This window comes from Peromyscus californicus, unplaced genomic scaffold (genome assembly GCF_007827085.1).
Source record: "Peromyscus californicus insignis strain IS unplaced genomic scaffold, ASM782708v3 Scaffold_5__1_contigs__length_169319896, whole genome shotgun sequence".
Classification (NCBI taxonomy): domain Eukaryota; kingdom Metazoa; phylum Chordata; class Mammalia; order Rodentia; family Cricetidae; genus Peromyscus; species Peromyscus californicus.
In genome coordinates this window covers 95,477,546-95,545,203 of record NW_026294573.1, presented here as the reverse complement: position 1 = coordinate 95,545,203, position 67,658 = coordinate 95,477,546, and the positions used below count along the sequence as shown (strand labels likewise).

The window sequence follows — 67,658 nt, the reverse complement described above, 5'->3', positions numbered from 1 at the left end:
GGGGTGTGGTGAGAAGGACTGAGAGGTGTCAGGGTATTGAGTAACCCTGGTGGCCAGCATGTGCTTTAGTATGATAATAAGCACCTCAGTTAGCCATCTGTCCTGAGTTCTTTGGGACCTGAAGGTATTCATGCTGCTGCTTCCCACAAAATGACTAAAGTCTACCAGCTCTTTGGGATTCTACAGTTTGAAGCATCCACCAGTTTTTAGCCCACAGTGATGTAACAAGACATTTACATTGTATCTACTCAATAGTCTGTTCCCAACTGTCTCCTCTACATATGAGGGAGTGTCACTGGCTTGTGCCTTCTTATTCTCTACTTGTGATCTCAGAAGGCAGAGCCATAAGCTTTTCACCCCTTAATGATTTTCTCAAGTTCCTCTGAACTACATTTAGGAGGAATTCTTATTTCTGGAATGAACCAAGACTAAAACTGACAGAGATCACAACTTTTGTGAGCAATTTTAGTAAGTAGTTAGGGTGGGCATTAAACACCTCAATGTCCTTATCCAGAAAAAGTGCATTCATAGCACCACAATAAACAGATGCCCAAGTCTCTTTTGTATGTTGACTTAGATTTCTTCATGCACAAGAAAAATGAATCATGGCATTTGCAGGAAAATAGATGGAACACGAGATCATCTTGTTAAGTGAAGCAGACTCAGAAAGAAAACTATATTATATTTTCTTATATCCTTATATGTGGAATCTAGATTTAAAAAAAAGAAAAAGAAAGAAAGAAAGCTCTTGGAAAGAAGAAGTTTAACACCAGGGCAGAGGAATAGACACGAGACATTAAGGGAGGGGAAATATGAACAAAATACATACTATACATGTATGAACATATCACAATGAAATCCATCATTTTATGTGATAAATATAGCCTAATAAAAAAGTACACTTACCTATAAGTTTTTATTCATTTGACCTAAGGATATCTCCTAGCTATTAATCTATTAAAATAGCCAAAATACTGATGTCTGTCTGTCTTGATACTTAAATTTTTATCCCCCAAATAGATTATGCAATTTGGAAAAATCCACATTACATCCATTCAAAAATTAAAATTCCTTATTCATAAAAAAGTGATCAAAGTAATACAGCAGACCCGAAGGTAAAAATTTATAATTCAACAGAATAAGTGAAGTGAACTCATTGGAGTTCAGGAGCTATAGGAATTACAGTGGACAAAATATGTTTATTAAAGTGATGTTAACTAATTCCACAGGACAAATTGGCTGATACCACAGGAAGGTAGGTAGCATGCTAGTATAGATAAATGAACTGTTTCTTAAACAAAAATCCATAAAATTTAACTAAAGTTGAAAAACAATTTCAAAACAAAAGTCCTACTCTTGGTCATTTAAAATTGGTTCAAAATTGCTGTAAGACCAAGACGACAATGTTAAAATACATACTCAAAATGCTATGATTTAAACTTCTTGCCTCAATGTTCACATTCTCAAATCCTAAATCCAAAGCAACAGTATTAACAGATGGAGCTTGTGGGGCAGTTGATTAGGGATTTATTGGCCTTTATAAAATAGGTCTTGCAAAACTTGTATCTTTACCAGTGGTTCTCAACCTTCTTAATGCTGCAACCCTCTAATACACCTCATGTTGTGGTGACCCTCAACCATAAAATTATTTTTGTTGCTACTTCATAACTTTAATTGTGCTACTGCTATGAATCATAATGTAAGTATCTAATATGCAACTCCTACCAAAGGGTCGTTCAACCTCCCAATAGGGTTGCTACTCACAGGTTGAGAATTGTTGCTCCAAACAGTAAGGATGCAGTTAAGTATGAACTGCCACCCTCACCATACATTGACTCTGCTAGTACTTTGTCATTGGACTTCCCAGATTCCACAAACTAGGGGCAATAAATTCCTATTGTTCATGAGATGTCTGCAGTACTATATTAAAATAGTACACAGGTCTCAAGTTTTTATACCTCACTGTATTGGCTAGTTTTTATGTCAACTTGGCATAAGCTAGTCATGTGAAAAGAGGGAACCCCAACTGAGAAAATACCTCCATAAGGTCTGGCTGCTGGCAAGCCTGTAGGATATTTTCTTAATTAGCAATTGCTATGGGAGTGCCAAGCCCATTGTGGGTGATACCACCCCTGGGCTGGTGGTCCTGAGTTCTATAAGAAAGCAGATTAGGCAAGCCACAGCAAGCCAGTAAGCAGCATTCCTTTGTTGCCTTTGCATCAGCTCCTGCCTCCAGGTTCCTGCCCTGTTTGAGTTCCTGCCCTCACTGCCTTTGATGATGACTATTATATGGAAATGCAAGTGAAATAAACTCTTTCCTCCCCAAGTCCCTTTTGGTCATGGTGCTTCAAAACAGCAAAAGAAACCCCAAAAGACAGTCACCTACAACAGAAGGCCCATTATAAAGCTAAACCCCAGCAGACCATGTGCAGAGGCCTATATTCCCAAGCTGCCTCCATCCCCTAGGTACGCCACAGACCCTAACCAAACTTAGCCTCACCCCATCCTTGTGTAAGCCTCCACTACCCAGGGACACTACCTGAGAACCTGCTGGACAAGGCTGGCTTGGGAATCAAGTAGGTGATGGTCAATCTCCTCCCTTTTCACCACTGTCAATTCTCCAGTCTTGTCCCCAGCCTGACAGCAGACCACCTGCAAGGGCCTGCCTTCCCTTTCTGACTGCACTCCCTAGGGAGGGAATCCACAGACTCTCTAGGCAGACCCAGCTTTCCTTCTCATGTGGATCCTCTTACACACACCCCACTCTAGCCAATCCTCCTTATCCCTTCCTGTCAGACCCTAACACCTAGAAACACATTCTACCTAGGACCCCGCAGTGGCCACACCTGGCAAGGACTCAGGCAACCCACACCTACCACCCTCTTTTAAGATCCAGAAAGGGCAACGAAAACCAAGGAATAGAAAATCCCCACAACAAAGACAAAGCCAGGTATCAACACCTAGAATTACAAACATCCCAAACCCAGATGTCTAGACACCAACATAAAAACACTGTCAATAACCACTACAACAGTATGTCTTCACCAGAACCCAGAAACCCTACTCCAGGAGGCCCCGAGAAATGCAACATAGCTGAAGCACAAGACAAGGAATTCAAGTAGCTATTATGAATATAGTCAAAGATCTGAAAGAAGAAATTAATAAATCCATTAATGAATTCTATGAAAACACAAGCAAACAGTGAAATTAAAGGAAGAAAACAATTTAACACGTGAATCTAGAAATAGAATCATTAATAAACCCCAAACTGAGGAAATCTGGAAATTAAAAATTTAGAAGCTCAAACAGGAACCTCAGAAGCAAGCCTTACAAATACATGAGATGAACAAGAGAATCTCAGGCACTGAAGATACAATAGGAAAAAAAAAGATCCCTCAGTCAAAGAAAATGTTAAATCTAAAAAAATCTTGGTACAAAACATCCAGAAAATCTTTGACACTCTGAAAAGAACAAATCTAAGAATAATAGAAACAGAGGAAGGAAAAGAAACACAAGTCAAAGGCACACAAAATATTTTTTTAAAAATCATAAAAAATTCCCCTAACCTAAAGAAGTATTTCAAGGTACAAGAAGCATACAAAACACCAAATAGACTGGACTAGAAAAGAAAGTCCCCTTGGCAAATAATAATCAAAACACTAAATATAAAACAAAGAAAGAATATTAAAAGCTGCAATGGAAAAAGACCAAGAAACATATAAAGGCAGACCTATTAGAATTATACTGGACTTCTCAATGGAGAATAAAAGCTAGAAGGGCCTGGACAGATGTGCTACAGACTCTAAGAGATCACAAATGCCAGCCCAGACTACTATACCCAACAAAACTTTCACTCACTATAGATGAAAATAAGATAGTCGATGAAAAAGCCAAATTTAAGCACTATGTACTAGTCTAACTCAACTATGTTCATTGCCGCTCTAGTCATAGAAGCCAGAAATTGGAAACACCCTCGATATTCTTCAACTGATTAATGAATAAAGAAAATGTGGTACCTTTACACAATGGAATATCAATCAGCTGTTTAAAAGAAAGTGAAATCATGAATTTGGCAGGCAAATGGATGGAGCTAGATAAAGTCATCCTGAGTGAGGTAACGCAGACCTAAGAAGACCAATATGGTACGTATTCCCTTATATGTGGATGTTAATTGTGAAGTTCTCGGTAAAGAAACTATAATCCATATAAGCACAGAGGTTAAGAATAGACTAAGGGACTAGATGGGAGGGAAGGGTTTCTCTTGGGAAGAAAAACAGAATAGATAGTTACAGATGGACAGTGGGTGGAGGAGCACTGGAACAGGAGTATCAATCAGGGACCAAGCAAAAAGAGAGTAAGGGAGGGATACAGGGTGGGACAGCTAAAACACAGGGCCATTTGGGGGGTCTTGAGGAAACCTGATACATTAGAAGCTCCTTTAACACATATATTTAAGATATCTAAGAGGCTGGAGGGACAGCTCAGTGGCTAAGAGCACTGGCTGCTCTTCCAAAGAACCCAGGTTCAATTCCCAGCACTTGTCTGTAACTTCAATTCCAGGGCTTCTGATACCCTCACATAGACATGTATGCAGGCAAAACACCAATGAACATAAAATAAAAATAAATTATATATAAAAAAGATATCTAAATTGGAATCGCCTAATAATGAGGGAGACAAAGCACCGATTAGACATCTCTCACCAACAAATGAAACCTCTAGTGCTGGGAATGGGTTACATCAAATTAAGAAGTTGGTCAAAGGTGCCCTATAGAAACCTCCAAGCAACACAGGCTATTGTTTGCTCTCTAAAAACTGATGGTAAGGCCCAAATACTGAAGACAACACCAACACAACTCACCAATCACAGAGAAGTCAAGCTGGTGCCTACCTAGGGCCTTCACCCCTACTGAATAGTATTCATGGTGTAGGAAGGTACTCTGCACACGACAAAATCAGAAAGGTAAACACTAACACAGCTACAAAACTTTGGTCTAAAATAGTGACCTGCCTCTAAGATAAGTTGGTACCGTAGTGGTATAAAAGTTGTGGGAGTAACCAACTACTATCTGATTGGAATTAAAGTCCACTCCATGAGACGGAATCCATGGTCAACATTGCCCGAGTGGTCAAGAACCTGAGACTAGATAGGAAATGGATCTAGGAGACAACCAAATATTACCGTCCTGCTAACAGAATGTAGCAACAAGGCTCCTAACAACATTCTGCTATACTTATAGATGAGTATATTGCTCAGCCATCATCAAGAGAAGCATCCTCCTGCAGGAGATAGGAACGAATACAGAGACTCACAACTGGACAATGTGCACAGTGAGACCTTGGAACACTCTGTCCTAAATGGAATGTCTCCATCAAATCCCTCTCCTCAGGGTTCAGGGAAGAGAAAGCAGAAAGATCCTTTGAGCCATGGAAGGCACCAAGGAAAACAATGTCTCCAAGACAGAACAGGACTGATGCAAATATGAACTCATAGGACTGTGGCAGCATGCACAGGGCCTGCACAGATCTAAGCCAGATGGGGTCCCAGTGCTGAAAGGGGAAGTAGAAACAATCTCCTATCCCTAACTGAGAAACTATATCCAATTGAAAACTGCCTGCAAAGGACAGATTTTTTTCAGTGAAGTATCACTGGGTATAAAAACCACACATAAGGGCAGTCCCCATGACCAATGGCCAACACAAAACAAACTCAATGGTATTCTTAAAGGGGTTTTGTCTCACAATGTTTGTCTGGACAGTTTTTTTTTTTAACCTTACAGATCTTTTGCTTATGTATTATGGTTTCTGCTTGTGTGTGTGTGTGTGTGTGTGTGTGTGTGTGTGTGTGTTCGAATGCGTCTCAACACATGTATGTTTCCGGTGCCTTTTCTTTGGCTCTTTTTTCCTGTTTATTTTGTCCTACTCTGGTTTGTTTTCATCATTTTATTATTATCATTATTATTTTAGAATCCTGTTTGTATTCTGAGAGAGAAAAGAAAGGGTGTGGATTTGGGTGAGTGAGGCTCTGAGAGGAGTTGGGCCTCTCTCTATATAATCAGAATACACGGCACACAAAAAATTCTATTTTCAATAAAAATAACAAAGCCAAGCCCTTCCCAACTTAGTATAAATATAATTAACCGTAACATCATGTTGTTTTAAAAAACTATACACTGTGTTGACAGGATCAGCTATTACTAGCACTGTAAAATTAGCAATTGTAGATAATGCTTTAAGAGCACATGCTCTGCAGTTAGGCTGCCTGGGAACAAAATCTGTCACTTGATTTAGAAGTCGTTTAACCTAGTGACTCAGAGTACTCATCTGCACAAAACGAAACGAAAACCAACGAGAACACTAGGATTATGCCATGTTTGTTGAGGAATTTTTGACAGCCTTTGAAACACAGCTACCCAATACACAGAACTATGTAAATGCCAACTGTCATAAGAAGCTTCAGCAAGATTTCCTGAACCGTTAGGTTAGCCAGTGCTTGTCGATAAACAGCTTTTCGTCACAGGGAATCGTACAGCCATTTGCCCAGCAGCTGCTACCCAACTTCACGTTAATGCAGGCGAAGGGTCCCCTCTGGAAACTTGAGACTTTTCCCCAAAGCCAGCGCCTTCCTGATTCAACTAATTATAGCCTCCATTTCCCAGGAATCGTAGTAATCCGAAGAAAGAGAAGCCTCAGAAGTCAGTTCTGGCCAACCCGTGTTTTCTACAGTATAACCTCCTCCTAGAAAATCGACCTGGCGGAGGCGGAGCCTGAGGACAGAAGCCGGCGGCCGGAAAGGGCAAGAAAGTGGGCGGGGCCGGGGACGCGCGAGGCCCGGACCAGGAAGACGTGCTGCCCGAGCATGCCTGACACGAATGTCAGCGCGACCCATCTTCATTTGCACTTTCCATGCCCACAACATTGTAGCCCCTACCATCCACTGTCGAAAACATTATTTACTATCGCCATGTTGTTTCCGTATTTTTGCTGGGGTCAAAAGATGAAGCACTTAAGTCAGGCATATGCTAGGCACCAACAGAGGACGGACGCTTCGGAGGCGGGGTCCTTTGCTCGCGCCGAAATTCAAAGGAGCAGTTCCGGCACGGTTGTTGGGCTGCGGCGGATGCTGTCCCCGGGATGGTGGCGTTCGCCCGATAGCACCCCAGTACAGGTCGGGTGGCCTCGCTCTCCGCTTTCGCGTTGTGTAGGAACTTTGCTGCTTTCCTCGGCCGGGGCGGCTTTGTAGCCGGTGCGTTGTGCGGCCTTTGGCTCGGCCTGGTGTCTAGGCGGGAGATGGGGTCCGGGGGCGGGGGAAGGCTCAAGGAGGGACTTCAAGCGATAATTAGAGATCTTGACGGTTGTTTATCCTTAAAGTGGATCAGGAAATACTTGGGGGAAGCGAGTAAACACTGAATTTTAAAAAAGAGGCTGTAGAATGGATTCACCTCGTCCTTAAGGTCCGCTAACTACCCGGGTCCTGAGTGTCTTGCGTTCGGAGGTTCATGGATGTATGTAGGCCAAGGGCATAGCGGAACTTAGGACGAGTTGGATAGACAGATAAATGCTGCTTAGTGTCATCTTTTACTGCCATGGAGGAAAAAGGAATGAGGGAGTGCGTGTGCTTTTACTTAGGGAGAGCCAGAAATATTTACCTAAGGTGACATTTATGCGAAGACGTCTGCAGTAAAGGGGGTATCGCTTCCAGTACCAGGAAAGCACATTTGTGGAGAGGAGAATGAAATGTGAAATTACCAATAGTCTTTATCAACTACACTGTTATTAGACTGCAGCACAAGCCTAGGAAAGTGAACAGTAGTGATAAAGATGGTGACTTCCAGACAGTGGCTAACTGCTGGTTATTTTTAAATCCGAGGAAGCCATTTTTAGAAATAAAGGTAGTTTGGCAAGTGTATTTTTCCAGTGCTCCATATTCTTATGTATTGTCATATTTACTGTGATTTGGGCTTTTTTTTTTTTTAATCTACTTATGGGATGCTATTTCTGTTTTATACAGACCTGGCTTGTAGCTTGTTGCCCAACAGAGGCTTACTGGCCCAAGACAGTATAGAAAATGTATGTTAAGTCAATCATTCTCGAAGGATTCAAGTCCTATGCACAAAGGACTGAAGTCAATGGTTTTGACCCCCTCTTCAATGCTATCACTGGTTTAAATGGTAGTGGAAAATCCAATATATTGGACTCCATCTGCTTTCTCCTAGGCATCTCCAACCTGTCTCAGGTAAAGTGTATACTTTATGATTTATGTAAAGTTTGCCTAGGGCATCTTTGTTAATCTTTGGAGACTATTGAATTTTTTTCATTCCCATGTTTGTACTTCATGTGGATTATGGTATATCGCAGTGCAGCAATTTAAGCAAATACTATTATTATTCCATCCTTTAGATGAAAAGATAGAAACTTTGAGGCCTTGCCTCAGTTTCCCCCTCTTAAACTGTTGTAGTAATGCCCACACCATTCAGTGTAGTCTCAGCTTAGAGTTGTGTACCTGCTCTTCTGCCTTACAGTGCCCTTTTAGGCTGTACTAATGGATAGGGTAGCTAGTAAAGTTCATAGACACTACTTACTTGAGTTTTGCAAATTAACTTTTACTACATTAATAAAAATCAGTTCAAAATATAATCAAAGTTTTATTGAAAAAGGTACCTATTATAGGTTATTTATAGTCCTCAGTCCTTGTTTTTCTTGCTGATGGATGTGACTGCCTGTGTTTTACTTAATACTACATAGGTGGGTTTTCCAAAGAAAAACATGTATTTTTAATGCTGCTTTTGTACAATATGAAGTTTTGTCAATGAACTTTTCTTCTTTAATTATAGGTGCGGGCTTCTAATTTACAAGATCTAGTTTATAAAAATGGGCAGGCAGGAATTACCAAAGCCTCTGTTTCAATCACTTTTGATAATTCTGACAAAAAGCAAAGCCCTTTAGGATTCGAAGCTCATGATGAAATCACAGTAACAAGACAGGTAAGTAGATGCCAAATATTTGGATACCTTATATTGTGTGACACTATTTCTGGGGGGTTTACACATCCCAGATAGGGAACCAACAACAGACCAAAGTGTGCGTACCACCAGATTCCAACAGGATGGACAGTGAATTGTACTAGGGATACTCACAGGATTTGGGGTAAGGGATTACTACTTAGAGGGTTGGAAATGACTCAGAGACAGCTGTATCATCCAACATGGTGGCAGCTCACAAAGCTAGGAACCTGAAGCATACTTCCTAGCTTGTAGGCAGCTCAACAGATTGGAGAGTATCTTTTCCAGGTATCTCATTTGATCTAAACCTCTTCCAGGCAGCTGGTCTGGTCTCAGTCGCCTTTGCAACTTTTCTCCTCTCAGAGTCTTCTTTGCAGCTCAGCATCCTTCCTTCTGAGGGCACTCAGCTTCTATCGCTTACTCTCACAGGGAGGGGCTTAGTGAGTCTGGTCAATTTCAAGGAGTTCCCGAAGCTATCATGAGTTGTTTATGTCCCTGTTTAAAGAGCTTCCCTGTAGGGTGGGACATTGCATTCAGCCTTGGAGGAAACTTATACAACACTGCACCATGATATATTAGAGCCGGGGTTCTCAACCTGGAGGTCGGATGACCCTTTCACAGGGGTTGCCTAAAAACATTGGAAAACACAGATATTTATGTTACAATTCATAACAGTAGCAAAATTACAGTTATGAAATAGCAATGAAGTAATTTCATGGTTGGGGTCACCACAGCATGAGAAACTATATTAAATGGACACAGCACTAAGAAGGTTGAGAACCACTGCATTAGAGAGTTTCTCTTCCAGGCAGCTCAGCTGATCTGAGCATCTTTCAGACAGTTTCTGGTCTTAGGCAAGAGTGTCTCTTAACAGTGCTTCTTATGTAAGATTAATGGGGTATAGAGGTGGGCCATGAGTCTGCTCAGTTCCAGGGATTTCCTGACGGTTTTAAGTTGTTTACGTCCTCAGTTTTAAGGAGCTTTCCTGCAGGATGGAATGTTTTCATCTCTGGTTAGAAAGAACAGCCTGTGTCTCAAGGAGTGTCTCACTAAGATAGAATGTTCTTTCTTGGAGGAAATTGCAACATAACACCTAAACGTTTCAAATCTAATGTGTTTCTTGGCAGTACGGTTCAGTAAAAGCTGCCTGGGACTGTGTTGATGAGCAAATCTTAGGAATACTGACTAGAACCCTAGAATATATCTTTCTTAGAGAGTCTTGAACTGCAGAATGGTGCTTCTGTCAATAATGAACTGTATATTTGATAGTGCCCCTGTAAGATGTAAATGTATCATCCATAAGAGAATGGAAAGACATGTTGAGAGTCTTCATCTCATGTAAGCACTCAGTTATGATGAGAACTTAAGCTTTGCCAGGTTTGAGTCTTTCTTCCCTGTGAGCACCTTCAGTTACTTCAGATCTTGCTTTCTATTCTAGTTTTGTAAAGAAATTATTAAAAACTAATCTTAAGTTCAGCAGACGTCTGCTAACTTAGTTTCATGTATTAATCTTGGTTCTCTTGAGAGTTTGAAGATGAAATTGGACTTTTTTGTATATTTCACTATTTTGATTGTCTACAGGTCTAAATATTTTCTAAGTGGAACCTTACCAGAGCTGTCACTTAAACCTCTTTCCAGGTCCTTCATTAGCCTAATTACCCCCCAACCCCTGCCATATACATTTTTTAACCTATGTGGCCTCAGATACAGTGAGACAAAGAAGGCTAATAAAAACAGATATGAACAGAATTAGCATTTCTTCATTTTAGATACTCCACTGGTTTTCTTAGGTTTTCATTTCAATATCCACAACATGACTTGAAGCTGCTCTGATGTTATGTATGTTATTACTTAGCTTCGTTACTGCCATTTCTTTTAAAATCATTACAGGCCTGTCATTAGTCCTTAATTTTTTTTCTTATAGTCAGTGCTTTCAGCTTCTTAGTTTTTAAAAATTCTATTAGTTCTCACTTTCTGTTTTAACTTTTGTTAATACAGGTTTTCTTTATTTTTATCAAGCTTTTGATTTATTTATTTGTTTATTTATTTATTTATTTGGCTAGGGCAGGATAGAATTCAGCTCTTTGTTAGGTTTTTAGTAGCCATAAACAGCTACTTTTTGGGAATTGTTTCTACATACCTATTTAATCTACATAATTTTTTTCTATCTTTATTTGGGTCATGAGACTATTCTTACCAATTTTTTTTTTTTGTATAAAATTTTTGTTTTATTTATGGACATACCTCTCAACCTAGTAATCCTGTAAAAAAAGTAAACTAACTTTATTCAGTATTTATTAATTACTGGTGTGTATTGGAGATTCTTGAATACAGTTCGGTGTATATTTTGAGAAGCAAGTCTCTCCAACTTTGGTAACTGTGACAGTCATACCCTAAATGGAAATTTTGGAATTATAGTAAAATGTGAAGAAGACAGGATCTAGAATGTTGTGATGAGCCCAAGCTGAAGTGCCATTACTCTCTTTCTTTGAAGTTGTCAGATGCCATTTTAATGAACTCCTTTTAGAGTTTTGTCAAGAATTCATACCAAAATCCATGTGTTTAGCTTTTAGTATCTTCTGTTCCCGTTAAAAAGTGAAAGACAGATAATAACCTCCAAGTGTAGTCAATTTCAGAACATGATCAGGAAAGAAAAATACATTTTATACGTACTGGAAAAATCAAGTTAGATGTGACCTAGATGAGATACTTAGTTCAGTGCAGGTTAATAGGCTTGTGCAGTTACATGAACTAGTAGTTAGTCAAAGTACCTCAGTTGTCCTAACCTGAATTAGTGTTCCTTTTGACTGTGACACACATCTTCCACTATTTACTCAGGATTGGGTGTGCCATTACATGCAGAATAGTACAAAGTAATAGATATTGTCATTTATTATTTTGGTACAAAAATGTTCCTTTATCTTAAAGGTTGCTAAATACTTCCTTTTTAGGTGGTTATTGGTGGCAGAAATAAATATCTAATCAATGGAGTGAATGCCAATAACACCAGAGTCCAGGATCTCTTTTGTTCTGTGGGCCTGAATGTTAACAACCCTCACTTCCTCATCATGCAGGTATCTTGTTGGGATCATTTCGTTCTTTCATAATGGTTTTACTTTTGTTTTTCATTTGTTTCATAAGAGAATTGTGGGATTTTTTTATATCTGTTTTCTGTGTCTTTATTTGCATTTTCTGTTATGTGATGCTTTTTTGCAGTTAATTTTGTAAGTGAAGCCAATATCAGATAAGTTTAAAAAAAAGTGTGTCAGGATTTTATAGCTGACTGAATGGAGCACCCCTCCCCACAAAAAAAAGTCAGAGGAAGAAAGATTTTTTTCATTGAGGTTTCCAGGGTTTCTTGCCCATTGTTGACCAGCTCCATTGCTGTTTGCCTAAGGTGAGGCTGAAGTGTTACAAGTGGAACCCCATGGCAGAGTCAAGTTGGTTACCTCATGGGTTCAAGAAGCAAAGAGAGATGTGCCTTAGAAACCCAGTTTCTTGGGGCTCGAGAGATAGCTCAGAAGTTAAGAGCTGGCTTCTCTTCCACAGGTCCTGAGTTCAATTCTCAGCAACCACGTGGTGCCTCAAAACCATCTATAATTCGATCTGGTGGTCTTTTTTGGCATGTAGGCAAAACACTGTATACATAATAAATAAATAAATCTTAAAAAGAAAGAGAGAGAAACCCAGTTTCTCGAGACCTCCACTTCCATAGTTTCTAACCTCACAGTCTAGTGATAGCTACATCAATGGATTATTGATTGACCATTGATTAGGTCAGTGTTTTCATGATTGAATCTTGTCCCTAAAGCCCCACCTCTGAATGTTTCATTGAGGATGACACCTTCAGCTCTTGAACCCTGTGGGGGAATACTTGATATCAACACCATAGAATCGTTATCTTATAAATTATTAGTTTTAAAGCATTTTAATACTTCAAGGATAAACTGAATAATGTCCTTCAAAGACTTAAGCAAATGAAAAGTAAAGTTCCATGCTAGCATTATTTTATTTGGTTCATCTAACCGTCCATTAAGAGAGTCAAAGCAGGGCTGGAGAGATGGCTCAGAGGTTGAGAGCACTGGCTGCTCTTCAAGAGGTCCTGAGTTCAATTCCCAGCAACCACATGGTGGCTCACAACCATCTGTAATGAAATCTGGTGCCCTCTTCTGTCCTGCAGTCACACATGCTGTATACATAATAAATGAATCTTTAAAAAAAAAAAGAGAGTCAAAGCAAGTGCCAAAGTCAGGATCCTGATGGGACCATGGGGTTGTCCATTTTATGTTGCTATAAAGGAATAGCACAGACTGGGTGATTTCTAAACAATAGAATTTTTTTTTTTAATTGGTTCATGGTTATTGCAGGACAATGAACATGGCACAGGTATACAAGGGCAAGAGAATGGGGGAGCAAGCATGGCCGAACTCACTTTTTATTATGTGCTTAGTTATAGTTAATAGCAGCCCAGTCTAAATATCATTTATCTCTTCACTAGCCACCTATTACTACATCCCACCTCCCAACATCATCGCATTGGTGATTAAGTCCATAATGCATGAATTATGAGGAATATATCCAAACTAACTAAAATAAAAATGTATTCACTACAATCTGGCTTCAAAGCTGACAGTTTACTTTCAACCAACTCTAAATTATGACTTGTAATCTGAGGCCTGGATAAATAGGTTTTGGTTTGGGAAGTGAATATAGTTGATGATTTCCTGCCACTGGGAAAAATACAGTTCCACTTTAGGCCTGGAGTCAGATGATCTGCTTTCAGAAGATAGATTGCAGGGTTTAAAAAATAATCAAGAAATGCTTAATAAGCCCACATCTAGTTTAGAATCTCTACTTATACATTTTTATTACTGATCCTTTCAGAAGTAAATGTCCTGAATTAACCTTGTGTAATTTGTATCACTTAGTAACTTAATTTGTGTCACTCTGATGAGTGAGTTCCAGCAGCTTCCATTGAATGGCCTACTTAGTTGACATTTTTTTATAGCTCATTGTAGTTAAACTAAATTTGTTGCTTTCTTTTCAGGGCAGAATTACAAAAGTATTAAATATGAAACCACCAGAGGTAAGAGTATTATTTATAAACAGCAATCTGTTTATTCCAGGCAATCTGATTTTAAAAGTAGTTTCTTATTAGAAAAATAGCTTAATATTTAGCACTGTGTCCATAGTTAAAAGATCTTGACTGTATAACACAGTGTAGCTAACTATGTTGGGATGAATTACCAAGGAAAAATCTGATGGGAAAAAAAGTATATGAAATTAGCTTCTTTTCTAGAAAACATGAGGTGGGGCAAGGGACTTGTAACCAACTGCCTTGAAAGTAGTTGGTGCGATGAGATGAACTTTTTACTCCTTAAGAGTCTGTAACCGACATCACTACCCTATTTAAGTAAGGTCAAGTGTACTCTCACTAAGGTGATGTCTTAGTGAGAGTTACTAATTTAAAGCCTGGTGAACGTGTACAAATCATAGTGAATTCCAGGAAAGAAATGATCCTCTGCAGGTGGGGAGTGAAGATGGTTAGGAACTTTGTAAAAGGTGCTGTCATGCATTTGCATTGCTTTGTTTAGTTACTAGTGGTGGCACAAGACACTGCCCTCGCTCTGAATAGAGAAACGGAAGCATAAAGTTACTTGTCACAACTTGTCACTAATGCATGTGCCATAGTCATTAAGCATATATGCCATGCTTCAGCCTCGGAATAAAATTGTTGAAGTCCAACTTAAAACATTAAAAAAAAAACTTTTTTTAAAATTGCCATTTTTAGACTTGTATCAGGAAGAATCAGTAGCTTCAATTTCAGAAGAGATAAACATTGGGAAATTAATGTAGCAGAAGGCTTGATTCAGAAATAAGAGTGAAGCCATAAATATTTCTTCAATTAAGTGTCATGGTCATATATATGTTTTAATTTGATTAACTTTTATAGGGGGGTATATATTACTTAGTAAAATTCTGTTGAGGTCAATGTAGTGGTATAATTAATGTTAAATTCTAGTGAGACACATTGCTTTGAATTCTTAATACAATTGTCATTCCAGATATTATCCATGATTGAAGAAGCTGCTGGAACCAGGATGTATGAGTACAAAAAAATAGCTGCCCAGAAAACTATAGAAAAAAAGGAGGCTAAGCTGAAAGAAATAAAAACGGTAATTAAATAGACATGAAGCAGTTTTGGAGAAGAATCTTGCATTTGGAGTTTATGCTGTAAAGCGAGTAAACGTTGCTCTTCTTAGTTCTGTTCTCCATAGTCTTTCATGTACCATGTCTTAAAACCAGAATGCTTAGATGTATTTTCTATTGGTACTTGACCTACTGAAAATATTGCTTGCCTTTTGTTTTCCAGATATTGGAAGAAGAGATTACTCCAACTATCCAAAAATTAAAAGAGGTATATGTTATATGTTTGATATATAGTTAGGATGGTTCTCAATATTGCTGACAGATCCTAAGTTACATAAATACTGCAGAAGTGTCTACCATTTCTTGGGAATTTTTCTATGGGATGAAATACATTCAAATTAGTATTCTGTAATTCAGCCTTCTACTTTCTGTAGATATGCATTTCCTATCTAAATCAAAATGATATTAGAGAATAATCTTCATAATCTTGGATATAATATTTGCAGCCCCAGGCATAAAACTTGTGATGTTTAAGTAGGGAAAAAAAAGTGTTTGTAAAGCACATTGTTTTTGAAGATGTGCCTACTTAAGACTTACTAAGTACTCATTGAAATTTGGTATTGGTGTTGCTCAACTCTTTTTTTTTTTTTTGGTTTTGTTTTGTTTTTGGTTTTTCGAGACAGGGTTTCTCTGTGTAGCTTTGTGCTTTTTCCTGAAACTCACTTGGTAGCCCAGGCTGGCCTCGAACTCAGAGAAATCCTCCTGGCTCTGCCTCCCGAGTGCTGGGACTAAAGGCGTGCACCACCACCACCCGGCAAAGAAAGCCTGGTGGTCACTGCCTGAGGAAAACTGATTTTCCGGAGCTGAGGACAGAACCCAGGGCCTTGTGCTTGCTAGGCAAGCACTCTACCACTAAGCTAAATCCCTAACCCTGGCTTAACTCTTGATAGTGTAGATAATTTGGAAAAGCTGAAAAATTGTGGTCTGAAGGCACCCCCCTTTTCATTAGTGGCAAACAATAGATTAGAAATATAAACCTAGCCGGGCGGTGGTGGCGCACGCCTTTAATCCCAGCACTCGGGAGGCAGAGCCAGGCGGATCTCTGTGAGTTCGAGGCCAGCCTGGGCTACCAAGTGAGTTCCAGGACAGGCGCAAAGCTACACAGAGAAACCCTGTCTCGAAAAACCAAAAAAAAAAAAAGAAATATAAACCTAGCCTTTGGACCCCTATTTGACACAGTCTTTCTAAATCTGGTAGCTGGGAGAGGCAGTGAAGTACTGTGAATTTTTCTTTATCTGCAGCTTCTGGAGTTTAGTTGCTATGTTGCTTCAGTGGGTCCACATGTGAATCAGCTGTGTCACTAATATGCAAGCAAGTTGTTGTGGTACTTGAAAGTTCTGTAGGAATCATAGTGACACTGTCGCCAAATACATTTAACAGTGTGTCCCAGTGGGTATATGTACTTTATAGACTCATACCACCAGTTTATAAACCTTGGAGACACTTTTCCTTGTTAATCTCAACTGCTTGATCGTAATTTAAAAATAAAAATGGCCATATAGAATTCTTTAGAGATGGGATAATGCTGTCTTAAAAGCCAAAGTTCTGAGGTTAAAGTCTCTAAAAATTTAAAGTGATGTCATTAAAGACAAAAAACTGTGAGATCATATAAAGAAAAATTTGATCCAAGTTTGCTATAGTGAGGTCCTTGTTAATCTCAACTGCTCAATCGTAATTAAAAAATAAAAATAAAAATGGCCATATAGGATTCTTTAGAGATGGGATAATGCTGTCTTAAAAGCCAAAGTTCTGAGGTTAAAGTCTCTAAAAATTTAAAGTGATGTCATTAAAGACAAAAAACTGTGAGATCATATAAAGAAAAATTTGATCCAAGTTTGCTAAAGTGAGGTTCTCCCTAAATTTGTTTTAAGAGTATGAAATTTGAATTATTATTTACTATAATTTTTCTTTCAGGAAAGATCTTCATACTTGGAGTACCAAAAAGTCATGCGAGAAATAGAGCACCTGAGTCGTTTATATATTGCTTACCAGTTTTTGCTGGCTGAAGATACCAAGGAGCGCTCAGCTGAGGAACTAAAGGAAATGCAGAATAAAATATTAAAGCTTCAAGAAGTACTATTAGAGAATGAAAAAAAAATAAAGGCTCTCAGTTGTGAGATAGAAGAGTTGGAGAAAAGAAAAGATAAGGTCAGAACAAACAAATTAGATAAACACTCTCGAAAAACTATAGCGTAACTAGGATTCACTGGGCAATGTTTTCCACGTTGGTTTGTTAATCTGAAAACAGTGATATAGCTTGTAAAAGGCTAGTATATCATAGAAATCACAGGAGAAAATTGTAACATTAGCACAGTAAGTGATGTGAATTGTGTATATTTGATTGTAGGAAACTGGCGGCATACTCCGATCTTTGGAGGATGCTTTTGCAGAGGCTCAGCGAGTTAATACTAAGTCTCAAAGTGCATTTGACCTCAAGAAGAAAAACTTGGCCAGTGAAGAAACCAAACGTAAAGAGCTAGAAAAAAACATGGTTGAGGTAAGCAAATAGAACTTATTTACAGTAATGCTCATTTGTCTATGTTATGAATTATGCACAGGGGACCCGAGGGTATTCTGCTGTGCAGGGAAACATGCTGGCATGCTGGGCAGATGCAGTGGCAGGCTGGTGGGTGATCTACACCATGTGGACATGGTGGCAGGGCAGCGGATGGACATTCACAACCCAGACACTGCATCCACACAGAAGTGGTTTATTATAATAGAGAGATGAAAAGAAGTTAGGAAAGGGGAGGGGGTGTCCAGGGGTGTACACTTCATGGGAGTGGAGGGGGTGGGAAGAGGAAGGGGAGGTATTTTTTTTCCTTTACGTCAGGACACAGGGCGGCCCCAAGGGGCGGGTCAGAATATTAACAGTCTATTCTGTTCATATTTAGTGTCTGCTACCAGGTAAGTATAGTTGTTTGAGTCAGGAATACAAAAGTGGGGAAAAGTGATTTAAAAAGAAAGAAAAAAATCTCTCCCTTTTGGATCCAGTTGGGGAAATGGTAAGTAAAATATAAAGCTTGTTGTACAGTGATAACTGATGTAATAAAAACAAATGAACAAATAAAGTGAGAAAAAAATAGGTGTAAGGGAAGTGTGCCAGTAAATGTCCTGAAGGCCAAGTGAGATCCTAATTATAGTGTGGTCACATGGTATACATTGACAGCAGAAAACTACGTGAGTGAGACTAAATGATTTCTTTTCCTCTTTTTTGAGGCAAGGTCTTAACTTCCTGCACAGACTACTCAAAGGATCTTAAACTTCTGGTCTCCTAACTGTACCTCCCAAATCATAGGATTACAGGAGTACACTTTCATGGCGAGTGTGTGGGCCTCATTCCATGCTAAGGCAGAACTCTACCAGCTGAGCTGCATTCCTTGTAACCTCCATCTCCTTCCTTATTCATTTTATTTGTTTTTAAAGGCTCTCACTTTGTACTCCAGGCTATTCTGAAATTCCCTTTGTACTGAAGACTGATCTCTAATCTGTTGTGATTCTACTATATTAGCCTAGTGATTACTGAGATGTGATGCATCATGCCCAGTGAATAAAAATTATTCTTAAGATACATTTCCTTTGAAAAGAAAAGAATGGAGGTACTAACTGGTAATATAGGAGAATTTAGAAGAGGGGCTTGACTTGACTTGGAACAATTAATAAAATATACAAAATAATTAATAAAATGTACACTGGTGGTAAAATCCCAGTGGTTGGTTGTAGTAGCTCAGACTTCTAATCCCAGCGTTCAGGAGGCTGAGATACAAATTTGTATTTGAGTGTAAAGTTAGAGGAGGCGGGCTTTGCAAGGGCTGGTAAAGAATAGATCATCCATGTAACAAGAAGTCGAGTATCTGGTCTCAATAGGGGATGTGTGTGATAGAGCACTAGGTGACTAAAAGTAGACATCACTGCTTTAAAGTATGAAAACAAAATTATCTCAGATACTGTTATATATAATCTATATATACAAGCAATAATAATTTTTTTAAGTAAAATATCAAAGCAGGGTTAGTGTGTTATAACAGTTATGTTTGTGGTACCCAAATGCAGAAATCCATTTTTGAGTTCAATTCATTTTTTTTTTTTTAAATCAGGTTTATTAAGGCTTAAATGTGTGGTCCTCTGCTTTGTTCTTAGCTCATTTTCCCCTTATTTTGGCATGGTTCTTTATCTTCAACACAAGAGTTACTGATTGTTACATTTTTTTGTCTCCTTTTCTGTATCCTTTATTTTTGATCTGTAAATGTTAGCGTGCCCCAGGCTAGTGCATAGACATCTTCTGTTTACACTCGCTTCTTAGGAGAATTTTATTCCTATAGCTTTAAATATAGTCAGAAATTTCACGCTTTCAAATCCAAGCCCAACTTGACTCCTTCCATGAACTCTGTGAAACAGTTTGACTGTGTACTGGTTGTCTGGTTATCAGCTTGTTTGAAAAGTCTATTAAGACAAAGTACACAGACACAAGATAATTATGAAGCTGGCTCAGGGTTATGACTTTAGTTAAAGAAGGTCAGCAACAGTCTAGAATTTGGGAGCTGATTCCTCAAGCTCAGACAAATTTCCCCAGGGGAGGTAGACTCCCTTCTGCACCATAGTCACTGGACCTCAGAAAGCCGCCTGCCCTGGGTTTTATGTCCCAAGATTTTTTTGAGGTGCTACACTAGATTGAGGATGGCCAGTGGCTGGAGGAGGACTGGAATACCAGTCCCTTCATAAGTCAGGATGTTACATTACCAGCAAATTCTACAGCCATCCACTGGGTCCATAAGCCAGAAGAGGAAATTTCAGTTAGTTCAGGGCAGGCTAGAAAGCTGTTCTGTGTTCTCCTGATTCCTAGATAAATCCCCTTAGCAAAGCTAGTACATTTCCTTTGCCTAAGGCCAGCTGGAAGTCTGGAGGAAGAGGTTTGTCTCGTTAGGTGTAACACTTTGCTAGATACACAGTGCAACTTTGTTGAGCCTCAGCCAGAACACAGGTAAAGAGACCCAGGAGAAACACTGCCATGTGCAAGATAGAAACCATCCTGCCTGCCTGGAGCAATGACGTGGCCCAGATGCTGGTAGTTCAAGTACTGTTACAGAAGAGATCAGAAAGCAAGTTGGAGGGCTGGCTTCAAAGCTAGAGGTGCTGGTAGTCGTTGATTTAAAAACTATAGCTCTCATCATTTCTTTGGGTGGGTGGATGGTGAGTAGGTGGGGTTCCTTCTGTGTAGCCCTGGTTGTCCTAGAACTGGCTCATTATAACAGACTGACCTCCAACTCAGGGATCCACCTTTCTCAACCTCCCAAGTGCCGCCACACCTGCCACAGCTCTCATTTTTAAAGGGAATACAAAAGAATTTATTCTGGAGGTATTTTAAGTGACCATGGCCTAGGAACACAGATATAGGTTACCCCAGTTCCAACATGGAAGCAGTTTCATGGGGTTTTTATAGTTTTACAGAACAAAAAATTCATAAATCAAGACAAGTTTAAAATACATTGGGGGGTACACTAGGGAGGCAGGTATAATGAGATTGGGGAGCTGTTTAGGATGCTATCCGAAGACACTTAGCTCTTGGATTGGCAGAATCTCGTTTCTGCTACATTAATAGCTTCTAAGAGGTTTTTAATTATTCTCAGAGGTGTTAGTTCAGATAGAGTGGGGCAAGGCGTGGCTGTTCCAGAGGCTAAAACTAGCCCAAGATAAAGCAATCGGTCTCTGAACCTACCAAATTCTAATCTCTCCTCTGTACTGAAATTCCATTCAATCCATTAGTCTCTGCAAACTCAGACTCTTTCCAGGGGGGTTTGTTCACAGCCAGACACAGCTTCTTTTCAGGGATTTCCAGTCACACATCACTCCTTTCAGTTGGGCTAGCAGGAAGTTTACAGGAGCGCTGTTCTTGTAAATGTAGGTTTTGAGGAAATTGAAAGATTGTAATGGGCTACCAAGACTGAGAGTGGTGAAAAATCAGCTGCTATGATCTGCCACAAGTATTTTACCATTCTTTTAAGAACACTGACTTCTTTGTATAGCAAACTGATTTATACCTCTAGGTAGGTCCCCAGTATACCTAGCATACAGCTATAGGCTCCTAACCTAGTGGTGCATCACACTCATAGGGGTCAGACCTTGAGATACCTCTAGCATACCCATTTTACAGGATTCCATTGTTTACCAGCTCTCCAAGCATGACGTAGGCCATCCCACGGTTTGCACAGGCTCTAGTCAGCATGCATAGAGGTTGAAGAAACATCTAATTTCATTGGGCTTATCAGACTCACAAGGTTTTAAAAGCAGTGTCCATACCCTAACTTGTTCAGTGCTTTGAACAGCCCTGTTCAAAATTGGCAGCTTTACTAAGAGGACCAAGACACCAGTTTTATGAATAGATTCCATCAATGCAAATACTTTCGTTTAGACTGAATCTAGGATACTTCTTGGAGATTTGGCCCAAGTGGTGTTGGCAATCAGCCTGTTGGGATAGTTTAGTCCCCATGCCTCAAAGGCCTTTCTGACTAGAGGGATTGTCCCGATGTATTTTATTTTAACAGGGTGGCTTGTAACCGTGTAGCTAAGTATGGCCGTGGACTTTCACCTTGTCTTCACTTTCCCAAATGCGGAGATATAGATAGGTGTGTTTCACCATTCCTGGTTATGTGGTCCTGGGGATTAGTGTATGAGGCTTTCAGTTCGCACAGTTATGTCTGTGTGATCATGGTTTTTGTTGAGTAGCCTATTGGGCCATGGGAAATTTATGTGGCATGAAGTGAGTATATGCCACTGTTGTGGTGTGAATCCTTAGCTGTGAGGGGACATACCCTCTCAGACTGTGATGGTGTTCTGTTCCATAAGCAGCCAAAATGAAGATGCAAATAATATATTCTGCAGTGGGAACCAGGGTCACTGGCACCTAAAATGGCCTAAAGGGCCCCACTCAAAACAAAGAAGCACTGTAGATCACTGCATTCATCTCATGATCTGGTGTTATCATCATAACTTTCTTTCTAAGAAAACCTTGAAAAGTGAATTCCTTTCTTTTTGTATCTCATCTTGACAGGGGTGACAGTGACAGTGTCCACTGTCTTAGTTTCTTACTGTTCTTTGTAGACTATCCCGAGAACAACCTAAAGGAAAAGGGTTTTATTCTGGCTCACAGTTGAAGGGAAGTTACAGCAGCAAGAGGTTGAATTGGCTGCTCTCATTGCTCTCAGTCATGGATATTGGTTTAAATATTAAGGCCACTCCACATAGTTAAAAGGGAGGTTATTTTGTGGGGTAACTTACAAGTGAAGGGATAGGTAACAGGGTCTGAGAAAGGTGTGGTGCAGTCCACCGGTGTTTCCTGGAGAACTCAGCTTGGTCTGCCTCCAGCGTCCAGGATCCAGGAACCAAGAGAGCTGGCCCATCCGGATCTCAGGTCTTCAGGGGTCCTCTCTCGGCTCCGCCTTGTAGGCATGACAGTTACTGAAGCCTTAATGGGGGTGGCACTTCCAGGTCAAAGCTGTACCGGCTACCCACTACACATGAAGCAACTAGTGTTGAATGCTGTGCTCATCTCACTTTTCCCTCTTGTCAGTTCAAAATGCCAGCTCAGGGAATGGCGCCATGATGGGTGGGTCTTCCCACCTCAGTTAACCTAATCAAGATAACCCACAGGCACATCCAGAGGCCCATCTCCCAGCTGATTCTAGATCTCATCAGTTGATTATTGGTGAAATTATTAAGGCCACTCCACGTAGTTAAAAGAAGATTTATTTAATGGCGTAACTTACAAATTAAGGGATAGGTAGGTCGTGGGGTCTGGGGAAAGTGTATCGCAGTCCATCGGTGTTCTCTGGAGCTCTGCTTGGGCCACCTCCACCATCCAGGGTCCGCAACCGAGAGCGCTCTCCGATCCAGATCTCAGGTCCCCAGGCGCCTCCCTTGGCCCCGCCTTGTAGGTGTGACAGTTGCCCAAGTCTCAATGGGGGTTGGAACTTCCAGATCCATGCTGGAATGGCTACCCACTACAGTTGATTGTTGAGGTGAACTACCAGAACAGCCCTGTGGGTCTGCAGTAGCCCTTTAACAAACAGATACCTTAGCAGGCTGTATAAATCTTCCTTAGCTGGAGAGATGGCTCAGAGGTTAAGAGCAGTGGCTGCTCTTCCAGAGGTCCTGAGTTCAATTCCCAGCAACCACATGATGGCTCACAACCATCTGTAATGAGATCTGGCGCCCTCTTCTGGCCTGTAAGCATACATGCAGGCAGAACATTGTATACATAATAAATAAATAAATAAATAAATCTTATATTTTGCCAGGCGGTGGTGGCGCACGCCTTTAGTCCCAGCACTCGGGAGGCAGAGCCAGGCGGATCTCTGTGAGTTCGAGGCCAGCTTGGTCTACAGAGCGAGATCCAGGACAGTCACCAAAACTACACAGAGAAACCCTATCTCAAAAAAATACCAAGAAAAAAAAAAAATCTTCCTTAACCTTTCTCTGTCTCTCTTCTAGGTAGTCTGTTTCTCTGGAGGCTATACTGTGTGTTACTTCCCTCTCACATGGCTCAGGGCCTGTAACCTTCTTCCTGAGAATTCTAACCTTTGGGATGTGAAGTTACATTTTCCCCAAACTGGATCTTGTGCTGAACTCCCATATTTGTACACCCCCCCCCACACACACACCCCTCTACATCAGATGTGTGTAGCCAGCTCATTACTTTATGGAGAGAGTAGCCTAGTTCCAGTTTACTGTGTCTTTCTCCCTAAAATGTCAGGCCATGTCTGTGTCCATAAACTGTGAGAGACATGTCTACTCTGTACTGCTTATCGGGCTAAAGCCACTTTTACTTTTTCAGTAAAGCTAACGGGATCCCCAGTTTTGTGAAGCATATTCATTCGCTGTGCACTGGTTACCAGCCTGGCAGTGACACAGCAAGTTATGGGAAGCAGATTCATTTCTTCCCTACAGGTGGTGATTATGTAGGAGCCGGGATTATATTGCGGGCCTTTCCCACATGACCCTGGAAAGTTGTCATGGGTGAATGGAGTCGCATCTGTGTATATCCATTTGACCTGCAACTGTGGGACCTCAGGAAGCACCCTGATAAGAGACTTACACACTGAGTGAAGTGGGATTTACCTAGAGTGATGTGAGAGGCTGTGTTAAAGCATTAAAGGATATATTCCTAACAGGGGAAAGGGATTAGAACACAGCCTTGGGAAGTTGCATTACCAGCACATTCTGCAGTTATTTTTAAGAACTTCATCTAAGTGGGGAATGAACTGGGTCAGTTCAAAGCTATCTGGAGAATTGTCCTTTAATTATGTTTTCGTTTTTCCAGCACTTAGTATTTTTACCTGAGTAACTAACAAAGTGTATAAACTTACCATATCCGCAATGGAAGTCATAAATTTTTCCCACCGATGCTGAATTTCCCACATCAGTAAATGATACGACCACACTATTCATTAATTAGGCCAGAAAGCCTCAAGTTGATCGCGATCTTGCGTCCATCACTGAAAGTTCACTTGAGCTATTACTTCCAGTTGGGGCTATTGCAGTACTAGCTTATTAGTTGCTCTGCTTTTACTCTAGCCACTCTATAGTTTGTTCTTTACAGAAACTAAAATATAAGTTGTCTAATATCAAACATTTCAAAGTCATATCTGATTCAGTTAGATGTTTATCATAGCCTCCTGTATGCTTCACACTATGACATCTGGTTCCTTTTATATTCTCTCTACTCCAACCACAGTTACTCAAAGTCCTGTCTCCAGTACGGTACTGACTATTGACATGTCCAGCCTTCATGTAGACTTCTGCTCAAATGTCATGCCATACAGGTTTTTGTTCCTAAAATAGTGGCTTCTACTACTTCATGTCTCCTGACCTTCCCTTATTTTACCATATTTTCTGCCTTAGAATATAGACTCCTTAAACATAGGGTTTAATCTGTGTCTTTTAAAGTCGTGGAACAGTATCCAGTATATAGTAAGTACCTAGTAAATATTAGATGAATCACAAATAATCAAGTGGCCCAAAATATCTAGCCATGTTTATGTAAATAAGATTTTTTTTCCTAAGTTGGTATCTTGTCTACTGTGAGATATCTAATTAATATTCCTTAAAAGGTGTTAAGTGTTAGCAGTACTTATTCTGCAGTGCTTGAATCTTATGCCTCTGTGTAAAATATTTTTGTATATATTTTCTTAATCCTAAAATTTTGAAGCTTGGTGTGGGGTGGCTATTGTTTTACTTTTATAGATTTCAGAACTGACTTTTAGCTTTCTTAAGTGATTTATTTAATATGTAGTAACTTTATCCCGTTTTCTCTTGGATTTATTGTCCCATATGGAAAGAAAATATTATATAGGTGTCACATACCCAAAACAGTGAGTTACAGAGTAAGAATTTGAAGTGATGACAGTTAAAATACGTTTTTTATTATGCCCCCTCAAAATGCTATGAACTTTAATAACCAAGTAAATTGAATTTTTTTAAAAAATATTTTTCATTTTAACATTTTCCCCAAAGGACTCTAAAACATTAGCAGCAAAGGAAAAAGAAGTTAAAAAGATAACAGATGGGCTGCACAGCTTTCAAGAAGCAAGTCATAAAGATGCTGAAGCCTTGGCCGCTGCACAGCAGCACTTCAATGCTGTTTCTGCTGGCTTGTCCAGTAATGAAGATGGAGCGGAAGCCACTCTGGCCGGTCAGATGATAACCTGTAAAAACGACATAAGTAAAGCTCAGACCGAGGCCAAACAGGTACATGCAGACACTGAGCATGGGTGGGGACGGCTGCAGTGTGTGAGAAGCTGCTTTTCACAAGTATGCTTTGGGTTGCTACAAAATCTTGAAAATAATTAGTTGAATGTGAAGGTTTTTTTTTTTTAAATGTACATGTCTAATCTCCATCTCACTTTGTTCATTGTTAAATATTGGTAACCTTTGGTTGTCAAGAGCTGTAATTCGATAAATGCTTTGCTGTTTGTAGCAGTGCTTGGAATTATGCATGAATGCTTTTTTATTAAGTGAAGGGGCCACCTTGAAAAGATTTACTTGGAAACATTTGTTTTATTAATTAATTAATTCTAATCAGTTTAAAACATTTGTATTTGCAGATATTTGTATTTTTTACTCAGAAATGACAGGCATGAAGTTTGTAAGAACTCAATACTATAAGTTTTAAATTTTTTTTTTTATAAACTTCCTCTGAAGAAATTAGTAAAAATGAATCTGTCACCATTCAATATCAGACTTTTGGCGTTACATTTCTGTTAGTGTACCTTCCCTTTTCCGGATTGTCTTGTTCAGCTTCTTTGCTGTTGACAGACAGGATTCACAAAGATATGCAAATAAGGTTAGAAACACATGAGTTGAAAAGGAAGAGATCCAAATAGTGGTATGCAACCGTCGGGTGTATTTTTAAGTAGCTACTGAGAGTTACTCTCATCAAATTTCTCAACTTTGTTAATAATGTCATACTTTATGAATAGTAAAAGCACTTTTGTACTAAATTACTCATAGTAATGTTTTTAAGACAAGAATACAGAGAAATGACTCCCTTTTTGAGTATTAATCCAGGAAACTACCCAGTTCTATTTTCAGTTCTGATGTCGCCATGTTAAATTAATTTGAATGTCTAACTGTTTAGTTGCTAAGGCTGTCTGCCTTCATAGTCTGTTACACCCTTCTGTCACAGGCGCAGATGAAGTTGAAACATGCCCAACAAGAACTAAAGAGTAAGCAAGCAGAAGTTAGGAAGATGGATAGTGGCTACAAGAAGGATCAAGAAGCTTTTGAAGCTGTAAAGAAAGCTAAGGAAAAACTTGAAACTGAAATGAAGAAACTAAATTATGAAGGTTTGTCTTAAGTGATTTAAGGTCAAATCATTAGGAGGTTTTTATGCATAGAAACAAACAAAGGAAATAAGGTTTTTTTAACCTACTCACAGACATTAGAGAAGTGTTTATAAATACAATGAAATTATCTAAAATAATCCAGTTAATTTTTGATATTTCTTGCTTGATCCCATGAAAGTTTAAAACTGGCATTTATCTGTTTTCACTCCAGTAGGCATTCAGTTATATGTTGTTTCTTGGATTGAAAATTGTATGATTTTGAAGTTGGAAACATGTCCATTTGATGCTTGATAGGAATTTAGTAGTACACCTGCCTTTTCCTTAGTATTAGCTAGAGATTTACATTTTGCTCCTTGAGTACTTCAGAAGGAGAGGCTGAAGCCCTACTTGCCTTAAGTGGTAATGTTTTTAAGACTTGCTTTCAAGCTCCTTGTGATTACCCCTCAGAAAACAAAGAGGAAAGGCTTCTGGAAAAGCACAGGCAGCTCTCTCGAGACATCAGTAATCTGAAAGGAACTTACGAAGCTCTCTTGGCCAGATTTCCCAACCTTCGGTTTGCATACAAGTAAGAGATTTAAACCATACATTTTCAAATAGTAAATAACCCACACACAGTTTTACTTACACTGGAAGGCAACGTGGAAATTTTTCACATGATTTTTAAGTTACATTTCTTTATTTCGTATTTTTTCCTTAAATATTAATTGATGTACATCAAATGTTGGGTGTGGGGGATTCTTGTGAAAATAATAGCAACTGATATTACTCATCTTAAGGCAGATGGGGTGATTTAGTCTCCCTCTGCTCAGACTGCCTTCACAGGTGTCTCGAATCACTGTTGCATCTTCCAGTTTGTTTCACTACATGGGATCTTTGTTCAGTTTTCATCTTTTTCCAATGCAGTACTGAACATTGAATCCTGGGTGTCAGGCATGGGAGGGAGCCAACCCCTGAGCTCCAGCTCCAGCCTTGTTATGGCAGTCCTAATCATAATTGTAGTAGAGAGATTAGAACACCAAAGTTGTTTTCATTACATTGAAAATGGGCTGAAAGGGACTGGAAAGATGGCTTAGTGTTTAAGGGAACACACTGCTTTTTCAGAGGTCCCAGGTTCTGTTTTCATCACCCACATTGGTGAGGGGGGCTTACCTCCAACTCTTAGGCATGCAGCACCCTCTTCTGGCCTCCATAAAAAATTGCACTCACATGCATTTACCCCCACATAGACACATGCGTGCACATAATTATAATTTAAACAATAAACGTGTTTTAACTTACTGAAATATTTTACTTTTCAAAAAGTAGCTGACATTTTTAAATTTTGGCTTTTGTAAAACTACTAATTTGTTTGTTTAGAGGTCTTAACTAAGGTACTACAATATTTACCTGAAATTAATTTTTGGTAATTTCTCTGTTTTTAGGGATCCAGAGAAGAACTGGAATAGGAATTGTGTGAAAGGACTTGTAGCTTCCCTGATAAGTGTAAAAGATAATTCTGCCGCCACAGCTTTGGAATTGGTAGCTGGAGAACGACTCTACAATGTTGTAGTAGACACAGAGGTAAATTAATTTGAATTAAAGAAAATTTAAAAATTAATATTTAGCCTGAAAATTCATATACTACTAGAAAAATTTAGTGCTTTTTAAGTTTTTTTTAACTCCAAGCCGCTTAATCATATAATGGAATTAATCAGTTAATGATTTTTTGATGACGTTAATTCCAATTTATTTTTCATTTTCTGTTTTGCTTTGCAAATTTATATTTAAATTTGTAAAGGAATCTGAATGCCAATTTTCCTACTACTGTCACATTGGATTTATCTATATTTATTAGTTCCCACTATTCCTGTTCTTGTAAATTAACCAGAGTCCATCATCTTATATTTGATTTTTTAGCTTTAATTTGTGTGTGTTATGTGTCTGCACAAGCATCACATATGTGTGGGTACCTGCAGAGGCCAGAAGAAGGCATCCTATACATTTTATCTCTAGATTCATTCAACTTTTCAAATTACAAATATGTATCTCCCTGCGTCTATGCGTCTGCCCTCCTCCATGCTACTTCTCACCTTCTGGTCTACTCTGTCACAGTTTTTCCTTCTAGGATTCTGTGTGCACACGGCATTGTGCGATATTTTTCCTGACTTACATTACTTAGCAAAAACACCTCCCAAGTTCATTCAAAATGTTCACAAAGGTCAGCATCTCCTTTAGTAAGGCTGAATTATAATCTGTTTTATATACTTTAAAAGTCTGCTTCTTTGAGATAAACATACCTTAGATATATTTGATAATGTATTCCTAAACTTCTATACATTTCCATTTTGCTGTTTTTAGTTACCATTAGTAATTTTTCTTCAAATTTCAAATGTATGTTTTTAGGTTACTGGTAAGAAGCTGCTAGAAAAGGGGGAATTGAAGCGTCGATACACAATAATCCCTCTCAATAAAATTTCAGCCAGATGTATTGCTCCTGAAACTCTGAGGGTCGCTCAGAATCTTGTAAGTCTCGTTTTGTCTTAATTAAATGTTTAATCTCTTTTAATATTAGGAAACACTAATTGTAAGGGGCATACTCATGTTGAATTCCAATCAACTGATGAGGTAGCCCTATTATAGTGTATCTGCTAGTAAAAAAATAGATGTGTACAAGGAAATACATTTTAAATTTCCCATGCATTTTTATTTTTAAAAGATTTTCTGTCGGGCAGTGGTAGCACATGCCTTTAATCCCAGCACTTGGCAGGTAGAGGCAGGTGGATCTCTGAGTTCAGGGTCAGCCTAGTCTACAGATCTGGTTCCAGGACAATATTATTTGTTTTACTTATGTATATGTGTGACTGTATGTCATATGCCCGTGCTCTTGGAGGCCAGAAGAGGATGTTGGATCCCCTGGAGCTGGGGTTCCAAGCTTCCTGTTGTGGGTGCTGAGAACTGAACTGTGCTTTGGAAGAACAGCCAGTGTTCTCAACAGCTGTCTCTCAAGACCCCTACATGGGTGTTGAATGCTGATTAAAAACATGAAGCTAATGACATGTATCAACAAAATTAGCTTGTTAGTGAGCAGTTATTATAAGTGTTTGAGTTGAAAAAATTAGGTGAAACCCAGAAATAGAACTTGTAGTTAAGGTACTGAGCAGACAGCCAGTGTATTTAGTATTACTGAGAAAATTTCAAAATGTCCTTGAGGTTAAAAGTGCTTGTTTAGGTTAGTTTGTGTAAGTGATGTTCATACACTTAATTTGCCTGTAGTTCAGCCCTGGTTTAGGAGCTGGAATTTCCCACACCGGCAGAGGTACTTCCTTAGAGTTTGTAGCCAGGCCTGTTTAATGGTGTCTGCTGCCTCAGAAGATAAACCTGAACAACAGCTGTTGCTGTGCTTTGCTGTTGCCATAGCAATGCTTGGTTCTTGTAAAAAGATGGGAAAGTTGGACATTGTGAACAGTTCAGGAAGAGGCCATGGGTTGGGATGGAAGACTGGGGCTTGCCCTGCCTTTTTATTCTTTCAGTGTTTATTTCTGTCATTTCAAAGTGGCTGCTCTCGTACAGTTTGAATAAAAAAGCATTCACTGAAACAGACAGATTACTAATAATTGAAACAAGACACTTTGTGTAAGTGTGCTAATGAAGAGATAGTTGTATTTATATAGCCCACGTAGATGTGCAAACTTGGTATTGCCTTCTTGATAGAAACTGATAGCACTTTGTACTTAAAACTGTTTTAGTTAGTAATAGATCTTTCAGTGTTTGAAGTTATATTTTAAATAAAAAATTAATAGTAGGTATATATGATTTAAATATGTATTGTAGCAGATCTTACTAGTTTATATAATAATACTTCAAAGAAAATAGTATGTCCTGTGGTACATATTTTGTTTTCCTGCAGGTTGGTCCTAACAACGTTCATGTAGCTCTTTCCTTGGTTGAATACAAACCAGAACTTCAGAAAGCAATGGAATTTGTCTTTGGAACAACATTTGTTTGTAACAATATGGATAATGCCAAAAAAGTGGCCTTTGATAAAAGGATAATGACTCGAACTGTAACTCTTGGGGGTGATGTATTTGATCCTCATGGGACATTGAGTGGAGGTATGTTGTGTATGCGCTTGTGTAACAGTTCTGTGGTAAACAGTTTGTGCCTCTGTAGCGATTCCTCTCTGTCTCTATCTCCCAGTTTTTTTTTAAAAAAAGAGTAGTGTCCAGCCCTCCAGTGGCTTATGACACTATCTTGGATTAACTCAGTAGCTTCTTCCTCTACAGCTTGCCCCTGTTTGTGCTTAAGCTGTTCCAGTCACTGAGGTGGTGATGTTAGTATAGTCTTGCTTGTGTATACTTTTTGCTCAGTTGCAGTCACAAAGAAAAGGACTTTTTTTTTAATTTTGTAATTTCTTAGCCTAACTACCCATTTTTTTAGCAAATTTAATAACTCACACAATGATTATGTTCTAATGCTGTGTCCCAAATAATATAACAACAATAAATAGTATTTATTCTGTGTCAGAAATATTGAAGACAATGTTGTCTAGTACAGTGGCCACTAGCCACATTGACTCACATTTTTATCACATTTGATAAAATGAGAGTAATTTTCTTACTTGTACTAGCTGCTTTTCAGGGGCTCAATAATCACAAATAGTAATTGGATTATACATGTATAGTATATTCTATAAAGTCTATTCTATGAGCCTTAAATACATAATTAATCCTTATAACAACCTTAAGATAGGAATATATTATCATCACTAATGTGCAGTTGCAGAAATTTAAAAAAGCACTAGTTAAGTAACTTAGTAATTTGCAAAGTTTGGATTTGGAATCCTAGCAGTTGGGTTGCAACTTGTGTTCTTAACCCATTTTAATATCTTTTTAAATGTTCTTTAGTAAGATTTGTTGTTACTGATATGTCTGATAATGTGAGTGTTTGTGTTTGTGTGTCAGGCCAGAAGCGGGCACAAGATCCCCAGGAGCATGTAGTTAGTTGTGAGCTGCCCGACTTGGGTGCTAGGAACTGAACTCTATTCCTCTGGAAGAGCAGGAAACACTGTTAACCACAGAGTCATTTCTCCAGCCAAAGACTTATGTCTTTGTAGGCCAGGTGAATTAATTAAGTGATCAAGTGTCACACTCCTCAATACATTATCACATGAGTACTATCTGCATGGAAGAGAAACTAAATATTTTTAAATATCTCAAGCAGAAGAAATTCTTGAGATTTAATTGATTCAGATGTACTTGGAGTTTCTGTTTAAGAAGTGGCATATAAAATGATACTGTATTTATTAGCTCTAATGGCATTGTTAATTAACCTTCGCATCCTTTCATCAAACCTACAGAGCTTCCTTGTTAGTGTAGTATCTCAAGCTGTCATTGCTGGATAAGTACAAGTATGTGAAGGCAGTTGATTCTGATGGTTTTGCTGCATCTTCAGAGCCTATGACAAGTTATGAGGTGGTATATAATAGCTCTACTAGCTTGAGCTAGTTTATTTCAGTTATATTACAATTACTACAGGTCAGTTGCCTCTGGTCCCTGTTCTCATACTGTAACTCAGTCTGAAGAAATCCTCTTTTCAGTATGCTTTCCTTAGGGCAAATGGTGAATTATATACTGATGTTCAGGGGAGTTTGTTTTCCTTTCATTGGTCAGAACAAATTACATGACTAAGTTCAATGTCTGGAGTGGAAAATTTGCCTTAGCAAGATAGACCCAATAGGTAGGGCAGTGGTTATTTTGAGTCAATAAACTTTGACATCTACCAAGGTTTTGGGAGGTTTTTTTTTGGTCAGTTTCTTCTTTGGTTAATGGAATAGATTCCTTTTCGTCTTTCGTTCCCCGGAAGATTTGATTTCGCATCATTTCTAGGATAACTCCCTTAGAAAAGAATGTTTAGTAAACGTGTGTTAACATAATCTCCAAAACCTCTGTTAATTTGCTTCCATCCAGGTGCTAGATCCCAGGCAGCTTCTATTTTAACCAAGTTTCAAGAACTCAAAGGTGTTCAAGATGAGCTGAGGATCAAGGAGAATGAACTACATGCTCTAGAAGAGGAATTAGCGGGTCTTAAAAACGTTGCTGAAAAGTAAGACTTCTGCTGGACTAAGCTACACATGTTCTGTGGGATAGAAAATTATTAGAAATTGACTTTATTTTTAGTTTTAGAGTAAATTTTGAGTAATTTTTCATCCACTTTTTTTCTGATTTAAAAGAATGTCTTTGTTAGAAGAAGTTAACAGAGTCTAATTAAGCAAATAGGAAAAAAAAACAAAACACCTCTTTTCTTGAAAAATTCCGTGGCATCGGTGTCCCCCCGGGCTTGGTGGGGAATGCTTGGATACTCTGGATTGACTCCAGAGGATACTTGAGATCTTGATTTGAATTTCCTCAGTATAGTAGCCTTGATCAGGTGTCAGCACTAAGTGAGCAGTACTCTGTCTGTCCTTCAATACTGAGATCATTGTGTTGCCTGAGGAGTAGGTAGGTAGACAAGTTCATGTCAGAGAGTAAGAGAAAAATTATTCTATTTTTTATTAGTATACTATGTAGCAGGTTTTTTTATGGCACTTTCATTCATACTTTGTTTTGGTGGTTCTGCCCATCTTTCTCCCCACAAAGTCCTCACCCCCATCTCTGACCCACTCCTTATGTGTACTCTTCTGTCCTGAGTATTCCCCTTCCACATTCATGTCACCTGTAGTCTGTTATTCTTCAGCACACTTTCCTTAAAACCTTGTTTTCCATCCTCTTGGAACCATTCATAGTCCCATGACACACATCCCAAGTCCTCACATAATACACATACATAGAAGTTAGAATCTACATAGGAGACACTGGAGTATTTATCTCTGTGATCCTGAGTCACCTCACTTAATATTTCCAGGTCCATCAATTTGCTTATAAATTTTATAATTTCATTTTTTATGGCTGAATAAAATTCTATTGTATATATACATCACATGGGTGGACGTCGAGGTTGTTTCTATTTCCTTGCTGTTGTAAATAAAACAGCAATAAAACGTGGATGTGCAAATATCTATGGTAGATTCTGAGTATGTGCCCAGGAATGTTCTCTTAGAGTGTTTCTTTTATGTAGGTGTAGGATAGTCATGTATACTTTGGATTTGTTTGTTTGTTTTTTGAGACGGTCTCATGATTTTGTAGGTGAAATTCTAAATGGTCTTACTAAATAAGAAACACAGAGCCAAATGCAGAGTTAAAAGCCCAGAGATCAGAGCAGTAGCCAAGAGCTAAGACCACTTTAGCTTACCACTTGCTGTTGTCCTTCCCCTGAGAGAGAGAGACCTTCTTCCTGTGTCCTATCTTTTTATTGCCTTTCTGTTCTGCCTTCTCATTGGTTCTAAACACAACCACATGACTTCCTCGTCAATGCCTGCCTATACAGACCTCCAGGTCTCTATGGTTCGTACTGAGATTAAAGGTTCTGGTCACCGCTTGGCTGTGTCCTTGAACACACAGAGACTGCCTGCCATGTGATAGAATTAAGGGCGTGTGCCACCAACACCGGACTTCTGCTAAATGGCTAGCTTTTAGCTCTGATCCCCAGGCAACTTTATTTATTAACATACAAATAAAAATCACATTTCAGTACAAATAAAATATCACCATATGATGTAACTAGCTGACCAGAACTCAGAGATCCACTTGGCTTTGCCTTTCACGTGCTGGAGTTAAAGTTGTGCCATCATGCCTGGCATGCATGTCTACTTTTGAACTTCACTTGTTTATAATTCAGTTATCAGATTTTTTTCCAAAATTGAGATCATAAATTTCACCTCTGTTTCTCTTGGCATTATATACTCAAATACATATTGATTGAGTGCTTTGTATGGGCCAGATACTCTTCATATGAAAAGTGACTAAAATATTTCTGCTTTCCTGGTTTTTATATCTCAGAAAAAAACATAAATTGGTAAAAAGTATGTTAAATAGTTCTATAAAGCAAAAGGTAAATCTGGAAAGGAAGTGGGAAATAGGAGGTACTGAAATTTTGGTAGGATGACCATGAACAGCTTTTCTAAATACAACTACTGAGCAAAGCAAACATCTTAATAGTGTGTAAATGGCCCTATAGTCACCTCAAAGTCTGTGCTTGCCATAAAGCTTCAGCACTGAGTGCTGCAAACTTATAAGCATTGTTTAAAATGTAATTGTAATTTTCCCATTCCCTCTGAAAATGATAAACAGGGATTGATAAAAAACACTCTGTTTAGAATTTACGATACTGAATGAAGGTAAAGTAAATCTAAATTTGTGTAAGTCATTAGCATTCAATTTTTGAAGTTTAAAATTGTACCAAGACTTGAGATCCTCTGTATATATGGAAGAGATCTTCAGATTCCATTAGAGTGGCCATTCCAATATGAAAATACCCATTTTTCCTCCACATCTTCATTTACCTTAATTGGTTGTAGAACAACTGAATTGTTTTTCCGTGAAAAAGATGCAACAAAGTTTTTCTGTTCTGTGGAAGCTCTATCGAGGTGCTGATGAGTTTGTAGTGCTTTGGGCTTCGCGGTTCTCATTTCTTTCAGGTGCAGGAGATTATTCTTCAGACTTGGTTAGTGACTAACGATAGCACTGAGGTAAAACAAACTGGTTTTGAAAATTCAGAAATGTGAGAATCAGCAAAAGCCATTCTTGTATATTGTGTCAGAACATGGGTATGGTTTTCTTCAAAATTTCTGTGTTAACATTTTTTTAATGACTTGGAGTAGAAAGTGCTCTTTTATTTACTGTCAAGCAGTTTCAAGTAAGAATACTCAAGAGTGTTTATATTTGGGTTAATCCTTTTCTCCTCAAAGCTCATGAATTTCTAGTGACTAGTGTGTGTTGTGAATTTATATGAACTTGAAATTTCATTGCAACTGAGCTAGCTAAATACTTTGTAAAGAGATAAGGAGCCAGAACATGGGTAGAAGTATAGCATTGATAAAATGCATATTACAGATGCTTAAGGTGAATACACGACTTCTTAAGCTGTCAGTTTCCCTATGAAGAGTGGGTAGCATTATTACTGCTGACATTTGCAAATGGGAACTAATAAGTAGGTGCCAGTTTTGGGGGATTTTTATGTAATTGTCATTAATTTTATTTTTATAGTAATTAGTGATTGTGTATAGGTATTTATAGGTATATTTATACATTTAAATTTAATTTATTCAAAGATTACTTTTAGTGTTTTCTGAAATTAAGGGTATTTTGAGAATAGTTATTTGATCATTTACAGTTTACCTGCAGTGATAGCTTTCCATGCTAACCATTGGTATGTCGTTCTATTTATTTTACGTGAGTTCATTTTATTTGTATTATATATGAGTTTATTTCAGGTAAGAGCCTCAAGTTTGAATGCATGTCTCAAATGCCAAGGAGATTTATAAACTTGTCTTTTTAAGGTATCGGCAACTGAAACAGCAATGGGAGATGAAGACAGAGGAGGGAGATTTGTTGCAAACCAAACTTCAGCAAAGCTCTTATCATAAACAACAAGAAGAATTAGATGCCCTTAAAAAAACCATTGGTGAGATGCCCGCTGTGCCTAATCTCTGTGCTGCTCTCCTCTTCTCTCCCTGGTACTCAGAAGATTTAAAGAGTTCGAGCACATGTGGGCATTTTTCTGCAGGACAAGTTCAAGTGTGGGACTTTTAGGACTTAGGGTGTGATCATCCTTGTCTTTATTATGCAACACCAAAATTTGTCTCCTTTTTACCAATATTCACTTACATCAATATGGGAAAAATCTTCATTTCTTTAAGTTCTTTTCCAGACATTTTAGGATTCTCTAATCTTACAGTTGTGAAAAGGTGGCATAGCATTCAAGCTAGGATTTAATTTGCATTTCGCTCATCATTAAGGTTTGGGATACTTTTTTTATTAGAGCTTTATGTTTCTATTCCTGTAAGCTTTCTATTTGCCCATTTTTCCTGTAAGTTGTTTTCTCCCATTGTTTACATACAAAAGTATTTAATGTTCAGTACAATGCAATTTATAGCTACTTACCTGTTGCCTAGGAGAGTGTTCCTAAAAATGAGGCAAGCTAAACTCTCATACAATAGCTAACTTTATTCAGACAATTTATAGTCTGAGAGTATTCTTGAGGCTTAAGCAAGGTCAGGTGAGCAAAAGTCACAAGTTTGGGCTCTATACAGTCAGGAGGGTAAGGTCACATTAGTTCACACTGTATGCAGTCAGGAGGACAATCCATGCTTGGAAACATCATTCTGAATAGTAATAGGTAAGATGATGGGTAATCTAAAGTAAAACTCACTCCTATTATTACACCTGGAAGGGGCACAAAAGCACATTCTAAGAAGAACCCATGTTATGGAGGAACAGGGATTACTAAACTCTTATCTTGTTTACTTGGAGCTTTCTCATAAGGTCTCAGAAATCTCACACAGCTAATTCTTGAACATGTTTCGATGCTTTCCTGAAGTGTTCTACATTTATTTTCCCTCTTCATTATAATTTGATTGTATATAGCAGTTTGTTTTGTTTTTGTCATTTATTGTGACAAAAATCTGCATGTGCATTTTTCTACTAATATTTTATTCTGTACTAAAAAGTAATGGAAAATTGTCCAGTGTTAGCTTCTGGAATTACATTTGCATAACGGGTCCTAGCCCTGACTGAGGTCACACATGATAGGAGACTATCCATTTTTCCTTGTTTGCTTATGTTTAATAAGCAAACTAAACATGTTCAATCTAAACATGTTCTCATCGTCCTTCTCATCATAGAAGGCTGCTTGGTGGCCATAAGTAGATAGAATCACTGTAAGCTCGTGCTAACTATAAAATCATGGAAAATAGTATGGCACCAGTGTTGATTTGAGCTGTAAGATAGGAGGCATAATTCAGTAGTATACCATGTGCTTTATATATGCAAGGTTGAGTTTCATTCTTAGCATTTTAAAAACAAAAGCACTCTCTCACACACAAATAAAACTGTGATCTTTCAGTAGAAGTAATTTCACAGATTTCAAATACAGCTTTTAGTGGGATTCATGTTTCATTATTACATTTCCAAAACAGCCACAATGCTTGTATTAATTTGATTTATAAGCTTTTATCTGTGTTATTAAATTAGCCATGTTTAACTACCTTGTGATTCAGAGGAAAGTGAGGAGACATTAAAAAACACCAAAGAAATCCAAAAGAAAGCTGAAGAAAAGTATGAAGCATTGGAGAATAAAATGAAAAATGCAGAAGCTGAAAGAGAGAAAGAACTGAAGGATGCTCAGAAAAAACTGGATTGTGCCAAAACAAAGGCAGATGCATCTAACAGGAAAATGAAAGAAAAACAACAGGTAAGAACCTCCCTTCAAATGGTGGCAGTCTTTTTAAATTGGCATAGAACGGAAGGTGGGGAAATGTCATTGGCTGGCCTTACTCATTAGTGCTGATTCCAAATAAGCACCTTCTTAAATTGTAAATTATGCATCTTACAAGCCAAACACTGTTCTCTGTAAACCCTGCAATTGAGAGTCTCACAAATCGGGAGCAAATCATGATGTGGCATGTGTCTTACCAGGTTATGTTCCTGTTTATCACTACGTTTGTTGATGTGCACTGTCAGAAACTGAAGAAAAAAACATGCTATATTTACAAAGTGTCTTAGGTTTGTAGACTTACCTTTAATATCTTTTGTAGAGTGCCAGAGCTTTTTGAATAGTGCCATGAACTTTTTTGCGTCTACACTCTAAATTTTGCCTTTTTACCCAGCTTAAAATTCTTTCATTAAATAGTTTCACAATAATTTTTTAGTGAACTAAAAGTCTATATTGGAAAACAAAATCAAGAAACCTAAGTTTTTGCATGCTGAAATACTTTTGTCAATAAAGCTAACTAGTGCATAGGTTATGTAGAATTTTATTACTTTGCTTTAGTATAATTAAAGGTAAAGGAAATAATTTATGCAGTTTCCTAACCTTATAAAACTTAAACATTTTTAAAGGGAAATAAGCTTCTGTTTTCTTTTTCTTCTTAGGAAACAACTTGGTTTGTTGGTAGTTTAATACTAAATGAGAATATTGTTAATGTTTATCTCTGAAGCTAAATTCTTGGCTAGCAGTTAACCTTCACTGCCATGTTTCTGTAGGAAGTTGAAGCAATCACTCTGGAGCTAGAAGAGCTCAAAAGAGAACATGCATCTAATAAACAGCAGCTTGATGCTGTGAATGAAGCCATCAAAGCCTACGAAGGTCAGATTGAAATGATGGCAGCTGAGGTAGCTAAAAATAAGGTAAGGATTATTTATCAAATTAGAGAAATTAAAAACGACTCAGAGAAAGGTTCTGGGTTTGGGTTCAAGGAGCACACTGAAGCAGATTGCGTTTGGGATTAGAGATTTATTAACACCACAGAGACTGCATGCTGGAGGATCTTAGAGGCCAGGCCCCCAAGGATAGAGGTAGAAGGCTCCCAGGAGAGCTAGGTCCCAGATGTCAGAGAAAGGGAGAGTTCCCTTGCTAAGTGGATGCTGAGTAATTTACAGGAATAGCTTTCAGTCAGGTGAACTGTTGTTTTCAGGCTGGCTAGACTTGGGTGTCTGGGGGAGTGGGGCTTGCAATGTGAGGAAGAAAGGAAGGCATCTTGTTAATGTGGGACTTACAGGATGTGGGGAATAGAGAGAGAAAGAGCATACCTAGTTAAGGTATACCCATTATCAGAGTGAAAGATGGGTCAAGGTCATTCTCTGTCTCTTAGAATCTCATAACCTGAGCCTGTAAATTTCTTAAGAAAGTGAGAATTATGCTATTTTCCTGGAATTGGTCACTTGGAGTGTCTGTTATTGATAGGCTCTTGTGTGGGTGTGTGGGGGGGCAGTGCCATTTTTTTGCATAGCAGCTTTGAGAGGGGCGCTGCTGTAGGTGGACAGGGCCTAATTGGTTCCTAGCCTGAAACTTAACACTCATCTACTTAGGAAATGTTGAACTAAGATAACAGACAAGTACTTTAGGTCTTTTCACTTAATGATCAGAGTGTGAGGTGAAATGGGGATTCCAGAAAATTATGAAATGACATCAGGGGTTCAGCCTTGTAAGTAAATTTGTTGCAACTCTGTGGGTTTGGTCCTAGATTTCGGTACCAAAACGTGAGTTTTGCAACTCTGGGGAGAGGTGTCCTGGCTGCCTGGGAGTTAGGCAACACCTTGAGCTGCTTAGGACAGCTCTGATGGCTGGAGCTGCAAAGAGGCAGCCCAACCCTGGAGGGGAAGTTTTTCTGACTTTTTTCAGGAAATTCAGGCCTAGAACTGCTTCAGCAGGGAAAGGTATCCTGACTGTTCAGAAAAGTCAGGGTATCCTGACTGAAAGTCGGGCTCTACCTGATGTGATGAGGGATGGTCTCCCTGCAGATGTAGCAATCTTGCTTCTCTCCTGGATAGCCACTTTAGCTGAGCTTTGCTCAGCCCCCCCTTAAGGAAGCTTCCTAGCAGAGCTCTGCTTCTCTGGCCTAAGAAATTGCAAAAATGTAGCAAATCTTCTCCATAACTCTGTCCACTGAGGGACATCTCAGCAAGGATCTTCTGTTCAGTTCCTCCTTGCTCTGTCTATTGAGGGATGTCTTCAGCAAGCTTCTTCTGCAGTAGTGAATGAAGGTCTTCACACGCAAAACTCTTTTGAGAAAGAGATTTATTTGGGAAGGAGGAGTCCAAGAAAGTAGCTGCCTCTACCAGGGTGGAGAGAACAGCTCACAACTGACCAGGCAGGGCGGTTTATATAGGATGTCCTGTTGGGGGGAGTCAATCTGTGATTGGTTAGGTTTTTTTTTTTTTTTTTTTTTTTTTTTTTTTTTTTTTTTTTTTTCTGCCCAGGGATTGGCTAGTTTTGTGGGCTAGAGACAGAGATGGCCCTGATTTCAGGGCCAAACTGTGTTTCTTTCACTGGCCTTTCTTGGCTTTTTGACACTACCTCTAAGGCCAGGGCACATTTCTTTCACTGACTCTGATTCTAGGGACCAAGAGTGTTATTTTGCCACTAGTTTCAGAGTCAGGGCATGTATCCTTGGTTCTGGGTTTGGGGATAAAGTGTTCATTTCTCTGGCTCAGGTCCCAAACCCAGGCTGTGTTTCTTTCCCTGGTCCTGGGCTCCAGGGCCAGGATTCTACTGTCCTGCTCTGTGATTGGTTCGTTTCACAAGTCAGTTGGCCAGGGGCATAGATGGCTCTGATTTGAGCCAAACTGTTTCTTTCACTGGCCTTATCTGAGCCATCTTTCCCTAGTTCTGGGCTCCAGGGTCAGGGTGGGTTTCTTTAACCAGCCCCTTTTCCCTACAAGACTGAATCTACTGAAACAAATCCATTCAGGAAAATGAACCGAGTTTAAAGAAAAAAAAAAAATAACTGTTTGCACGAAAGGGTTGATCACAGGGTTTGAGAGAAATCTAAGGCATAGAACAACAGAAAGAAATAGGTGTTACCCCCAGGACCGAGGTGATGGCCCTCAGAAATAGCAAATCTGCCTTGCAGCCCTGCTCCTCTCACAGGGCTGAACACCAGGTAGGTCTCACTGCAGAGGTGTGACTGACTTGGTAAAGATTTAAGTTATCCACAAAAAGATTACATATGTGTGGTGCCTGCTGGGAAATAAATGTCTATGAACACTGGTCATTGGATGGCATTCACCTGGAACTAAATAAAACCCTGTGCTCAGATGCCAAGTAGAGCCATGCATGGTACTGTCCCCTATACATAGTAAGTTCTACCTTTGAGACAAACACACCGGCCAACAACCACAGCCCCTTCTGCCTACACATATTTATAGTGATGCAGCATTGTAATGCAGCAGTATTGTTGCAACTGGCAAGGAAGACATGACCAGTTCTCAGAAGGACTGTGAAAGTTAAGATTCAGAGAGTCTTAAGACTATTCCCTACTCATACCTATTTTTAATTTATCCTAAATTCTCTTGTATTTTTACTCCTACTTCTGTAATGCAACCTTAATTTTTCAAGTATTTGAGTTTATCGCTGAGATGTATTCTTATTAGTGGCATGAGTTTCATGTTAATTACATACACATTTTATGAACACATTATTACATACTGCATTGGTGGCAGAATAACAATTTTTAACTACTCCTTTTCTGACTAAGAATGTATAATTTGTCTCAGCTTTACGGTTCGTGTTGATTGGATGTTTTACAGTTTCTGTTCAATTTTTCTTTCTAGCTTCCAAGGTAAATTTCACTTTTTGTTGTTCTGATATCCCTCATTTTGAACATGTATTTTTTTCATCTTAGTTCTTTCCTCTGTCTTCTATTATGCCCTATCATCATCATGTTTTCCTTTTAATAGGAAACTGTAAGATAGATGACTTGGTCTTTAAAGATTATTCAATCAGGCTTTACCTTAAAAATTGTTTCCTTTTGCTGATAGAGCAGATGTGCATGCTCCCTGGGAGCTAAGGAAAGAAATGAACTTCCTGTTGACTAATTGGCTTGAGACAAACAAGATTAAAACTCTATTCCTGCTCAATCTGAAGTGACAGAGCTCATGTGTGTTTTCTACCAGTGCAGAAAAGACTGACAGTCACACCTACCGTGCACTTATATGTTGGCATGAGAGTCTTCATAAGCATGCTCTGTCAGACATACCTAAGGCTAAGAAGACTATAGTATTTCCTTTTTAATGTATCAGAATTTTACTCACTTTCATTCTTTTCTTCTTCGAAGGGTTTTGAGATGTAAAATATCTTTAGATTTTATAATAAGTCTTGAATGTCGTTTCTCCTGCAGAGGACAGTTAGCAAACACAGCTAGGTACTGTAAGAAGATTAGGTCACTCTGAGCACAGTCTGACGTAGAACACTGGCTCAGAATTATGTTGTTTTCCTAATTCTCCCCCCGACCTTACCCCATCTAAATTGTCATTGGTTTGTGATTACTTAATGAGATCATTTCTTAGAGTCTGTCTTAGTTAGGGTTTCTATTGCTGTGAAGAGACACCATGACCGCAGCAATTCTTATAAGGGAAAAACATTTAATTGGGTGGCTTCCATTTTCAGAGGTTTAGTCCATTGTCATCATGGTGTGACAACGTGGTGTGCAGGCAGACATGGTGCTGGAGAAGACAATGTCCTACATTTTAGCAGACTAAAAACCATGCTGAAATTAGTACTTGGGAAGGTAGGTGGCTTCCACCCTAGAGAGCAGGTGGTAGTAAAACTCAGGGTAAGAAAATTTCTTTTCAACAAGTCTTTCAACAGAAGGGTTCTCTTCGTTTCTGATTTGACTGCTGTGTTAAAATCAAGAGCTGTGACATTCTGTTGTCACTGGTCATCTCCATCACCTTACATCTGCAGAAGGGGAAAGTCATAAATCAACCTCCCTTGTCTTGAGCCCTTATCTTTGTCCTTCCTAGATTTATGTTCTTCAGGGATCTGTAAGCTTGTCTTCTTGTTAGCTGCTCAGACTGCACTTTTTATACTAGAGACAACAGGTCAGCTTTAAGTAGTCCCTCCTCCCAGGCATTTCATTCCAGCTACACTACATACAGTAAAAGCCTGGTTTGTTTAGGTGTAAGCTGAGATTTACCTTGTGTTTGGATTCATGACTTATTCTACGTGGGTTTAAACTGTGAAGCTTTAGACAGCCATTTACCTGTAGTCACATTGACATGTTTTCTAGAAGTCTGTCAGACAGACTTGGAGCAAAGTTAAAATACTTACCTATTTACCTTACCTTGTGTTCTTTAATTTTTGTTGTTGTTTTAGGAATCAGTAAATAAAGCTCAAGAAGAGCTGACAAAGCAAAAAGAAATAATAACGGCCCAAGACAATATAATTAAAGAAAAATGTGCGGAAGTGGCAAAGCACAATTTGCAAAACAATGATTCTCAGCTTAAAATTAAGGAATTAGACCACAGCATCAGCAAACATAAGCGGGAAGCTGATGATGCTGCTGCTAAGGTATGGTTACATTGAGTTTTACAACGTGGATGAGGTTTTATTTCTGAGCTCTTAAAAAAATTCTAGTAACTGTTCAATAGGAAACTTGGTACAAATGGCAGAACCATAGCCTAAAGTCTATTTGAGTTTATTGCTGTGTTAACTGTTTCTCACTAAGAATCAAGTTTTCAGTAACCCAAATGATTTGGTTTTAAATTTAATTATAGACATTTATTCCTCATTATGAGATGTATTTCTGTAATATTGATATCCAATAGAATTGGTATTTTTATCCATACTCATTGATAGAACTTAGTAATGATAATATACATTCTTTATCTTATTACAAATTGAATTTGAAGAACTCACGAAAATATGTATATAGATCTCATTTTAAAAGGCATTGGTTTTCGGGTATCCTTATACATTGTCAATGCTATTTATACAACTTTTTTGAAAATATATTGTGCATTGCAGTTATTTTGAAGTTATTCCAGGTTTTAATTGCATTTGAAGTCTTCTTTTGCTATGTCGCAGTACCTTAAGTATTTTAAAGAGTATATGGTTGCTGTTGTAAAAATTCTTGTATCAGACACTATGCTGAAGATGCAGGGAAAAGTACCATGTCCACTCAGTGCCTTCAGGGATCTTACAGATCATCTCAGAAGCCAGACTGTAGCTGAGAGCTTACTTTGTGGTTTTAGAGGTACCACTGCAGTGGAAGTGGTGAGGGTAAATAGATTGGCAATATTACATTCTACTGATCAGAGTAAATCTCAACCAGGTATAGAGGACAGCCATTAAGGATTATAGTTTTAAGTTTGAATTGGTTGTATTATATGAAAAGGTTACATTTTACCTTGTCAGAAGGGGTGGAAGCAGGGATAGTCAACATTTGGGGCATTTTTTTTTTCTTAGATTATAATTCTGAGACAATTATTAGGTAGTCACAATTAGGCTTCTATGATTTCATCAAATATATGACTGTTCCTAAGGAAGTTTCCCTACATACAGATTACTTTTTGCCGTATTAGATTGGATTTAGTAAAATCTGAATGAGCCTCATCTGACTTACATTTTAATGGAGATGTTTTGAGTATACAAATGAAGCATCTTCAATCTGGAAATCCTAAGTGCTCCATAAATCAAAACATTTTGTGTGCCAACATGCCATAAGGAGAAAATGTAACACCTGGCCTCATGTACCAGGTCAGAATGAAAGTAAAGAAGCAGTAAAAATGTCAAGTAAAATTGTCTTCAGATTCTGTGTGAATTTTCTGTTTTGACTTAGATCCTATCTCCAAGATAGCTTACTCTATATGTGTAAATATTCCAAAATTGAAATAACAAAGCAAAACCCAAAGCATTTCTGGACCAAAGTGTTTTGGAACAAAGGACACTCAACTTTGTAAAACTTTCTCTTTCACTCATCGTTATTTATTAAGCTGCACTGTTTACCGTGCAAGAAAAGTCAGGAGGTACCACAAAACCCACTATAAGAGTTTATTAAGGGAAGGGAACAGAAGGGGTGTGCATAGGCCTATGAAGTGACCGTGCAGGAAGAGAGGGGAGGAATAGATGGAACCTGCTTTTATAGGTTCCCTCCTACACATGTGCATATGGGCTTATGTAGCTACGTGATTGCTACATATATAGATTGTGTGACCACACTGTGCGTAGATTGCATGATCACACGGTGCCCGGATTATGGGATTATGTAGAACATAAGGCCCTAGGATGACTAAGCATCTTACCTGGCTACTGGACAGTGCATGTACGGTCATGTAGCTGGTGGGGGTGGCTAGGAATTCTAACACTCATCCCTGCTCCTGCATGGTGGGAAGATCCTTCTCTATGAAGTCTGTGCTTGGGTCTGCGATCCCTGGCCAAGGATCCATCCTTATTGCTGTAAATGAGCTGCCCTAGCCTTTCTTTGTCTATGTCATTGTGATTTCTTTAATTCTTTTTTTTCCTCCCAAATATTTGATTTAAAAGTAGTAAGCGGCCGGGCGGTGGTGGCGCACGCCTTTAATCCCAGCACTCGGGAGGCAGAGGCAGGCGGATCTCTGTGAGTTCGAGGCCAGCCTGGTCTCCAAAGCGAGTTCCAGGAAAGGCACAAAGCTACACAGAGAAACCCTGTCTCAAAAAACCAAAAAAAAAAAAAAAAAACCAAAAAAAAAAAAAAAAAGTAGTAAGCATTTCGGAAACATTTTTGAATATGATTTTAGTTCTTTCCTTTTTCATTTGTGACCAGGTATCCAAAATGTTGAATGATTATGACTGGATTAATGCTGAGAAACACCTCTTTGGCCAACCTAATAGTGCCTATGATTTCAAAACAAACAACCCAAAAGAAGCTGGACAGAGACTTCAGAAGTTACAAGAAGTAAAAGAGAAACTAGGAAGAAGCGTCAATATGAGAGCTATGAATGTACTGACAGAAGCTGAAGAGCGGGTGGGTCTGCTTCCTATCACTGCTCAGCCATAATAGAACAGCGTAGCCATCTGTGATGATCTATGACCTCTAAGCTGTTATTAGATTCAACCCTTTGTCTCACTTAGTAGGTTCTTATATTTAAGCTGCATAGCATGGTAGGACTTGTTTATTTTTATTAGATCATGATAACTGAGCTCTAATACCATTTTCTAAAACGAATGTTGAAAGAGGAATAGTGAAGGAATTAGAAGGTTGTCCTGGTTAGGGTTGCTCTTGCTGTGATCAACTCCACCCTAGAAAGCAACTCAGGGAGGACAGGGCTCATGTGCCTTCCGGTCATGGTTGCAGTCCGTCATTGAGGGAAGCCAGTGCAGCGACTCAGTCAGGGCAGGAACCTCGAGGCCGGCGGGAGCTGAAGCAGAGGCCACCAAGGAATGCTGTTTACTGGCTTGCTCAGCCTGCTTTCTTAGAGAACCCAGGACAATGTGCCCAAAAGTGCACTGCTCACAATGGGGTGAGCTCTCTTGCCTTAATCATTAATCAGGAAATTGCTCCACAGACTTCCCTTTAGGCCTGTGTGATAGACATTTTCTAATTGAAGTTCCCTCTTCCCAGATGACTCTAGCTTAGGCAAGCTGACACAAATCAAAAACCCTAAGAGGCACTAAGGTTCTCTATTGATGAAGAGCTGACCCCTTCCCCTCATGTTTTGTGTCTGTTTATCTAAGAACTGAACTTACGGAATTAATAAGATAGAAATGTGGAGGTCACAGGACTGGCTCAAGTTAATATGGGAGGTATGAAGACTCCTTGAGCTGTAGAACTGTAAGGAGGAATGGGTTAGGAAGGGTAGTAGAAAGTTCTGTACTGTCAGTCATGCATGCAGCTTTCCCACTGCAGCCCTCTCAGCAGAAAGCTAGTGTGAAGCAGTAGATGAGAGCTGAAACTGAGGGACTACTTACTCAGATACGGAGAGTGCTTTCCAGGAAGACAGAGCAGTGCAGGGAACATAGACCACGAATGGGTTTATTATGTCCAAGGGACTGAATGAAACCCAAATTACAGAATCCAAGGAAGACCCAGATTCTTTAGTCAGAAAGATAAAGGCCAATTACTGTATTACACAGGACATACACAGCACAGTGAAGAATTAAAAGCTTATTCATGGTACTACTGAAACTGACCCACTTGTACTATAGTTTTCATGTAACATTTTCCAGTTTGCCTCGGTTACTAGAAGAAAAGGGCTATTAGTATAGTCTAAATACTTTTAGGACTTCTAAATTTTTGGTTCTGGTAGTTGAATTTTTCTATATATTGGTAATATATTTATTTTTCTCATAATTTGGTTTTTATTATAGTTCTGGTACATTGTATCTTTCTAGTAAATAGGATTGTGTTATGTTTAAAAACAATGAAGCTCCTTTTTGGCTGACTAAATGCCAGAATGTGGAAGACATTTTGTGTTTTACAAATAAAGTATCCCATTTTCCTTACAGTATAATGATTTGATGAAGAAGAAAAGAATTGTAGAAAATGACAAATCCAAAATCCTTGCAACTATAGAAGATCTTGATCAGAAGAAAAACCAAGCCCTAAATATTGCTTGGCAAAAGGTACTTTAATCTCAAAATGTAACCCCAAATCAAGGATGAAGGATCACATCAGTAGGTTTACACAGTAAGAGCAGTTCACACCTGAGCCTAGACTTTTTAAATGTGTTTTTGTCGTGACTTTACTACAAGACTTAGAGAAGCAAGTTGATGTCACATCATCATTTATCATGACTGTTACTTTTAAAAGAAACACTGTATATTCTCCTTCCTCATCTATATTCTTCCTCCAGTGTCTGCTACACCCTGCACAACTGCTTAACCCTGAAAGCAGCACATCTCACTTAGACAGCTAGCTAGAAATAAGGACCTTCCAAGGACTCAGTTTCACCATCGTTTATTTCTCTTGCTATTTCCAAAACATTTCTATACCCCAAATCTATATAGCTCAATAAACTCCTGTGCCAAAATACAGATTTAGGGTATGGTTAGTTGCTATAATAATAACAATGACTTGCAAGTTCTGTAAATTGAAGTTTAAAAAAATAAACAACCGGGTGGTGGTGGCGCACGCTTTTAATCCAAGCACTTGGGAGGCAGAGCCAGGCGGATCTCTGTGAGTTCAAGGCCAGCCTGGTTTACAGAGCGAGATCCAGGACAGGCTCCAAAACTACACAGAGAAATCCAGTCTTGAAAAATTAAAAAAAAAAAAAAAACAGTAGAAAGACTTTAAGAAATACTTTTTAATTGCCATGTAGTAACTACATGTTTAAAGGGTATGCTGTGACATTTCAGTATATGCGATTTGTAATAATGAGGCATAGGCACTCAACATGCTCACTTCAAACATTTAATACTTCCTTGTACTAAGATAATCCAAATCCGGTTTTTGTTTGTGTTTTTTAGCTAGTTTGAATTTTCCATTAATTGCAGTTAACAGTAGTTATCATCCTGTGATATAAAACAGGGGAATTGATTCCTCTTATCCAAAGGCATACCTACACCTGTTAACAACTATCTTCTCTTCATTCTCCTTACCCAGGGGTACCCTTCCTGGGCTCATAATGCCTCTTTCCTTCTAATGCTTTACCTTTCATATAGGTGTTAACTTTTCTCGTGCTGTGACAAAGAAAGGGGTATTTTGGCTCACATTTTGGGAATATACTTCATCACAGCAGGAACATCCTGAGGCAGGAGTAGCAGGCCACTGATCACATTGTACCCACAGTCTGCTCACTCTTTAACTCAGTCTGGCACTCTACCCCCTGAGATGGTGAACACCCACATTTAGGATAGGCCTTCTTGTTTCAGTTAAACCTCTTTGAAACACTCTTACAGATAGAACCAGGGAATTGTCTCCAGGGTGATTGTAAATCTTGTCAGGTGTCAGTCAAGATTAAGTGTTCCGTATACTTATCAGCTATATCCCATTTCATTGTGTACTTCTTTATCAGTAGACTCTGAGTTGGTTTCATCTGTGACTCCCTGCATCTTTGCTGGCAGAAACTTGTCTTTTTCACATTGATCATTTTAACTTGAGTGAGATGGTAGGTCACTGTGGTTTTGATTTGCATTAGTGATGTTGAACATTTTTCCTTTCCTTGTTGGTCTTTTGTATAGCTGTTTTGAAGAAATTTCTATTCAAGTCATTTACCCATTTTTAAATCATGTTTTGTTCTTAAGTTTGTTACATGTATATTCAGCATAGTACTGCTTTGTTAAGTTTACAGTTGTTTCTCTCCATTCTTCAGATTCTTTCTTAACTCATCATTCTTAAGTTTTAGTTTTTAAGATTATTTTCCAAATATCTGTCTCTTTAGTTTTCTATTTAAAGTCTATTATATCTGATTTAAGTATGGCTGTTGCTGCTCACTTTGGATTTCTGCTTGCATGTCATATCTTTTCATTTCAATCTTCATATATATATATTTTACAGGTAAACTGAGTTTCCTCTAGGCATTAGATCATTGTATCTAGCTTTTGTCTTTACCCATCAGCCAGTCTGTATCTTAAAGAAATTTAACCCCTTTGCCTTCAGAGATATTAATAGTAAAGATGTACTGCTTCATTCCATTGTTTCATATCTTCTTCATTTCTTTATTCTTCTCTGTTCATCTTTGTTGTTTGGTGATTTTCTGTGTTAGTAGAATTTTATTATTATTTGTATTTGTTGTGTTGTGTTGTAAACTTTCCTGTTTGTTTTGTCTGATTATATTCAGCATCCCTTTACTTACAGTGTAGAACTCTAAAGCAGGACCAGTTGGGTGGTAATAAATTCCCTTAGTTCATTTTACCTCAGAAAGTCTTTTTTTTTTTTCCTGATGGGAGCTTTTCAGTCTAGCTTTGTCTTGATTGACAGTTTTCATGAGTTTGAATACCACTCTGTATTTAGCAAAATTGAAATAATTTCTTGTATTTTATCTGAATATACAATAAAATAAAAGTATTGAAGTAGCCAGAGAAACTACAGAACATACAAAAATTTGTAGACTAAGGACCCAGCTACTGAATCATGAATGGGTCATTGGAAAACTTAAACTTTTTTTTCTTTTTGGTTTTTCAAGTCAGGGTTTCTTTGTGTAGTCCTGGCTGTCCTGGAACTTTCTCTGTAGACTAGGCTGGCCTTGAACTAGGAGAGATCTGCCTGCCTCTGCCTACCTAGTGCTAGGATTAAAAGCATGTGCCACCACTGTCCAACTAAAGAATCTTTAAACTTAGGATTAAATGAGATACAATATACAAAAATATAAGGGGCATAATAAAAAACAGTGCTGTGATGGAAATTTTGACCTAAAAAAAACCCCTACATTTGAAAAAGTCAGAGAGATACAATGTAAATAATATATATTACTGATGCCACTTGGTTTTTTAGAAAAACAAGAGAAAGTCAAAAGGCCAAATCAGTAGATACAATATCAATGTTCAGGTACAAATTAATGAATTAGAAATGAAAAAGAAAATATAACAATCAAGGAAGAACAGAGTCATTACAACAGCTACCAGTGTAACTCTGAAAGTCACTGGGGTCTATTTTAATAAAATATATTCTACTAAATTAGAAAATGTAAAAGAAATGAACTTCTAGACTCATGGCCTGCTGTCTTAGTTACTATTCTATTATTGTGAAGAAACATCATGACCAAAGCAATTTATAAAAGGAAGTATTTAATTGGGGGCTCACAGTTTCAGAGGGTCCATGATCATCATGATAGGAAGCATAGTAGCACATAGGCAGGCTTGGCAGTGGAGAAGTAGCTGAAAGTTTATATCCTGATCTGCAGGCAGGAGGCAGAGACCCTCTGCCTGGTACAGGCTTTTGAAACCTCAAAGCCCACCCCCAGTGACATACCTCCTCTAACAAGACCACACTTCGTAATTCCTCCCAAATAGTTACAACTGGGGACCAATGTATGAGCCTGTGGGAGCTGTTCTCATTCAAACCACCACACCTACCAAAATTAAACCAACGTGAGATAAACAACCAGACATACAACAAGCAATAGAATCGAAGAAGTAATGATCATTTTGCTCTTTCCTAATTCCCAAGGTTCACCAGTGCAACTTGAGTATTCAGCATCCAAGCCATCATTCTTCTTTTTCCCAGTATTCAATGATAACCTACTTGGTAGAATCTATTAATATGGCATATATAGCTTTTTGCCTGAGATAATGTAATGTAAGTTCCTTAGTTCATATTCAAGAATACTTCTGTTCTTAAGCTGCATCTTTAAGGTACTTATATAATATCTAAACAATTATATAATTTGTAGAACAGTTCCATGCCTGGAGGGAATCACTGCTGAATCCCACCAAACCTTTAAAGAACTGATCCCAGTGCTTCAGAAATGATTCTGTAAAATCAAATGGATGGAGTGCTGCCAACCTGTCTTTATCAAGTCACTATTGGTCATATCAAATCCTGTGAAACACACACACACACACACACACTAAGAAAACAAAAAGAAAATTATAGGTCAATCTCCTTGTGTGCAGAAACTTGATTCAAATATTCTTATAATACATATAGAGTTAATAATGGGTCCTAGAAGACGCCCCCAATAGTTCCCAAATTTAGTACAAATGAGAATATTTTGTAAATTGGTTTTTCTCTTTCCTAATTCCCAAGGTTCTTGCAATGCAACTGATGTTTATTGATTATTCAGTATGGGAGTCATCTTTCCTCATTTTCTCAATTTTCAACAGTAGCCTAATGTAGTAGAAGCTATTAATATTGGCATATATATTTCTTTTGGCTGAGGTAGCATGTTACCTAGTTATGTCCATATCCAGGAATACTGCTTGCCTCTAAGAGATTTCCTAATTATATTTACTTGTTTATTTTGGGTGCCTACTACTGAATCTGAAGATTTCCTTAGAGACCATGACTATCAAATCCTAGAGGACATGGATTTGACAAGGAGCAATGCTGGTTTCTCTATGGTATACTCACATTTATCTTCTGAATGCTGAAGTTATTTGTCATATTTATAAGACAGATGGCTAAATGCTGATCAGGTGTACATGTATATGCACTGAACCATTCTGTATGCCATGAATTTGGGCCTAATCTCTGTGTAATCACCTGCTGTGGCAATTCAGACAGGCCAAACAGTTTCCCGAGACCCTTTCTTTCTGACAGTGGACATACTGAGTTGCATGTATGGATATTAATAATTGGAAAGCATTCTGATGATTTAATGTGATTTTTTTTTTAATCTTATTTGATCTAGGTAAACAAAGACTTTGGCTCTATTTTTTCTACCCTTTTGCCTGGTGCCAATGCTATGCTTGCACCACCAGAAGGGCAGACAGTTTTAGATGGTCTGGAGTTCAAGGTTGCCTTAGGAAATACATGGAAAGAAAATCTAACTGAGCTTAGTGGTGGTCAGAGGTAAGTAATCTCTTTGCAATTTATAATTTCTTATAGCTATTTAGTATAATTCATCATTTCATTACTCTGTAATTCTCTTTCAATTTTGATTTGTTTGGCTGCCTTTGTAGAATTTGAGAAGCCTAATATATAGAACAATTTGTTTGAAATATTTGTTTAAATTAGTAGACAATAACAACTAGAGCTAGGGATATAGCTCCATGTTGGGTATAACTCAGTGTTGGTGTGCCTGCCTAGCATATACAGGGCCCTGAGTTTGATTCCCTAATACTGTAAAAAAAGAATAAACAACCAGATAACTAAACAAAATATAGGAGAAACAACTCATTAAACATTTAAAAATGAGCAAGTCATGTAGGACTCTGAATACCCAGAAGGAAAAATGGAAATGTTAATCCTGTGTTTACCCAGCATACTCCTTAGTGACAATTACTGGTCATCAAAAGCAGGGAGGGAAGCCGACTAGAGTTTATTTAATAGTCTCAATACATTTAGGACAATTGGACTTTTGTTCGAGGAAGCCACAGAGAACTAAGTGTTAGGTCTGCATGTTCCTGAAGTGAACACTGCTTTAGACAAACCCTAGAAAACTGAACAGTGGACCCTGACCTCAATTTTATCACACACATACACACACAATAGTGCTCTTTTAAAGAAGGTAGCAAAGCATACACTAAACATGGTGTCCAACCTTTAATAAGAATTCCAAGACACCAGTGTGATGCCTCACTCCTGTAATCCCAAAACGCCAAAAGCAAAGGAAAAAGACTACATAATTTTATTTTATTTTATTATTATTATTAGTAGTAGTAGTAGTGTTTTGATTTTTTTCAAGACAGAGTTTCTCTGTAGCTTTGGAGCCTGTCTTTGCTCTGTAGACCAGGCTAGCCTCATAGAGATTCTCCTGTCTCTGCCTCCCAAGTGCTGGGATTAAAGGCGTGCACCACCACCGCCTGGCTCAGATTACACAAATTTGAGACCATCTTGATATACAACAGTGAGCTAGCTCAACCTAGGCTACACAGCAAAGTCCTCTATTTGAAATAATAATAATATCAGTAAATTTGCAAGAGAAAATTCAATTTGCTGAACTAGAGAAGAATAATTCTTTAAAAGAAACAGTCCTAGAAATGGTGAGATTAATAGATATGAAATTTAAGTAACTGTTTTCAAGAATTACACAGGAAAAAATACTAACAAATAATTAGATAAAACCTGTTTTTAAAAAATCAAGTGAAACTGTAGAGATAAAATATAACTGAAATGTAAAGTTCACAAGATTAGTGAATTAGACACCATAAAATGAAGAAGAGTTAACTTGATGTAGCAGTCAAATCTACTGAACCTAAACTGAGGAGGAAAAAAAAACAACTCAAAATCAGTTTGGTGTCCTGTGGAAGCTGCTTGATACACATGACATTAGTGTTTGAAAATTAGAGGAAAACAAGAAACAGAAATACTTAAAAAAATAATGACAACAGATCTTCCAGATATGATGAATTCTGGGAAGACCACCATTTGAGCTAGTAAGATAAGCACATAGACATACTGATACAGCAAGGCATATACAAAATTATTGGAAACGTATATAGTTATAGTTTTATAACTTTGAAAGCCAGCAAAAAACACATAGCATAGATGTAAGGATGATTTGAGACTTTAGACTTCTCATCCTAAACTTCCAGCTGGAAGTATTAGAGCATTTAGAAGTGCCAAAAGAAAATGAGTCAACCTAGAATTATGTATCTAAGAGAAGCATTCATATTGAAGCCAATAAACTTTTTCAGACAAAAGCCAAAAGACTTTGATAATTCAGAAAATTATAAAAAAAAATTGAGACCTGTTGTTTTTTTTTAATGAAGCCCTTTGTCATTTTTGAATAGAGATATAATCTGTCCATACAGTATGCGTGTGTGTGTATATATATATATATGTATATATGTATGTGTATATAGTGAGTATAGTATGTATGTATTTGTGTGGGTACGTGTATAATAAAAATTTTAAAGGAGTAACCAAGTTGTTATTGCTTCCTTAATAAATATATAGCCACTCTCTTACCTGTTGTCTAGGCTTTAAATAAGCAGTTGAGATAAGGATAAATGTCACTTGATAAAAAGGTACAAGATCTAGGGCTGGAAAGATATCTCATAGGTAAGAGCACTGGCTGCTCTTATAGAGAACCTGGGTTTAATTGCCAGCACCCTTGTGGCAACTCATAACCATTTGTGACTCCAGTCGCAGCGGTTATGATACCCTCTTCTGGCCTGTGAAGGCAGTAGGCATGCATGTGGTACACAAACATTCATGCAGACAAAACACCAATACATGTAACAAAATTATTTTCAAAAAGTAACATGTTCTTCAGTGTAAATGCCAAATGTAATGAGAGTATTAAAATTGTCTCATGGAAATTGTATGCTTGTAAAGAGAGCTTTGGAACCCAGATTCCTTATGACTTTCAGATGAGTCTACACTATGTATCATCTTAAGGACATTGCAGATTTGCTTTAGTGTTTTGGTAGAATGTCTGTAAATGTCTATGACTTTACTTTCCCCCAACTGTTCCCAGGTCTCTAGTGGCTCTGTCACTAATATTGTCCATGCTCCTCTTCAAACCTGCTCCAATTTATATCTTGGATGAGGTGGATGCAGCCTTGGATCTTTCTCATACCCAGAATATTGGACAGATGCTGCGCACTCACTTCACACATTCTCAGGTAAGGACCACTCCAAAAAATGTCTCAGTAGAAGTGAAATGGTCTTTGTGTTTATTTTATGAAACCAAGTCTTTTTATTAGTAATCGTTGTTAAGTTAGATATTTGGGATTGGATTGGACTGTAGCTCAATGCTGGAGTCCTTGCCAATTATGCAAATTGTCAAAAAGAAGTCAGTCTCCCTTGAAGGAAAGAACCAGACATTAACACTGTTGATTTAAGCATGATGAAGAACACAACTTAGAGTTGATTTAGTGATGATATAACTGTTTTCTCTAGCTGTTTGCCACAAGGATGCCAATCAGCTAAAGCTGCTTCAAGAATATACTTAAGGTATCGGAAACATGTGGCACATAATGGGGGACTGTGGTTTCTCTCGGCTAAAACAGAAAACCCTTCAAGCTGAAAAGACCTTAAAAAAAATTATTTGTTGCTGTAGAGCTGTAGCTGCCATATACGATTGAATAAAACTACATGTTGTACAGTTCTGGAGTTTCTACTCATTCTACTCATTCTAGAATACGTATTTATTATGGCAGATTTTGGGTACCTGCAGTGAAGTGGTGCCTTTTCCTAAGTATATGAAGGTGGCGTTTGGACTCAGGTAGAACTGTAAGAATTTATAATCTTCTTTGGTATTATTAAATTCATCACATAGAAAATTATTTCACTAAATGATTAGAGCTAATAATAAAATAGGGAATGCTAGCCACTAGATTCAGCTACTGGGAAATGAAACACTGAAGGTAAAGTGAAGAAATGTCTAAGATGAAAGAACATTACTATCTATTTGGGTGCATAGGACCATAACTGTTTTCAGTTAGTATTTGAGGTTGTGCATTTTCTTGGTGGTATGTGTTTAAGGAAAGAACAGAATGACCTCCAGATAATTCTCTTTTTAAATTCAAATATAATTACATCATTTCTCCCTTCCTTTTACTCCCTTCTCCCTTACCATGTAACCCCCCACCTTGCTCTCTCAAATTGATGGCCTCTTTTTTAATTGTTACACACCACAAACTTATATTCCTAAGTATATAAATGTAGCCTGCTTAGTCCATATAATGTTACTTGTATGTATGAGAAGGCTTACTACTTGGTATTGAACAGACAATTATTGCAGAGGCTCTTTTTTAGTTACCTGTAGTTCTTTGTCTGCTGTGGAGCCCCATGATGTTTCCCTCTTCTGTATAAGCACATCTGTTGGTGTTGTCCTTATTTAGATCTTGTTTAGGCAGCCATGTTACTGAGACTTTATGGGTGTAGCTTCTTGGACATTTCTAGGGGACACTCTCATAGCAGCCTTTCTGTTCTTTTGGCTCTAACAGTCTCCCCTCCCCTTCCTCAGTATTGCCTGACCTTAGATGCAGGACTTGTGTTACAGATGCATCACAACTATGCACCATAAGTCACTTGTTCTCTGCATTGTGATCAGTTGTGGTTTTCTAAGAGAAATTTTGTTGATGAGGGCTGAGAGGTACACTTATCTGTGAATCTAAGGATAAACATTCAGAATCAGGAATTGTGCTAGTTTAGTAAATGGCAGTTGTAGGTTCTCTTGAGATCCATGACCTCATTAGCCCTGTTTAGTTGGCCAGGTTTCCACTGCCATACATGATTTCCCTCTTGTTGTGGGCCTTAAGTATAAATAGCGAGTTGTTGATTACTGCCAAGATATGCATGCAACTATTGTATCCTTAGGGTTATCATTGCCATGCTGGATAGGACTGTTGGTTGCTTCTCTTCCTTGGAAACTTGGATGGCACCTTCTGACACCATGAAAGCTAAACCTCAAGGAACAGGCTTTCAGGTCAAAACCATCAAGTATCCTTCAGCTCCTGTGTCCAAAGTGCATGGTGTCCTTAGCGGTAGGGTGCCTTCCACCAGGGGCAACAACAATAGCCTATGTAATGTTTTAGGAGTTTCTTAGACAATCCTGACCAACAACTAAAAATATTAGTTTATTGGACATTATCTCTAAGGAGAGGAGCGCATTGTCAGCCCAGATGGGATAATTTCATTTAATGTGTGTATTTATGTCTGTGTATAGATTTGTATATGTGTGTGTGTGTGTGTGTGTGTGTGTGTGTGTGTGTGTGTGTGTGTATACAATATTGAGCTTGTATTGAACTTCCTTCCTAATTAAAGCCTACCACCACCCACAGTTTACCATTTATCCTGCTGTTCTATCCCCCTACTACTGCACCCCATCCTGTCCCCCATGTTGTTTTGACATTTTGGTTTCTATGCTCCATTCAATTTTTAAATTCTCTTTAAGAGAGTAAACTTCTTTAAGAATATTCTCTTTAATGTTTTTTGCTTTCTTTCTGTTCCCTTAAGTTCATTGTGGTGTCCCTCAAAGAAGGTATGTTCAACAACGCAAACGTTCTCTTCAAAACTAAGTTCGTGGATGGTGTTTCTACAGTAGCTAGATTTACTCAGAGTCAAAATGGGAGGATTCCAAAGGAAGCAAAGTCCAAGGGAAAAGGACCCAAATGAGCACGTGTTGGAAGTTCAGAGTACAGACTGCTCCCATTGACCTGTTTTTTACACATGATCAAGAATTTGAAGTCTAAGTTGTTTATATGGTAATATTATCATTATTTTCTTACTTAATTCTTTTTATCACTTGTAAAAGAAGAATCCTCTTTTCTTACCTAGTGTGATTGTGGTCCAATTATTGTAGCTGTGATTACATGAATATCATTAATTTTTTTTCTTACAAAAATCTTTTACGTATTAAGGAACCTGAGATCTGCCTAGTTGGTAAATTCTGTATGCAGAAGCCAAAATACAAAGAAACAGATGAAGTTATAGGAAAAATATGGCTGATGTCAGCTTTTAACTAGTTTAATTTCTAAGGACAGTATTCATGAATTTTCTTTTGCTTATAAAATCATTTGAGTATGGATATTTATAAAGCATGTCCTTGGACTAACAAAGGGAACACAGCAATTATGCATGCACTGAGCTGTTTGAGGCCAGTCCTGGTCCAGTCCTGTAGGAATACCATGCCAAATTCTCAGATGGGAAATGGAGCTTGAGAAAAATTTTCACTTTAATGATGTTGGACTATCATGTTTATGTGTGTGCAATAATTGGTCTTTGAGTATTTTAATAGAAGCTCGGGAAGAAATGTGTTGCACCATATTACACTTGTATTGTTCTATCTAAAGTCCTCTAATATTTTTTAAGGTTTTTATCAGACTTCTCATAATCTAATCATTAACCTTTTGGTGATTATAGGACCTAGCAGATTAAGTGAAAAGTATATTTTCTAAGAATCTGATAAACCTAAACATATCTGCCTTTTCTACCAAAATAGCTCAAAGGCTTGATGATTGATATAATTCTTAGTGCCTTCTGCTTGTCCAGGTCAAAGGGTGACACTCCCTTAGAAAGCAGGAGGCAGAGCTAATACTCACCCTGAGATCCTCATCTGCAGTTCTTAGTCTCTCTAGATAACATTTCCACATCAGCACCTCCACACTTGGAATCCTCAGAGCTCTGATGTGATCTAATATGATTTTACAGGTTTGGGCCCATATTTCTTCCTGATACTTAAGCATTTGTTCCTTGGTGTTCTACTTTTTCTGATACCTTATCCAGGCCCTGAGTTGGATATTTCTCAAACTTATTTGCCATACATATCTGTGATGTCCTTAAGTAATTTTTACCCTGTGATATATTGGAAATGATTTCATCTGGAGTGGTTCTGTCTACTGTGGGAGGGAAGAGACACTAAACTGTAAATACTGACCTACAGACAGTGTGGAGCACAGATAATGGACCTACACAGTGTTTTGTTTCCCACGGTGTTATAAACTATTGGTCAAGACAGTTGTGTCTATTCACACTGTCACTGATACAGTATTCTACTTTGGTCACAATCTAATCAATGCCAGCTGTTAATATTTTGGATTAGGCAGTTATAAAATAGCATTGAATTGCTATTTTAGCCAGCATTTTTAAAATGACTTATAAGGTTGACCATTTTGTGTGATTTCCTTTCTTTGGCTATAAATTATTTCCTTGTATGCTTTTCTGTTTTTTGTATTATGTATAATTTTGCTCTTTGAAAATTCTTGTGCATATATTAAATTTCTGTGAGGCATATATTAAATTTTTGTAGTAGTGTTTTTTCAATATAAGAAAGTTGCGGCATTTCATATATTCATAAGACATAGAGTTAACAATAACTTAAGCCAGACGCTTTTCATTTGTATGTTTTTTTTCTTACTTAGTCCTTATGTAACTCAGTGAGGTAATCTTTATCACTGAGGAAACTGAAGAGAGGTTAAGTAACTTGCACACAGTAAGTAATAACACTTAGTGGATGGCTAACTCTAGAAGCACTGGATACTTAGAATGACCATGCCTCATCCAAAAATGCTTGGGGCCAGAAGTATATCAGATTTGGGAGATGCCTTATTTAATTTTCTAATACTGTGATAGAACTCCATGACCAAGGCAACTAATACATGAAAGTATTTAATTTGGAGCTCGTAGTTCAAGAGAGTTAGAGTTCATGACTGTCATGGCAGGGAGCATGGCTGTCAGTGGGCAGGCATGACATAGGAGAAGAAGCTGTGAGCTCACATTTTGATCCAGAGTAACTGCCAGTTTTTGAAAAAACTGTAGTGACAAACTTTATATTGATGAATGTTATAAGGTTACATTTTATACTTTCTATTGCCAAGGAGGAAACAGTACCTTCTCTGCCTGATCTGATTCTGAAGGCAGCAAATTGAACAACTGGGAATACTATTTGACCTATGTACCATGTAACAGGGTAGCTTCAAGAAGGACACAACAAGAAAAGGCTTGGTAAAAAGGTAAAACATCTTTATCCCTTAAGAACATTTGACAAGGCAGAGACTCCATGGTGTAAGTACCATTGTAAAGGGCACTGTGTAGAATTTACAGTAAACTCCAGTGGGATATTCAAAACACAGATCCATCCCTAAGGCAAGACCATGCCATCTACAGTAGCAACTTCACTATCTTCTGAAGCACACTGATGTGTTACCAGACCCTTGAGGAGGAGCACCTAACCATGGGGTAGAAAATGATCATATAGCCCCAAAGCCCATTTTTAGCTCTCTTTCGCCAGATTTGCCAACTCATAATAGTCAGCAACAATAGATTTGAGGATGAAGTGGTGCATTAAGAATAAATCCCCTCAGTGGGCCTAATATTCCCAGGTAATCCACCATTGCCTATCATACTCAGGACTTGAGGGGAATCCCATCCTGCTGGTTGACAAGAGGAGAAAGCATGAGCTCCAGTCACAGATGAAAACACTGCTTATGGATGAAATTTATAGTAAATGCTTGAGATATGAATGTGTTGAAAGATGTTGGCAAGTGGAAGTCCAATGGGGAGATTTAAATACTGCACCTAGTAGTGCACTTTGTGTGAAAACAAGACCTGAAGTTAGAATGTACGAAGACTCCTAGGCAATGGGGAATGGCTTGTCTGGCTACGTAGAGACTAGGAGGAGAAGTTTTGGCCGACTAAGTGCATTCCATCCTCAAAGGTACACGGATGGTATGTAAGTAGGTATAAGAATGGTGACAGATATAAAAATATTTGACTACTACTACCACCAGAGGATCTCTACCAGGGAAGAGGCACCAAAGAGCTAAATGATCAGCGAGCTGGGCAACTATCAGCAAGATGGTGCTTCCAGCCTCCCTAGTATGGACATGGAGGTGCAGAATGCAGTGGGATTTATGTTTTGCCCATTGGTGTGTGTTCACCTTTTTATCACAGCTCGTGGTGCTGCTGAGGGGTGTCTACAATGGAGATAATGGTCCAGCATGTGGAAGGAGATAAGAAGCTTCACCCTTGGTTTGGAAACCAGCTACTACGGCTGTTGTTTGTCACTATGCTACAGAGTTTATTCAATAAGAGCTTTGCTATGACCTTTTGGAAACTTACCAGATGATAGATAAACTTGATTGGGATAGGGGTAGATTTGGTTTAGGGGACTATTTGTCACAATTGTTGCAAATGCCACTGGTTGGGAGTCTTCAGCTGTCATCTTGCAGGTTTTGTTTTAGCTCCCAAGAATTACTTTACCTACGATTGCATCTCTGCATGGGGAGGCCTACATCTAACAAATGGTAAGTTAAAATGGACCCAGGAAACAAGCCATTGTAGCCATTTTAATATTTGACAAAATAGACTTGAAACCCAAACTAATCAGAAGAGATAGGGAAGGATAATACATTCTCATCAAAGGAAAAATCTACCAAGACGGTATTGCAATTCTTTACATCTATGCACCAAACACAAGGGTGCCCAAGTTCATAAGGAGCACAGCTACATCTTAAATCACATAGAGACCGTCACACAGTGATAGCAGGAGACTTCAATACCCCACTTTCACAAACAGGTCATCAAAACAGTGATGCCGGAGCTAAATCATGTCATAAGCCCAGTGGACCTAACATATTTACAGAACATTTCACCCAAACACAAAGAGTACACCTTTTCAGCACCTCATGGAACTTTTTCCAAAATTGACCACATACTCAGACACAAAGCAGTTCTCAACAAATACAAAAAAAACAGAAAGCACCCTGCACCCTGTCTGGCCACCATCGATTAAAGCTGGATATCAACAAACAACAGAAAGCTTACAAGCTCATGGAAACTGAACAACTCTAGTGAATGAAAAATGGGTCGAGACAGAAATGAAGAAAAAAATTAACACTTTTTAGAATCGAATGAAAATGAAAACAGCATAGTCAAATGTAGATGTAACCAACGGTCTTTTTAAATAAGAAACACAGAACCAACGCAAAGAAGAAAGCCAAGAGGTCAGAGCTAAGAGCTAAAACCTTACCCTTCCTCCTGTGGTGGTCCTACCTCTCCGAACCAGAGCTACCCCTGTGTTAAAGTCTTTATATAGAGTTTCTGTTCTGCCTTCTCATTGGTTGTAAACCCAACCACATGACCGTCTCGTCATAGCCTGTCTGTATAGACCTCCAGGTTTTCCATGATTGGTATTAAGATTAAAGGCATGTGTATCCAATACTGGCTGTATCCCTGAACACACAGAGACTTACCTAGCTCTGCCTACCAAGTGCTGGGATTACAAGCGTACGCCACCACTGCCCTGCTTTCCTATGGCTTGCTAATAGCTCTGACCCCCGGGCAGCTTTATTAACATACAAATAACATTTTAATACAAATAAAATATCACCATAGTCAAACATGGGACATAAGGCAGTTCTAAGAGGTAAGTTCATAATACTATGTTTCTACATTAAAAAAAAGTAGAGAGATCATATATTAGTAACTTAGAACACACATAAAGGCTCTAGAAAAAAAATAGCGCCAAAAATGAGTAGCTGTCAAGAAATAAACTCAGGGCTACAATCAGTAAAATAGAAACAAACATACATACCATCAATGTAACACCAAGTTGGTTCTTTCAGAAAATCAATAGGATTTATAAACCCTTAGCCATAAAAGGCAAAAAGAAGATATCCAGATTAACAAAATTAAAGATGAAAAGAGGACATAACAGATACTGAGGAAATCCAGAGACTCATAAGGACATACTTTAAAAACCTGTACTCCACAAAATTGAAAAATCTTGAAGAAATGGATAATTTTCTCAATACATACTACTTATTATCAAAGTTAAATCAAGATCAGATAAGCAATTTAAACAGACCTCTAATTCCCAATAAAATAGAAGCAATAATTCAAAGTCTCCCTACCAAAAAAAAAAAGCCCAGGGCCAGATGGTTTTAGCACAGAATTTACCAGATATTCAAGGAAGAGTAACTGCCAGTACTCAAATCATTCTACAAAAAGAAACAGGAGGAGCATTGCCTAATTCTTTTTACAAAACCATAGTTATCCTGACACTTAAACCCCATAAAAACACAACAAAGAAAATTACAAATCAATTGCCCTTATGAACATAGATGCAAAGATTCTCAGTAAAATATTTACAAACCAGACCAAAGAATACATCAAAAAGATCATCCACCATGATCAAGTAGGCTTCATCCCAGAAATGAAGGAGTCGTTCAACATATGTAAATTGATAAACATAATCCACCATATAGAGAAATTGAAAGAAAAAAACATTAGCACCTCATTAGATGCAGAAAAGCCTTTGACAAAATTCAACCAACACCCCTTCAAGATAAGAGTCCTTGCGAGATTCAGTGAAACAAGCCATAGTCAATATCAACACAAAAGTCATTCCACTAAAGTCAGGAACAAGACATGGTTATCTACTCTCTCCATACTTATTCAATACAGTACCTGAAGTCTTAGCTAGTGCAATAAGACAACTGAAGGAAATGACCCTAAAAATTCCAAGAAACTCAAGATAACAAAATAAATACACAAAAATCAGTAGCCTGTGGTAGTTTGAATATAATTGGCCCCCATAATCTCATAGGGAGTGGCACTATTAGCAGATGTGGCTTTGTTGGAGTGGGTATGGCCTTGTTGGAGGAAGTGTGTCACTATGGGGACTGGCTTTGAGATTTCCTATGCTCAGGATACCGCCCAGCATTTAGTCGACTTCTGTTGCCTGCAAGCCAAGATATATAACTAGCACCATGTCTGCTCGCACTCCGCCATGCTCCCTGCCATGATGATAATGGACTGAACCCTGAACTTTAAGGGAGTCCCCTCAATTAAATGTTTTCTTTATAAGAGTTGTGGTCGTGGTGTCTCTTCACAGCAATGAAAACCCAAACTAAGACACCTTCCTATATGCAAAGAACAACAAACAGACTGAAAAAGAAATAAGGGAAACAAAACCTTTGACAATAGCTTCAAAAATCATTATCTTGGGGATAACTCTAACCAAGCAAGTGAAAGACTTGTATAATAAAAACTTCCAGATGTTGGAGGGAAAAAAAAATGAAGAAGATATCAGAAGATGAAAGATATCCCATGCTCATAGATTGGTAGGGTTAATATTGTAAAAATGGCCACTATACCGAAAGCAATCTACAGATTCAATGAAATCCCCATCAAAATCCCAACACAATTCTTCACAGATCTTGAAAGGACAATTCTCAACTTCATATGGAAATATAAAAAACCCAGATAGAGCCGGGCGGTGGTGGCGCACGCCTTTAATCCCAGCACTCGGGAGGCAGAGTCAGGCGGATCTCTGTGAGTTCAAGGCTAGCCTGCTCTACCAAGTGAGTTCCAGGAAAGGTGCAAAGCTACACAGGGAAACCCTGTTTCGAAAAAAAAAAAAAAAAAAAAAAAAAAAAAAAAAACACACACATGTAACATTCCTGAACAATAAAAACTGGTGGAGATAGCACCATCCCCGATTTCAATTTGCACTGTGAAGCTATACTAATAAAAACAACATGGTATTGGCACAAAAACAGACATGTTGAGAAATGTAATCAAATTGAAGACCTAGACTTAAATCCAGATGTCTATGGACACCTAGTTTTTGATAAAGGAGCCAGAAAATCACACTGGAAAAAAAAAAAAACTTAAATAAATGGTGCTAGTCAAACTGGATATCTGCATGAACAAGAATCCAAATTTATGGATTTGATCTAAATTAAATTCATACTTATCACTACAGTCCAAACGGATCAAAGACCTCAACATAAGGTCAGCTACACTGGATCTCATAGAAGATTAAGTGGGGTCTAGTATGGAACTCATTGGCACAAGAAAGATCTTTCTGAACTATATACACTGTTAGCACAGACACTAAGAAAAACAATAAATGGGACTTCATGAAACTGAGAAGCTTCTGTATAGCAAAGGACTCTGTCATTCAGACAAAGTGACAGATCACATGCAGAATGGGAGAAGTCTGGTCTTAACACAACTCTCCAGCACTGAGAAGCAACTCTAAAAGAGAAGGCTGGAGGCTCTTCAGTCCTTCACGGCTTGACGGGACCCTCTATTCAATCTTATTTCCTTTTTAACTCTTTTGTAGAGATTATTCCTAAGGGAACTCTTCAAATGACAGCCAGCAATCCAAACCCAGTGCTTGAGTTGGCTCAATCATTCCTCTCATGCTGCAACATTTTTAACATTTTATTCCATCTCTCCTATGAACTTGCTAGAATACTTTATCCTAGGAACACCTTATAGTTGTTTGGCCATTCTAGTATTGGCTTTCAATAAAGGGTATGATTTTAAAATAAAAAATACATAAAGTAACTAGAAAGATACTACTACGATTTATCTAATCCTCTGGAGAACTGCTTAAAGTATCCAAGTCTTTTGATTTAATCTTTTTTCTGCAACATAATGACTTCCCCATAAATGTAATACTGGGAATGCTGGTCTCTTTGTAGGGCTTCCATGATTTATTAATGATATTGTTACTTTGTGAAATGATTGGACAAATCTGGGGCGATTACACTTTTCATTTCTCTTTAAAAGTAAGTGGTTCCTGTTCTGATTGGCATCATTAATGACTGTGTGGGGTTTGGCAGTCTGTGCTCAGCGTCAAGGACAGCAAAAGGGTGAAGAAGCTGCCAGTTTGACTGGCATTTCAGGCAAAAGACATGGATCAATGCATCTCTTTCACGTGGCTCATTGAAAATTATAATTGTGTATTTAAAAATGTATATAAGCATATTTTATATTGAAAGCATGTGTTTTGTGGATCACGTAACATATGACAAGAAACAAACATCTTTACACTGCAGAGGAAATGAGGCCTCTACAATAAAGCACATGATTTTTTTTGAGAATGGAAAGTGTCCACTTTAGTGAGAAATTTTAATTATTAAAGTCTGTATTTAACTAAGGCCCATAGAGGATTGTGATCCACATATTCTTTGATAACTTAACCGGTAATTTGGTTTGGAAACTGGAATGATATGAGGCTTATGTCATTAAGAAGAAAAACTCATTAATTCCCAGTTTCTAATTTACTTTAGGAAATCATTAATGTTGAAAAGATTAGTTGGGAGGAAGATTGATGAGCTCAGTTTTCTCAGGGAACACCGAGGTTGTAAAAAGTCAACTGTGATTTATCATTTTTACATTGTTTGTACTTCGTGTCTTAATGAACAAGCTGACATTTGATGCACTCGATTTTTATTATTTTATAGCTCACTAAGAGAATAAACTTTGGTGGAGTTTCCATCTTCACTGAGATTTAATGGCATAATGGGTGTAAGCAAAGATGTGAGACTTGGAAATCCAAATCCCAACTCTGGCCTATTACCTACATGTGTAGATTTATATTATTATTATTATTATTATTATTATTATTATTATTAGCCAAATTGCACTTATCTGTAAAATGAGAACAGTGATAGTAATCACTTAATGGAATCGCAAGGATTAAATGAGATATTACACCCACTCATGGTAAGTGTTCTCTTGTGGTAGCTACTCATTATAATTTCAGTGGAGTCAGAACTGAGAAACAGTGCAATTAATGCTCTTTGCCTATCAGAGAAAAGTAACTCTAACACAGATGTTCATGAATCCCCAGAGACTAGTGACAAATAAATAATCCAGCTATTCTAAATTCCAATTTCATATCTCCCTACAAATTACCCCCAAATAGACTGTTTTATGAAGAGAAGAATTTGAAAAGAAGATTTTGATAACTGTAAATGAAATGTACAATATATATTTCTTTTGGGCTTTAGAGGGGAAGCCTGTAAGCAGCATATACTGTAACTATTTGACTTGAGATAATCACACGAAGTGAATATTGAGTTCTTATAGTATACCAAAGTGTGCTAAGTATTTTGTCAAAATTCAGTATCAGCCCCATCTTTTGCCTCATGACAACTGACTATCATAAAAAAAGCACTTTTTTAATGTATATATTTTACATATGCTATGCAATTTAATCCTCACATTGACTTTCATTGTTACTTTGTCTAATGTAGTATTATTTGGCCTAATCTCTTCTACCTAATCTACATCAAGATGTAGAAAATTGAAGGAAGTTGTCCTGGACCACTTTGCTGGTGAATGTTCACACTAAACCTAGACTTCTCTTCAGCTAAGACCCACAGAAGGAAGAACCTTTCTCTTCCAAGTTGCGTTGTTTAGGTTTAGATCAGACAGAGCTGAAAAATGTGATGTATGGGTAGCACTGCAGAGGTCACAATG

At 38.2% G+C, this 67,658-nt stretch overlaps 1 protein-coding gene across 2 annotated transcripts; it reads left to right on the top strand.

Annotated features, from left to right (window-relative positions):
* Positions 1-7,055: 7,055 nt before the first annotated feature.
* On the top strand, positions 7,056-59,676 carry Smc2 (structural maintenance of chromosomes 2). 2 transcript variants are annotated; one of them, XM_052716928.1, is made up of 25 exons: positions 7,056-7,168; positions 8,012-8,236; positions 8,835-8,984; positions 11,954-12,076; positions 14,050-14,088; positions 15,068-15,178; positions 15,376-15,420; positions 17,127-17,360; positions 17,560-17,709; positions 25,722-25,955; positions 26,893-27,052; positions 27,500-27,617; positions 28,474-28,612; positions 29,435-29,554; positions 30,939-31,143; positions 32,998-33,133; positions 36,465-36,589; positions 38,184-38,377; positions 39,169-39,312; positions 43,781-43,975; positions 46,209-46,409; positions 47,891-48,007; positions 52,675-52,835; positions 55,408-55,555; positions 57,894-59,676. In XM_052716928.1, exons 2-25 carry the CDS (start codon positions 8,069-8,071, stop codon positions 58,050-58,052), a joined length of 3,576 nt encoding a protein of 1,191 aa, XP_052572888.1. In that variant the 5' UTR covers positions 7,056-7,168; positions 8,012-8,068; the 3' UTR covers positions 58,053-59,676. The 2 variants fall into 2 exon arrangements, with proteins under 2 accessions (XP_052572888.1, XP_052572887.1); XM_052716927.1 differs by having other exon boundaries at positions 7,074-7,246.
* Positions 59,677-67,658: the final 7,982 nt, after the last annotated feature.

Coding starts and splice junctions, on each gene's coding strand:
- Smc2 (XM_052716928.1), top strand. CDS start 8,069: ATGTATGTTAAGTCAATCATTCTCGAAGGATTCAAGTCCTATGCACAA. Junction 14,089..15,067: donor TAAATATGAAACCACCAGAG/GTAAGAGTATTA, acceptor TTGTCATTCCAG/ATATTATCCATGATTGAAGA. Junction 39,313..43,780: donor CTGAGGTAGCTAAAAATAAG/GTAAGGATTATT, acceptor TTGTTGTTTTAG/GAATCAGTAAATAAAGCTCA.